This window comes from Lissotriton helveticus, chromosome 4_1, assembly GCF_964261635.1.
Source record: "Lissotriton helveticus chromosome 4_1, aLisHel1.1, whole genome shotgun sequence".
NCBI classification, from domain to species: Eukaryota; Metazoa; Chordata; class Amphibia; order Caudata; family Salamandridae; genus Lissotriton; species Lissotriton helveticus.
Genome location: NC_136063.1, coordinates 477,730,944 through 477,803,032, shown reverse-complemented (window position 1 = coordinate 477,803,032; position 72,089 = coordinate 477,730,944).

The window sequence follows — 72,089 nt, the reverse complement described above, 5'->3', positions numbered from 1 at the left end:
AGCCATACTCTCCAAAACATTGACATAGCATTAATCACAGAGACCTGGCTCAACAAGCTCTCCTCACCATGCCTAGACATACTTGTGCCCCCAGGCTTTTCCATTACTAACAAAGACAGAAAAGACCAACGAGTGAGAGGGGTAGCTAACATTCATAAATACAACATTGCCATCACAGAAATAGAATCATGCAAATACAACACTTATAGAATGCCTTACAGCCAACTTGAAGACCAGGGATAAAGGAACTTTGCTCTGCCACCTTCTTTATCATCCACCAGGCAACACCTCCGCATTTGGGGAACATTTATCTGGCCTGATTGCTCACTGTGCACTTGGAGATGCCAACAACCTAATTCTTGGCGACCTTAACCTATGATGGAATGAAACTAACAACCTGCTAATTCAAACGCCATCCAATCTCCTCTGTGACAACAATTTAACCCACCACAGCATAGAGGAGATGCACTAGAAAAGGAGCGACCCTGGATGCCATCAGACCAGGATGACTGGTCAGAACACCACATGATCCTATTTCATAACAACCAACAAACTCTATCTCAAACACCTATGCAAACCCCCCCCAAATGGGTCAGAAACCTCTACCAGGTTCCCATGAAGAAAGAATAAGCTTGCTTCTTTCCAGCTCCAACGACCACCTCCCCACAACCGAACTCACCAAGCATTAAAATGAAAAGCTAGTGGCGTTGCTTGACCAGCTAGCGCATCTAAAACTGAAAAAAAGACAAGTTATTCGGTCCTCGAACAACTCAAAACAGCTCGCAGGAAGTACAACAATCACATCAAAAACATGAAAGCCTCTTTTTTCCGCTCTGCGTTGGACAGCACAACAAATAGACCAACAGAGCTCTATAGCATCATCAGGCAACAAACCTCCAAGGCAGTGACCTCTTCTATACAGGCATCCAAAGAACTATGTGACAAATTCGCTATCTTCTTCAATGACAAGATTACGAAAATCAAACTCTCAATTGACATCATCAATTTGCGCCCCACTAAGAACATCACATCCGGGACCCTTGATATCTCTGCCTGTCCCTTTACAAACTCCTGGCTAAGCTTCCGCCCCATGCAAGAATCTGAGATAATCACGCTGATCGCCACCTCCAAACCCTCAGCTCATGTCCTAGACCCCATTCCACCCCTACTGACCAAAAAACTGAAGCACTCCCTAGCACCGCTTTGGTGCATGATCATAAATAGCTCCTTGAAAAATGGAGTCATTCCTGACTGCCTTAAAGCCGCGCCATTCGAAACGAGCACCGCCTCGGTCGTATCCTGTGTTGGTCATCGTTACCAATCACATGCCGTTTACCAGGTTATTTCTCTGGCACCTAAACAACTCCCTGGAACTTTTCCTTGTGGACTCCAGCACATTCCATTAACAGTGCACCCCGGCATGCCTCCCCCATAGGAACACCACCTTGCTGGCATCCACACCATCGTGTCTTGTAAGCCGCCACTCGCTCTCTCGGATATGATTGCACCAAATGTCATGTACTATCCCCATGCAGGCTTGTTTTATTAATTAGTCCTGATGATGATCCCATGACTCCTTGCGCTAGGGATCGAAACGTCGTCGACACCCAATGTACAATATGCATCAGAAACATTGCGGAATATGTTGTACAATGGTATTTTAATATAGGAAACATCCTTTACAACGCGGTGTTTATACCGCGGGGCCTTTACGATGCAGCCATCACAATGCAAGTCATTACTACGACTTGCGCTGGATGGCGCTCTTGCTCAAGGAATAGTTTCATTTTCTATTTCAACACCTTCCCTACTGTTACGTGGGCTGGAGTTGGAATAGAAAATTAAAATAATCCACAATCCAGCGCGCTGCAACGCAAGTCGTTGTAACAACTTGTGTTGTGATAACTGCGTTGTAATGGTAGCGCGGTGTAAACACCATGTTGTAATGACATACATCCTCTAATATGATCTGAATCTTCTTAACTGTATGATGTGCAGACATTCCCCCTCCTTCCTTGCCTACAAAACTTTCTCTAACAATTTTCTGTTGTGTGTTTGTGTATGTAAATTGGATACTGGCTGTGTCCCATTTGCAACTGTACATGATTTTACCTCAATGTCGACTGGGCAAAGAACATACAGACTATTTAGCTTATGTTCATTATTTGCTTGAACTCCGTAACTGTCTAGGGACCACTGTCTTTAGTAATAGCTAAAAGTGGGACAAGTCACACCCTTGCTGAAAAAACCCGGCCTCGACATTATGGAGATGAATAACTTCAGACATGTTTCTAACCTCCCCCTTCTGTACAAAATCCTAGAAAGATGCGTACTCCAACACCTAACCCAACACCTGGACAACATCAACCTCCTGGACTCCCATCAATCTGGCTTCAGAAAAGGCTGTAGCACAGAAACCGCGATCTTCAACATCATTGACGATATCCATAAATCACTAGACTCTGACCAATGCTGCCTCCTCATTCTCCTCGACCTTTTAGCAGCATTCGATACAGTAGATTACCATCTTCTCCTCAGGGCTTTCCAAGAAAGAGCCGGTCTTGGTGAAGTGGTCCTCCAATGGTTCTCCTCCTTCCTGCACAATCGCACTCAAAAGTCAAAAGATAAAAATCAAAAACTTTGCTTCTGACCTCCATCCAGTCAACAAGAGAGTCCCTTAAGGCTCAGTGCTATCCCCGCCACTCTTTAACATCTACATGGAACCTCTCACCAAATTACTCAAAACAGCCAACATCCGCTTCCGCCTCTATGCTGATGACACTCAGACATATCTGGAAACTACCTCCCTTCGGAGACATTCAAAGACTCAATGAAGTACTGAGAGATGTTCAACTCTGGCTGTCATGCAACCACCTTAAACTAAACCCTGACAAGACAGAGACACTCCTCATCTCGAATAAGGAAGAAAACCGCCAAATTGCCAAATGGCTAAAGGTCGTCGATGAGCTCAATGGGAATCTCACCCTTGCAGACTCTGTCAAATCATTAGGCATCACTCTAGAGCCGAAACTGAACATGACCAGACACATCAAGAATTCGGCCAAGAGTGCTTTCCTTAATCTCAAACTACTGAACAAGATAAAACCTTTCATTCTGCCCAGTGATCTCAAACAGGGACCCAAACCCTGGTACTATCAAGACTGGACTATGGGAATGCAGTCCTCTCAAGAATACCAAAATCACATCTGGCTCCCAATCAAAACAATGCTGCATGCGGCAGCCAGAATGATCACCGGCATCAATAAACTCAACCACATTTCTCCTGCACTCAGGGAACTCAAGTGGCTTCCAGTCAAAATGCGGATCAGCTTCAGAACAGCCTGGCTCACGCATAAAGCCCTACATACAGGCAAACCTGAATATCTGGCAAAAAAACTCAAAAAGCTGGTCAGACCACAAACCTCAGAAGCTCAAACTCCCTCCTACTCATCCCACCAAAAAATCGAAAACAAAAAACTGTGGATCGATCCTTCGCCGAAAGCGCGCCTAAAATCTGGAACTTTATCCCCCTGCACATCACAACCATTCCCTCCTTTGTAAAATTCAAAAGCCAGCTCGAAATCCTGTTACTCAACTGCTCCCTAGGGAATCAATAGGATCATTCAGAGTAGGGAAGCAGACAACTACACCGCTACAACTCTAAAACTATGAAGGACTCCGAAGTTAAAGACTGTCCTGCACCTTCACCGTGGCGCTCTTTTGTTTTGAGTTTTGTGAATCTCTGCATTGTATCTGCTGTAAAGCGCTCCGATACCTTAGGGTCTGGCCAGGCTATATAAAACTTTTAAAATAAATGACCAGGGCTACTCTCTCGTTTGAACTGTTTGAGCATGAACAAGAAAAAGAAAGCCTTCTTAACAAACATGCCTGGTCAAAAATACTTGGAAATGCAATATTCACAGTAAATACAAAAAAATCTGTTCTCTTAATCTTACAGTACCAAACGATATATAGGGGAGAGTGAAAGCTTACTAACAAAGCAGAAGAAAACTATCGACTAGTCTATTCAGCAACAAAAACATAACATTTTGAAAATATAGGATAATGGAGGGACAACAAGAATTTAACAAACATTCAATAGATGAGTTGAAAAATAAGGAGATAGTATAAAAAACAAGGCAAAATTAAAATTATTCTTATGTTTGGCAGAGGTAAATGTAGGCAAATAATAGTAGTATGACTTTCTGAAAACAGCAGAAACATCGGCCGCGGCACTGATGGTGGCATCCCAAGCTCCCTGATTCGCCTCAGAACTATCCCTTTTCTTGCCCTGGAGTGATGATGTAAGAAATAAAGAAGATACAAAAAATAGATTAGAGGTACAGTTGATCTCTCAAAAATATTTTGACAGGCAAACGCATTAAAACTTTACATTTCTAAATCAGATTGCCTATAATACTAATATCTTTTGAGTTCACCACCCTAGCCGTTGTAAGCTCTATTTCATATTTCCTAAAGCTAAGCTGCATTTGGGACTAATGCATTGCAACAAATTATCTCATGCTCACTTTTCAATCCCCTTGATGCGCCAGCTGAGTCTCCCATTTTTATAATGCATAGATGCATACTTCACATCACTGTGAGATTAGTTGGAACTGTAAAAGTCACATAAAGAAAGTCAGACAGAATGCTAACTCACTGATATCACTTTCCTAGTGACAGGACAGAAGAGTCTGCAAGGATTCTTAAATAATCAGCCCAGGAGAGCGACAGCGAGTATGATTATGTAGTATTGAGGACCTGTCTAGAAACTGGATCACATAATATTCATAACTGGATCACATAGTATTAGCACTGTAGACCACAAACCCAAAAATTAGTTACTCATAGAGCCTCTCAATCTCAATGCCCAGCAAGTCCAGCAGGTCCTGCTCACGGTTTATACTGTTGGCCTAGTGGTGTGTCAACTACTCTTGGGTGCAAAGGACTCGAGTGTTGTGGCACCCACACTAGCACAGCCTCCTCAATGCAACTGAAACTCCCACAGGGTGCACCCGATTTGAAGCCTACCGCATGCTGCCAGTATGGAGGTGATATGGGGCTGCACATAAAAAACAAGTGCTGGCACCTCTGCCTCTGAAAAAATGGTGCACGCTGCACTCCTTACTGGCACCAACGACTGCAAGGGTGTGCGGCAGAAGCTGCATCGGGGCTGCAGCTCCCTCTCTTGCCCCTCTCGCCTTGCTCTGCCTTAGCGCTGGGTGGTAAAAGAAAAAAGGAGATGAAATGAAAAAAGGAAGGATGAAAGGAAAATTAAAGCAGTAAAGGGAAAACCATAAAAAGTACAAAAAAGTCACAAAATCAAATGACAAAATCGTAAAATATGCACAGACACATGCATGCTGTTACACTAAAGGACAGTGAGAGGTGGATGATTCAGATAGATGGAGGATTGAAAAGATTTAGGTGCTTATTTATGAGCCCTTGCAACACTTTTGCGCCACCGGTGCACCGGCAGTGTAAAAAATGCATCACATAGCGCCCTATTTACAAAGTGACCCATCTAGGCAGATGCGTCACTTTCTAAACCCCTGCGCCACATTACACCTGCATCAGTTATAATATATGCAGGGTGGACGTTACCCCCAAAAAACCCTTCAAGGACGCTACTGCATCAATATCTTATGCCTGGCTCATGGCAGGCGTAAGACTGAAGCAGGCCCTTTCACATGGGGCTGGAACATTTCTGGAGTTGCATCACATTTCCAACACAACTCCAGCAATGCGCCAGTTTTGTGCTGACAGATATGTCAGTAATACTGACATTTCTGTCATTTCTTGAGAGACAATGCGTCATACAGTAAATATGACGCATCGATGGTGTCACAAGGAGGGTGTCCTGTACCGAAGGACCATAATACGGCCAACATGATGAAAGACCTAAAAACCTTCGAGAGAAGATGCAGACTCGCAGAATACTTTTACAATAATTCTAATGTTGGTCAGCCAAGCTACCTTCCAGATCCATTTAAGAAGTTCCGTCATCCCAAATCATGGACTCCTCAATGTGGTAGATATCCTGTTCTTGATACATACATTTTATCCATCAACAAACACATCAAGGAATCAACACCTAAAAGGATTTTTGATAACATTAACAAAGAAGAAAGAAAAGCTCTCCACATCCTTCAACAGAGAATGGATGTCATTATAAAACCGGCAGACAAAGGTGGTGCAGTGGTTGCCATGAAAGTAAGTGATTATATTGAGGAATGAATGAGACAACTAGTGGATACCTACACTTACAAACCTTTAGAAACTGATCCCACTGAAGATTTGAACAAAGAATTTAAAAACATGGTTGTAAGGTACAGGTGCTTAAACCTCATTGATGAAACAACAGTAGATATACTTGTTCATCCCCAACCAAGACCTGGGAGATTTTATATGCTTCCCAAAATTCACAAAATGAACAATCCTGGCCGTCCCATCATCTCTGGCAATGACACCACCACTGAGAGACTATCTTTATTTGTTGACCTGCACCTCCAGCCCATTGTACAGGAACTTCCATCATTTGTTAAAAATACCAGTCACTTCCTTCAGAATATTGAAAAATTAAACCAGACCTACACATTTTATGATGATACTCTTCTGGCTACATTTGATGTTACATCATTATACACCAATATACCACATGAGGATGGGCTTATGGCGTTATCTGAAGCTCTTAGTAAAAGAACTGTGAAAAAACCATCAACAAATGTGCTTACCAACTTTGCTAGAGTCATCCTTAAATCCAACAATTTTACATTCAATGAAAAACACTATTTGCAGATACAAGGTACTTCCATGGGTACTCGGATGGCTCCATCCTATGCAAATATCTTCATGGACAAACTAGAGAACAGTATACTTGCTACTTCTAGCATCAAACCACTGGTAGGGCTAAGATACATTGATGACATATGTATAATATGGAATGCAGGAAGTAGAACATTGGAACAATTTACAGCTAATATCAACAATATCCATCCTACTATCAAATTTACCAGCAGCAATACCAAACAGAAGCATCATCTCCCTTTTCTGGATGTGCTAGTCACCATTCATGAGCACAAAATTACAACTGATCTGTACCACAAGCCTACAGATGCTCATTTGTATCTAAACTGGACTTCATGTCACCCTCATCACACTAAACTGAGCATCATCTACAGCCAAGCACTCAGAATAAGACAAATCTGCAGCAATGAGGAAACCTGTAAAGACCATCTACAGGAGCTTGCTACATTATTTAGAAGGCGAGGCTATCCTCTGCATATCATACAGCAACAAATTGACAAGTCTTTGCAGTTACCCAGAGAAGCACTTATTTGGAATACCAACGCCAGAAACAAAAGTGACAGAACTCCATTTGTAGTTGACTATCATCCATCAGCTCCCAACTACAGAAATATAATGCAAAAAACATTTCCCTTACTGTCCACTTGTGAAAAATTGCAAAAGGTTTTTCCAAAACCGCCAGTCATTGCTTACCGCAGAGCTCCAAATTTATGATCTCTTATTGTGAGAGCTGAAATCAAGCAAGCTGTAACAAATTCAGGGGTTCATTGCTGTGACTCTAAAAGGTGCATCACGTGTGAATACCTTTTACAAACATCATCAGTTACTAGTTATGTTACCAGAAGAACCTATGCAATAAGGCAGCATCTAACATGTCGCTCAACATGCATTATTTATGTGATTCAGTGCCAACGGCAAAGCTGTAAAAAACAATATGTAGGCCAAACAGTGAATGACCTCCGCACACGATTCAGGAACCACAAATCAGCAATAATTAATAAGAAAATTGACCAGCCCTTAGCCAATCATTTTAACCTTGTGGATCATTCACTATCAGATTTGAAGATTTTCCCCGTAGAACATGTCTCAAAGGAAGAACTACTGGACTCCAGGGAAAACCGTTTAAAATCATTGCATTCAGATGGACTGAACATTACTGACAATACAACCTGATTACTGCATATCTCAAGAACTCTCAGGGCTGCATTGATTCCACATTCCAAATGGAATCTTCACTCATGATGCTTTTTGAAAATTCAGCTATGTCATCTGTGCAGCCACTGAGCTTACCATTTTGAAACTACCAGAGGAAGGCGGAAGCTGAAACGTTGTTGTGGAAATATATTTTTGTTGTTTGGTGAATCTATCTGTTTGAGTCACTTCTTTCTTATATATTTTATTTCTTTGTGACTCATTGTATCCTTTGGGATCCAGATTTTTGCCCTGGCTGGCTGTTGTTTTCTTGTGATCCTCCATCTTCAAATATATATATATATATATATATATATATATATATATATATATATATATATATATATATATATATATATATATATATATATATATAGACAGATCTCCTGAAGAACGCCTTGCTTCTGACAAACACAATACTTCAAGGCAAAACAGACGGACGGCACACAGGAATCCTTAGAGAAGCAGTTTATTTTCGTACTTAAACTGCTTCCATTTTTTTTTCTTCAGTCAAACGCAAAGTGCAAGGTGCATGTAAACCCCAAAGCAGAGCTACACATTTTAGCCACAGCCTTCTACTGGTTCATATATATATATCTTTTTTTTAATACCAAATAAATTGATATTTGTTATTTGTATTATCCCACAAATCAATCAGCCTAGATCAGGTGTCTCCAACCGGTCCATTGTGAGCTACCAGTTGCTCCCAGACACCTTCAGAGTAGCTCATCGCCTTCAGTTAATTTTTAAAATAGCACAAGCTCATATTTACCTTTAAAAATTAAGTGAAGGCTGTGTTCATTTAATATTATTGTCATCAGACTGCAAATCTCAGGGTGTGATAATGAACTATTCACAGTCAGAGTCATTTTCCAGCCTTGGGCTTGGTCACAGAGGTGAGCATCTGAAGCACTGAGATATGTGACTCGAACAAAAATGTCCTAGTCAACTCAATGTTGAGAAATTGAAGATGGAACGTTTTCTGATTGAATAAGTTATCTTTTCATTTTAATCTTATCCTGATTCCAAGTGTAGAATTTACAAACAGCAGGCCCTTACTCGCATTGGCCAGTAGGCACTGTGCCAGAAATGTGACTTGAAAAATGCAGCCATTCCATAAAAAAAGAAAAAATTAAAGTGGAGAAAAATGCTTCATGTCATGAAGTTTTTGGCAGAATATTTGTATGCAATTTAAATTTCTCCCATTCAACACAATAAAATTGTATGTTTGTGTTATTTATCTAACAGTTCCATAAATGGCAAAAGGTTTGTCCTATGCTGCGAGTACATACAACACAGGGCCTCAGTCACCCATACAAATATTACCCATTCACATGCATACATGTTCACACATCCTACCAAGACCTCACTCTCACTAACATGTACGGCAGCCCTTTCATAGTGTCCTTAGTCATAGTATGTTTTTCAAAACATTGTATCTGGCTCTCAGGACATTAGCCTTAAAGTAAATGAGGCTGGGCAGAGAGTGTCTGGTAACAATGTGCAAGTTATTCAGCCTTCAGTAGTCCTCAATGATTTGCACTGATTAGAAGTAGGTCTTACTATAGAAAATGTTGTAGACCCCTGGCCTAGATGATGTTGGAGGCCTGGATTAGTGAGATGAGGTCAAGACAAGGAATAAGGTTACTCAACAGATTACCACAGTATTGCTTCATTGTATGAATTGTTTTTTCATAAAAATGCAATTGGAACTTTATGCTAATACTTGTGAGTGATATCTTGATATTGTGTTAAATCAATTGAAACGGCACTAAACAATATTTTTTCTTTCTTCTTCTGTTTCCATATAGGTCAAATCCCATTGGAAGAAAGCATTGTGGGAGGCTATCAGCTAGAAGGTGTGGACTCTGGGGGTCTACAAGTAGCACAGCACCCATTGCCGGAAGAGGTGGGATTACCCACGACGCTGGACCAAAAAGTTATCTGAAGTCTAGCTCGGGCAGTTCACCCAAAAAAGGAAAGCGTGTGTGCTGCACCCTCACCCCACTAATGGCCTGCATACTTATGGTGGCCTATCCCCAGCTTGATGGGCAGTTGAGAGCCCAACAGCAGCATCAAGGGGCTAAGTTCTTTTTGGAGTTTGTCAAGTTACATAACTTTTTTTGTTACAGAAAAAGAGTTCTGGCATAAACATGGGCCCAAAACAATGTTTCCCTCATACTCCTAACCCTTCTTTTTTGGACAAAGGCTGAGGCAGAGGACAAGGTCGTAGGTGAGGAAATCAAAAATGGGTACAGTGAAAAAAGCCATTGCAACAAACAATGCAGACCCGAAGTCAATCGGGGAAGAACAATTGATAGTTAATCTACCTACCAGGGCTCTTACCGAGATTGAAACCAAAGTCCTAAAGAAGGGCTTAGGGTTTGTACCTACACTCATAATAGAAAAATTCCAGGATAACTGTGAACTACAAAACCTCTTCCGAAAGATGCTCCTGTAGACGTTCTTTCAGGACAAACCAATTCAAGAATAGTTGGACACAGGGCTACTTAATCCGTCAAATTTTACCCCCAATGCTAGTATGATACCTAATGAAATTCTAACCTTCCAAAAAGCAGTTTTGAAAGAAGTTACAAGAAGTGATTTTCACAATCTCTCTGCTTTAGAACTTGCGGTTGTGAATTCTTTGGCTAATGATAATAAGATCACTATCAAACAAGCTGCAATGGGAGGGGCCACTGTAATTATGTCCACTGCGGACTACGATGACTAATGTAACCGCCAGTGGCTAACCGACAATACTACACCCATATTCCTAATGACCCCAAGTGACACCTCATGACACTGATTACTGCCATGGTTTCTATGGCAGAATCCCAGTGTTGGATTAATAAAATTGAAGCTGACTTCCTTATCAACAAAGAACCAAGGATTACTTATTTCTATATTCTAACAAAATTTCATAAAAGACTTCTACCACCACCAGGACGACCCATTGTGTCAGGTATTAACTCCCTGCTAGAGCCCCTGTCCCGCTTCTGCAACCACTACCTATAACCAGTGGTTGAAGGAAGTGGTTGCAAACCCCCCTCATTCTTACAGGACACTAGGGTTGTCCTATGGATAATTGAGAACACCCATACTACCAATGATATTGACCAGTTCACCTTGGACTAGAGGTGCTTTACATTAGAATTCCCCAGACAGCCACATTAGAAGTGGTAGAGAGTACCCTACGGGCCGAGAACTGGAGTAAATTCACACCAGTCAGCCTCATCATGGAGTGTGCCATGTTAGCCCTCACAGAAAACTTATTTCAATTCAATAAACAACTATATCACCAGACCCAGGGGATGTCTATGGGGAGTACATGTGCCCCGTGCCTAGCCAATCTGTATAAGGCACCTTTTGAAAGAGGAATGATCTTCCATGAATCTAATCCCTACAACACCAACATATAATTATGGGGTGGATACATTGATGACATTCAGTTTTTTGGGAAGAGCAAAAGGGTGACATGTGAAAGCTTTCGCAAGTGGATCACAACCCTCAATCCCTACCACCTCTTCTCCAACACCATATCAAATGACCTATTTTTAGACCTCATGATTAGACTAACACTTGGTCATCTTACCACTACGGACTACAATAGTCTTCTCTTATACAGCAGCCATCACCCAAAAGCCCTCAGAGACAACCTACCATTTGGACAATTTCTACAGGTGTGCCGCAACTACAGTACCCTGCAGGACTACAACACTGAAGCAGACCAACTAACACATAATCGCAGTACATCCGAATATCCCACACTTAGTGTCAAGTTAGCCAAGAAATTGGCAGAAAATAATAACAGGGAGGCACTGTTAGAATACAACCAGAGACAAGAGACAGACCCATTGACATGCGTAACCACTTACACACCGGACTCTAACAGAATTTGCAAGATCATCAAGAAACATTGGGGCATTTTACAAACTGGCGTACTGACATTACTCCCAACCAGGTTCACCTTTAATCACAGGAGGAACATGAAAGACTTGTGATGTAATCGATGTTATTAAGTCAATGAAGCTACTGAAGTAGTTTAGGTACTTTAATAGAAGTACAGAGAAAAGCTGGTGTTCCCATTAACCCCTTCCATGCTAATGACAAGGTCAGCTCGTCATGCAGTGCACTGGAGCTGTGCTTATGACTTGCTGACCTTGTCATGAACAATGGGATTTTCAATCAATCAGCACCCAGCGGTAATTGCCTTAGCACCAATGTGGTTAAAAAGGCTCAGGAGCAACTGACAATAAGAGAATACCAGAGCACAAAGTTGCAAGGTGACATCAGCAGATATTGAATGTTCTATTTAAAGGGAAGATGTAAAATAAGAGAATACAACATATCCTCCATCCTTCCAAACAAAAGTAAAAGAAACAAACCAAAGAACGGAAGAAAAAAAAAACCACAGGACGTATGCCCACACCCTCCGTTTTTGCACTTAATGACAGACAAAATCCTGAAGATAACTGGGTTGCCTCCTGATTCTTTGAGGCAATATGCAAGCGTCACCAACAGAGGTGTCTCCATCTTCTTCCGCTCGTCCAGGAGCTGGGTGAGACTGTAGACCATCAGAATTGAATAAACAAAAAAAGAGAGGTTACTTGTGTCTCGACAGCCACATATAGGGAGCAGTGTCAAAGAAGATTTTCAGCACCCAATTTGGGTGGGTATCAGAATTGACAGTGTTTGCCTTCTTGTAGAGAGCAACCCTCCTCAAATTCCAGTGTTCACCATTGTAAAGTGTCACAAACTTGTCATGGACTGACTTAATTTTGAAAGGACCTCTGAACTTGGTAAGACCCAGACCTACACGACCAGGTTTAACTTTTACCCAATCATTTGCTGCTAGTTTTTTCTCATTCAACCCATCACAAACCTTAGATGAACCACCACCCAAATCCGCCAACCCAATGCACTCTTTCAACCAAGCTGGAACAAGTTTGGTACCAGCCAGCCGTCCCCACATCATGTCAAACGGAACTCTACTGGTAATACCGTTCTCCGTTGTCCTATGCGCCCAAACTAAGTCATTAACCATGTCTCTCACACACCCACCCGAACTCACGGCCATCTGGATAGCGCCTTTCACCATTCTGTTAGCCCTCTCAACTATGCCATTCCCTTGTGGATTGTACAGAGAGGTCCTGGTGTGAACAATACCACAAGCATCCAGAAATTTAAACATATCCTCAGAAACCAATTGGGTTCCATTGTCAGTAATGAGTCTAACAGGGTAACCCTCCTCCCTGAAGACCTCAGACAACAAGTAGATTGTAGATTTTGTCGTTATCTCTTTAGTGAATTTCACCACCAACCACTTGGAAGTGACATCTATCATGACAAACCCAAATTTCATGTCTTGACTCAAAGAATGAAATGGACCAATAAAGTCAAGGCAAACAGTATGCCAGGGCAAATTCGGATTATCAATTTTCCCAACATCACCCTGACATCCCACTCTCAATCTTTTCTCACTCTCGAGACACTCCACGCGCCTCTCAACCCACTCAGAGATCTGCCGGTCCATTCCCGGCCACCAGAAGAACTCTCTTATTCTCCTCTTCATAAGTGATTGTCCAAGGTGTCCCTCATGTGCCAACTTAAACAAGATGAACCTTAATTCATGAGGAGGAATGAACTTATCATCCTTCATGATGACATTTCCCTCGATATTTAAAATGGATAGATCCTCTAAAATTTTCAGATAGGGACGAACACCCAAAGGTAGGGTGCTCTCTCTCCTAGAACCTTTCACAATTAAATCTTTCACACACCTCAACACCTCATCATTGGCCATACAAGCATTCCATTTACTCTTGTTAATCGCGTCAGTACAAATATCTACCAGTTCATCAATGGCTGCTACAGATCCTTCTGATTGCATAGCTTCAACACCCAACTTGTCTACAACCTCCCAAGGTAAGGGAAGCCTAGATAAGCCGTCAGCCTGAGAATTCTTCAACCCAGGAATATATTCCACCCTATACAAGAATTCTTGAAGCCTAGCAGCTAATCGAGCCAACCTCGCTGACCCTTTTCCTGCACCACCCGGGGCAAGCAATTTGAGTAACGGTTTATGGTCTGTCAACAACCTAAACTCAAATCCCCACAAGTACATCCTGAAGTACTCACAACCCCATGCAGCTGCCAACGCCTCACGTTCAATAATAGAATAATTCCTTTCTGAACTGGTAAGTGTCCTTGACGCAAAAGCTACCGTCTTCAAACCTGAGTTATGTTCCTGCGCTAACACTGCACCAATACCAACGGCACTGGCATCAACAGTCAACACCGACTTTAACTTAGTATCGAATGGAGTTAGGATTTTTGCGTCACATATCGCTTTCTTGATATTAACGAAACACTCATCCTGCTCATCAGCCCACACAAACTTACACCCCTTCCTTAGCAACAACTTGATCTTCTCCGTCCTCGCTGCAAAATTCTCTACAAACTTGGCATAGTATTCAATAAGACCAAGAAATGATCTTAATTGATCCTTGTCACATGGTGTAGGTGCCTTTCTTATTGACTCTAAAAGATCCCTCTTAGGCCGCACACCAGATGCAGAGAGGGTGTAGCCCAAATACTCCACTTCTTCTACGGGCGAATTTGCACTTTTCTTTCCTTAAGGTTAAACCTGACTGCTCCATTCTGATCAGAACCTCTTTCAAAATCTGATTGTGCTGCTCCATCGTCTCTCCGAACAAAAGAACATCATCCTGGAAACTACACAACGTTACTTATCCCCTTCAAAACTGATCCCATCATCTTCTGAACAACCCCTGCAGCAGATGCGAGACCAAAGGGCATACGGGTAAACTGGTAAACCCCTTCAGTAGTGATAAATGCAATCAACGCTTTGAATCCTTGTGCAACCTTATCTGATGGTACGCTCTCCGTAGATCCAATTTGGAGAAAAACCTACCACCCTTTAATGACAAGATTAATTCGTTGATATTTGGAAGTGGAAAATTGTCCACAACAATATTCTGGTTAAGTGTGCGAAGGTCCACACAGAACCTAAATTTGCCATCCGATTTGGTCGTGATCACAACTGGCGAAACCCAAGGTGAAATCTCTATCTGTTCAATCACACCGTGTTCAAGCATATCATCTAGCATTCTCCTAACCTCTTGTCTAGCTATAAAAGGCACTTTCCTCACTTTGTGTTACATCGGAACTGCATTCTCCCTGAGTACAATTTTATGTACGTAGCCTTTCAATTCACCTATACGTTCAGCAAACAAGTCTGCCATGCCTTCAACTATCATTTCAGCAGTCATCTCAGTCACAACCATCACCTGCTGTGTTGCTCTAGGATCAATGACAATGTGAAGGTCATACCGATGGCCCCAACCCAAAATTGCTGGTCCAGAACGAGCAACGTACTCTTTCCCTTTAATGGATTGTCCCTGAAACTTAATCTCAGCTTCCATGCACCCTAACAAATCAATATATTCTCCTTGGTATCCACAAGGATTGATGTTCTTAGGTAACAAAACAGTTCCCACCCAATTCTCCTTGAACAAGGATTCTGGTACTATTGTCCAAAACGAACCTGGGTCAACCATGAGTTCAACCTCTTTTCCGTTGATGTTGAAGCTAGCTTTAGGCCTATTCTTTCTACCGGGTTCCATTCGTAGAGCATTTGTCTCATCTAAACACAATATTTTGTCCGCACCTTCCACGTTGTCTTGCACATTCATCTCATGCCTTACTTCAACAATCGCTACTTTGTCACTATTTGACGTTTTGCACATCCTAGAAAAGTGACCCTTCTTTCCACACTTCCTGCATTCTTTATCAATGGCAAAGCAACGCTTATAATCTGCACCATGATAGGTGCTACCACACCTGCTACACATCCTCCCTTGATATCTCCCTTTCTCCCCACTGTTGTATCCTCCAGAACCTCTTTTTTCAATTTTCTCATTAGCTTCAAACCCCTTTCTGTTCAATGCAGCAAGTTCGGTTTGTGCGACAGACGAGACTGACCCATTCCCACTCTCCCTGAAAGTCTCTTTCTTCTCCATCTCTTTCATACACGCAATAGATTCCTCAACGACCTTTGCAATGTCTATTGCTGCTTGTAGAGTGGGATTTTTTGCCGCCCAAAGTTTTTCCTGCATTTTCTTGTTTTTACATTGAACGATCATTTGATCTCTTATCATTTCGTCTCTCATCTCCCCAAAATTACATTTCAAAGACAGTTCTCGTAATCTAGTAACAAATTGGTCAACAGATTCTTCAGCTCGCTGCGGTTGAGTATAGAACTTGTGTCTTGCCATAACAATATTCACTTCTTTAGAATATTGTTTCTTCATTCTCGCCTTAGCCTCAGTATAAACAGTGTTAATAGCTCTACCATCTTGACTCAAACCAAGCGGTAAATATTTGAAAGCATGCTGACCTTCTTTTCCAAGTACACTTAAAAGTAATGCTTTCTTTCTTGTAGCACTAAAGTCTTTACCATCAAGAGCTTCTATGTAGTTTTCAAAAATGTCAATCCATTCATCCCACTCTATGGGCGGTTCTCCACTTTGTTGAAGAAACATAGGCGGTGCAATTACACTTGGATTCTCCATAGTATTCTCTAATTAATGTTTCAGAATGCTACAAACAATGTTTCAGTACTTTTTGAATATTTAACAAAATTCACAAACTTCCAACAAAAGTGTATTCCACAGTGAGCTTCCTGGTTGTGGTATTCCCAAAAATAAGGTATGAATAAAACAAAATTGTACCAGTGGTTTATTAAGAGAACACGGCACACAAGAGCACTTCCAATTACTTCAAATAAAGTTCAGAAACTATCACATTCAAGAATCCCAATGTACTCCATTCACTTGAAAGTAGTGGAAAGCGAAAAGCGCGATGTATTGTTTTCACAAAAATGAATTTTCTACCTCACGCTAGCTCGCCCGACTCGTCCAGTTGCTAAGTAACAAAAAATTGCATCCAAAATGGCCACACATATGTTTTTACGTAGGCAACACGTCTCCGACGTTGTACACGTTTAATTTTTTTTGTGCGCATGCGTGTTGGAACGAGAAGGAAGAAACAATGGACGCACGCTACAAGTCGCTGAGACAGCCGGAGCTCGTGAGTAGGTTTACTTTTAAAAATACACGTTGACTCTCGTCGAGTTGGTGAATGGAGATCAAGTATTCGTTTTTCAAACACAAATCTCACGGTGACTTCGTACTGATGTTGGTTGCAATAATAAATTTAAAAAAAATTGTGACAGTCACGATATAAGTCAATTAAAATGCTCACCGCAAGATAATTGTTGGAAGGCTCTTGTCCTTTTTAAGGATTCAACTTCTTTTGAAGGTCTTGTTACGAGATGAAGGTCATTTTTCCATTTTCTTGAATAACAGCTACCAAATCCCTTTCTTTGTTGAAAGGATACTTCTTTCTTCACGCGTTTTTTTCGGTTCTTTTCTCACCAGTCGAGTTTTCTGTATATTACTATGTTGCATTCTCTTATTTTACATCTTCCCTTTAAATAGAACATTCTATATGTGCTGATGTCACCTTGAAACTTTGTGCTCTGGTATTCTCTTATTTTCAGTTGCTCCTGAGCCTTTAATGGGAACACCAGCTTTTCTCTGTACTTCTGTTAAAGTACCTAAACTACTTCAGTAGCTTCATTGACTTAATAAATCTGATGTAATCGATGTTATTAAGTCAATGAAGCTACTGAAGTAGTTTAGGTACTTTAATAGAAGTACAGAGAAAAGCTGGTGTTGTTATTAAAGGCTCAGGAGCAATTGACAATAAGAGAATACCAGAGCACAAAGTTGCAAGGTGACATCAGCAGATATAGAATGTTCTATTTAAAGGGAAGATGTAAAATAAGAGATTACAACAACTTGCTCATACATACTAGACCATCACCTTCAACTAAGCATGACCAGAATTCCTTTGGGACCTACTCCCAGTGACAGGCACTATCCATGTGGGGCATGCACCATATGTGCTTTTACTGAGATGTCAAAGAAAATTAAATTGACCAATACGTTCAATTGGATTCAGAAAAAACACACCAACTGCAATACAAGCAATTGTATAAATACACTAACCTGCTCTTGCAATTTAAGGTACATTGGTATGACTACAAGTGTGGTCAAAACATGCATTATGGAACACCACAGTTACATACGGTGCCACAGACTTAAAACCAAGATGTGCACTCACTTCGAACAAAAGGGACACACACCTGACAATTTACGGTAGATGATTATTGAGGCACATCCACTTATGAGCAAAAATGCCCTCTTCAGGAGAAAGCTAAATTGGACCTTCTGTCTGTCCGCTGACAAATAAGAATCGAATGAGATCAGTCCTTGGAGTGAATTGAATAAGTGGAGCCCCCATATAGCACCTTTATTGGAGGCTTCCACTCCCACCCTTAACGCTATTTGGAATACTTTGCACACTCCTCCCTGCCATACTCTCCCACTTTAGCCTTCACATGTCTATGTACATTGACACATATCCTGCATATTCTTCAACAGATGGCCTCTAAATGCCCTGGCCTTTCCACCACCCACAGGCCAGCACCCCGGCATTCTTGACACTAGCAATGTGTTAGCATTCCTAGTCATCATCTTCCAATACTAAACCATCTGACTACTGTTGCCATGAACATCAGGGAATGCTGTAGTCCATTATGGACCTGCCCACACCCTTATGTGCCCTCAGTGGGGCTACGAAAGCCTGGCCCAGCCCCCCCTTTTTCTGAAGTGATGGTCTTTTATCCTGGTTCCTCTACTTCAATGACACCAATGATATTGTAACAGTTTACCTTGGGGAGCACTTGTATCTCATTGTTGGAAGTGCCCCCGATTAAGCCTCAGTGTATGTTCCAACATGGCGCACACATTTTGCCGGTTTGGTCGCTATCCTCGGCACCTTGACTACAGACACTTGTATGTTTCCTCTCACCTTCTCTAACTTGTTTCCCTTACTCGACTCCATGCCCTTCTCCACATTGTTATGCAACTAGTAATATTTTCAACCCCCTGAAGTACATTGATTACCTTTTACAAAACCTTCCCTGGCACTTCCAAAATGGTGCTGCTGATGTGCCCACTTTCATTGCTTTGCATTTCTCCAATGCCAACACACCTGCTACAAATGCGAGCATTTAACCTTGCGTTTCTCAAGCCCTCTCACTCTTCTGAGTTGGTAGAGCGAGGGTAGGCTGCCCGGCTAACCAGCAGCAACCTAACCATGAGTAATTGCCACCTCTGTCATGTTGTGTGCTTTACATTGGCATGCTGCTGCTGTTATGCATACTTTGTATATTCTTTCTCCCTATTCGAGGACACTACCATTTAGCTATACAATTATACGTGTGCTATACATTGACATGCCACTGCAGCTGTACATATTTGATTACTCTTTCTCCCCACTCCAGGATGCTACTATTTAGTGTGCCCTCTACCAACACTAGATGTAATTGGTTACCCACCCCAGATGGGTGAGTTTGGAAACTTATTTTAAGTCATGGTGTTTCATAGCCTCCCTGCCTGCTTTAGCATCTAGATGTGCCACCTGCCTGCCACTCTCTTCTGCCTTTCCACTGCGCCTTATATGCACTTTTCAACTAACAGCATGGTAAGAACTCTACCGCATGCTGTATTGTATTGAGCATTTTATTGTTGTATGTGATTACTTTTTCAGGTCGGTATCTCCAGAAGGTACTCGACATTTAGGTGTTTTAGTGCTTGGTCTACCCCTTACACTAACTAGGACTCAAACCTCTGTGTAGATAAACATTTTATTTTTGGTCCTGGTGAATTGCTAACTGATTGCTTATGTTAAATACAAAGCAAGAAACATATTGACCTCTCTGTACTAGTAACCACTGAAATATTATGTCAGTGATTTGCTAACTCTGGTTTTAACTAGACAAGTAGACCCACCAATTAAAACGTCTTTGGAGTACTACTTAGTCTTCTTTTGATTTTCTTTCTACACTTAAAACCCACTATTCACCAATCTACACCCCACGGCCCTACACTTGCACTTCACATTAAGGCTTTGGAACAAAAGATCTCTGATAAAGAGCCCCTTAAATGGTGCCCATTGGGCATTGCAGCACTGGCCCGACACGGAGCAAGCTCTATGATGAATCATTATTCTCCTGTGTGAGAGCCCTAGTTCTAAAAGAGGGAGACTCCGGCTCCACCCTTTGGATAAATATACCGACTGAGCTATATAATTTTCTCTCTCTCTGTCTCCTTAGCAACTGCATACCTTATTGATATAATTGATATGTTCTAGGGGCTCTAATGCTGGACCTATAAGCTCCTCCATTACCCCCTCCCTTTGTTGATATATCAACTTAAAGGTTGACACATGTTCAATGCACAAGAAGCGTTCTTGGAGGAGTACGTTTTGCCCAAGGTGTACAATGATGTGTTTTGTATATGAATTTGTGGACAATGACTCCACTACATTTCTGGTCAATACCAAAGGACTGTTTTGAGCAGACACATTCCTGCCTAACCAACACATATACCTGAGATTGTTATGTATTATAAAGTACAGTTGTACCAAACAGGCCACAAGTTATCATTGTGTTAGGTGTGATGCTCCGCCACAATTGCAAAGGATGTTGCAGTAGCCCTATTATTGCATAAAATCCACTTATGATACAGTTAAAGTTCCAAACGTCACATTGGTGAGTTGGTATTGTAAACAAGCAATAGTGAACATGTGAGCCAAAATGACTAGAAATATTAGATTAAATGCCTACATTTTTTTATTAAAACATCTCACAATTATGTTTAAATCAATAAAACGATTCAATTTGCAGGAAAATTGACAGATTTGCATGATGTCTTAATCGTTCACAAATGTGCACGTAGAACAAAATCGTTGGCATACATTTTTGACAAAACACATGTGAATGTATACACATTGGTGCCAGAATAACACATATCCGAAAATGTTTTTTAAATGTCATTTTTTATGTCCAGATGATAAATCTATGATGAACAAAAATAAGTGTCCTGAAGGGACTGTTGCAGATGGAATATTATGTCACATATATGTTGGGGTATCCCATCTTGAAAACTCAAAATCAGGCACAACTCATACCTCATTGTAAAATTGTAGGACTGCCTCATGGTTTGATCAGTCGCATATTATGGTTTGCTATATAATATTTGAATCAGAAATTGTATGTGAATCAGTGTATTAAATATTTACTCTGATGTACCAATATTTGCTGAAAGCAAAAGCCAGAATATTTTTTAATGTTTTCACAATGGGGAAACAAACTGGGAATAACAAAAAATATTTTGAAGTCAAATGTTAAAATAATTTTGCATTGTAATAAAGTGGATTAGAAATTTATCAAGCCTGACACATTTACTTATGCTGTAGAAGTCCCCCAAAAAGTATTTCAAAATGTCTTCTATAGCATAAGTGAATACATAGGGTGTGATACATTTATAAGCAACTTCAGTATCAAATCCATTCAATATTTTAAACATTTGTAAAATACTTAAGTTACTTGAAGTAAGTGTTATCGTTGTGAAATGGTCAAACAAAGGGAGCATACTTTCAGATTCCATAAATATTGGTACACATTTTAAGTTATTCTTAACACACATTGAAGCATATGTTTCCATTTTCTGCCATGTGCACACACTATGCAAAGGTCTTTCCCCTTTATATAATTTTTTTTATGACATACGTTCACTATTCAAAACTACAAACTAAACACAGTCAGAGGTGTTAAACAGTTCCTGGAGTGAATTTACAATGGTTAAGAGACAAGATCATAAATGGTATACGAGCAACAATGGGAATTTCCAAAAACAGTGACCAAATGGTTTCTGAAGTTGTTCCCTACATGCATGAGATTATGATAAACTTGATCAGTTATTTTTACCCAGATATAATAAAACTATTGTACATGTCTTTTCAGAATCTTCAGGAGCAGGCGAAGGGGACACTGGCCACCAAGGTGAGAAACAAGTCAGTCACTGTCTTGTGGGTGCTCAGACCACCAACACCAATCAACACAGTGGCACAGATGGATAGGCGACTGGAACAGAGGACACCTGCTTTTCAACATCTCGGGAGGCCTCCCTAAGCGGCCAGTCCCCAGCGATGGAGACCCTTTAGGAACAGTAACACCTGCATTATTGTCTGACACCCGCAGATACATTTCCACTCTCCCTCTTGCTCCCCCCAGTTGGCCAAACCCACACCCCTAAAAGGGCAGGGATCTCTTTCACCACAGGAAACTCACCCCTGCCCCTTATATCCTGGTTGTGATGAGTGAGGAGGCTTTTGACCTCCTATGCAGCATCTCTGTAGGGCAGACTGCACTGCTGAATGGCACCCAGGGTCTTAGTTGCCAAATGCAACACATTGTAGTAGCATACCTGGAAGCCATTCACAATTTTATGTCTGGCCTGCAGAGAACATTTGCAGCACTAGCCTCATCACTGACTGAGGTCTCCCAACCAGCCCAACCTTCTGCCCCAATTTAGGTCCCTTCCTCATCCCAATTCCAATGACCCACCCCTATTCCAAGCACACTAACTTCTTTACATGCACCCATATACACAGACACAAGCAGCACACTCACACACACATAAACACAAACACACAAAGAAACTCAAGCAAGCAACATACAGACATGATTGACACTACACCCACAGGTGCCACAACCTCCACCACATTCACATGCATCACAACCAATACTACACCCACAACCACCACCATAACCATATGCACCACGACCACAACCAAACACACAAGCACCACAACCACCAGAACACCCAAATCACCACCACACCCACAACCACCAGCACCACCACCACACCTCCAACCACCAGCATACTCACAGGCACCACAACCACACGACCCACCTCAACAGCTGACTCATCCGAACACACACCTGCACAGAAACCAACACCCACCAAACACAAATGCACACCTTCACCTAAATATAAAACATCTGATAAACCACAGACATCCAAACATACACCAGGCCTATATGCAACATGGAAAACATATACCCACAGGCACCACAACCACACCAATTACCTCAACAGCAGAATCACCCAAACACACACCTACATGAAACCAACATCCACCAAACACAATTGAGCACACTGACCCAAACAACATACACCTGCTAGGAACACACAAACATACACAACATACATCAGACCCAGATGCAACTGCAACTGCAAAACCAACAGACACACATACATCACACACTGCAGCTCCCGCTACCTCCCAAACCCAATCCTCTCCCACCTCTCCTACCTGTTCTTCTCCTCCTGAATTCATGTCCTACCTGGCCATTACCCCTGTCAAACTCAAACCCACTCCCCCCCAGATAGATCCTTGAGGTGCCTGCTCTCTCCCCACTAGATGCCACTTCCTGAAGAAGAGCCCCTTTGTCAGTCTGGTTAGGAGGCTAGATTGGTACAACAGTCCTTTGTGACAGTGAAACATTTTTGAATTTTTTAATGTTTGATAATAAATTAATCATGATTTGAGAGATGTATCTCATTTCTAAATAAAAAATATTTCTTTTTACTGTGTTTGTCCAGAGATTTCTTTTCTTTTACTATCCTTTGATTCCTAGAACTGGTAATGATTAAAATATTATTTACGTATTTTAACTTACATTTAGTACAGAGTATGCAACAGTTTTTTTAAATTTTCTGATTTGTAAAGTCCATACACTAGTGATATATTTTTCAACTAGCAGCAGCAAGTACGACTTTAAGGAACAGCTCCATGATGGTAAAGAAAGTTTGAAACAGAAAGGAGGTAGGTTTTGGCCTTATAGCGGTTTAAAACCACCAACTCAGGTGTGGGGGTTTTCCCGCCACAGTCACATCATTGGGAAGACACATTGTGATTGTCCTGGTGGACAAACAGGCTGTTCTCCCTGCGACAATCGCTTTTGCCTATGGCGCTGTTGATCTGGGTGAACGAATATGGCAGAGTCGGCGGCACTTCAAATGTCTTTCGTCCATCGACCCACCAGGTTCAAAATAGAGTGGGCAGACTGCCTAATTGGTGGGCTTGGAATCTGTTGGAAAACGATGACGGGACCCATTCTGCCAAGATCTAAATCAGACCCTAAGTCAGAAGGTAAAATATTTGACTTGGCCAATCCGCTTGGGGTATCCGACTTCTGCTCCACTCCATTTAACCTGAAATTGCACCGAGGACTTGGTCACCTACAAACAATGATTTCTGATTGGCACTTTACTTTTATTTTGCACATTTTGCCGGAAAACGTCAAAACTTGATTTTGGTATAGTTTGTGGTAATAATTTTTTTTTTATTTCCATTTTTAGAAGTTGCTATAGGGGTGTTATTGTGTTGTGTTTTGACTTTTTTATTATTTACCAGGGTTTAAGCGCAGATGTATTTATTAAAATTGTGTGTTGGATCTGACAGGATTTTAGACGTATTAAATGCAAAGGGCTCACACCCTCTCCTACTAATAACACATGTTTTTACAAATGTATGTTCTGTAAATTCCTCATATGTTTTTCCAATGCATGTCACTATCAACCCCACCACTTCTTCAATACATGAAACTACATTTATTCATGCTTCTTTTTACTAGGTATTTCGTTACCTATTCTCTCATCACTTCTTTGGGCCCATGTGCATATTTCACAATTGTCAATGCATTTCACAGTTCACTCTTCTTCAGGGAAATAAATGTACAACATATCTCAGTACCTGTTAATGCAAGAAAATACTGTACCAAATCTTCATGAATCTCCAAACAATTCCTCAAAACGATTGATAACATTCATATCATTATGGTTCCATTATCACTTCCTCCTTCATTGTTTTATAAAACACTCTTTATACATTCACTTTGTTCAATAATTTTCAAATCTCTCTCAATATACAGTCGGTCAATAGCTACCACTTTCTAAATGAGGTTTATTTCTTCATATATTTACCTATGTGTGCCCTTTGTTCTAACCCTTAATAGGAAATTGACTACAAATTCATCATGTCTTTCATATTCTTGATTCTTCCCCACTTTGGGTAAACCACTTTCACTTGCTTCAATACTGCAATTCAAGCCCTCATACTCCTGCACTTGGATAGTTGCTGAGCCCTGGTGGGTGGTCTCCACTACTCTAGAATGACCACCCTTATGCCTGTAAAAATATGACCACATCATTGACAACATTACCGAACTCCATAGACTCTTCTTCCTAGTCTGAACCTTTTTCAAAACCATATGCACTATCTACACAGGGATCACGGCCAGTAGTTCCACCTATCCACCTGTCAAGTTCACCATAGGTGGTGGCCATCAGACTGGAGAAAAATAAGAGCAAACAGTTTTTTTAACAAAAGGAGAAAATAGGCCATCTATTGGCTCGAGATGAAATAACATTCCCCTATGTATCAGAAACACACCAGCCCTATTCATATTTAGGAAAGGGCTAAATACAGATCTAATTAAAGAACACTATCACTGTCAATTGTATCATGCATAGTTAATTGAAACCATTACATGTAAGTTCAAAACACATTAAAAACAAAGCCATTGAACATACAATCAAGTTGAACTGAGTCTGATTAACAGTTAAAAAAAATTCGTATAGAGGTCGGTTGCAATAAGCAGAAACCGAAAATGAAAACAGTTGGGGCAGATGTTCAAAATCCACCGGAACCAGTCTCAATGAAATCCCCTTGTATATTGCTTACTGAACAAATTAAATCTTTATATCCGTTCGAGCAGTAAAGTGCTCATCAAACTGTACAAACATCATGGGTTAAAGTGCGAGCAGGGCTGGTGTTGCCTATGAAATACAGCATACGGTCTATTATACCTACACTCACGCTATAGTTGAATTATTGCATGCCACACCCTTTACATTTGTAATTTCCTGATAAACTCTCCCATCCGGCTATAAAGTGCTTAACATAATACTCCCGCCAAGAAGCATCATTATCGCTCAAACTATAGACGATGGAATTCCTGAGAGGAGTACCATCTTAGCCAAAGCTCATAACTTGGCACTGTGCCCGATGCTTGTGTCTGAATATGGTATGCATGACTGTTAAAGGGCTTAGCAATATTAGATAGAAACATTGATGCATAAATTCAGTAAAAGCAAAGAGATAAAAGTAGGACCAATCTCAGTGAGTTGAATATTAAGGCGCAGAGCTCAAATCTGAGCTATGTTAGGGGAGTCTAAGTTTTAGCAGCAGTAAGTAAATGCAAACAGTGTCAGAGAGAATAGAAGAAGCCTCACTGCATCTTTGGTTTGCGGGGTTAAGCCACTTTGAAACAGTTATTGTGAGCTGAAGTACTGGCTCGATAATGGCAATCAAACTCGATCTTTAGGCGATTGCGTCTTTTAGTCTCTGTTTCATAATATTAATGGTGAGGTGGGTGATAAAGACCAGTTTTAACAGTCTGTGGCTAGATGTAAGAAGTACGGGACAACAACAAAGCAGGTGGTTAAAAGATTCATATTTGTAATTGCAGAGACAGCAGTTTTCGATTTCCCTGAGTGATTGCCATTTGGGGTTTAATTCCTTTATTTGTAGGCCCATTAACGTGGCAAAGTGGATGTGTTTTAGGCAGCCTTTATGAAGTACACTTGACAAGAAGGGTTGTGGTCTAAGGCAATCCAATTGAGCATTGATTGATCTCCTCCCCACAGCTTGCTGCTTTCTCGCATATTTTCTATCTCATTCATGTTGCTTTCCTTGGATAGTCCTTTGGATTGTTTTTTTCAAGGGGTGTTTGACCATGTCATATGAGAGCTGTGACCCGACTAACACCTCTTGATTCAGTTGAAGGGTGTTAATTAAAAGTTGCAGGTATTGTGACCATGGAGTCCCACTTTGGCTGAAAATAGTCTGGAGGGTACACTTAAATTGTATTAGTCACTGTCTTAATTATTCTGTGATAGTAGTTTCTTGACATGTTCTTCCTTTGAAGCTGATGCTTTATGGCCCCACCCCCTGCTCTGGCATTCCTGTGCCCCATAGAGATCTCTCCATCAGATAGCCTCTGTCCGGCCAGGCCACATATTATCTAATCAAGGCAGCCCGGCTAATCCCCTCAGGGCTGACCAGTCAGGGAAAAGTGCTAGAGGCTGGATTTTATTTTATTTTACAGAATAAAATATGTTATAACTTATTTTCTTGCAAGATATGATACATTCAACAATGCCAAGTAGCTGGATGTATTAATACTATTCAGTTTAGTCTTCAAATGATATCTTGTACACTCTCCTTGCAATAGTTATTCGTCCATAACATATTGCCATGTTAACCTGTGAGGGAAACTTTCTTTAAGCGGAAAAAAATGAAATATGCAATTTCTTCCTCATCAGGGTTTATAAAACCTCTTTTATAAAGCCCCTTCTCATAATTACAGGACACCCACCCCTACAACACCTTAGGAAATCCTGATTTGGGTTATTATTTCACAGTGCACACAGCACCAAAGTCGAATTTGTAGTGAATTTCCAACACTGGGGATTAATAAAACAGGCAGCTTTCACTCACCAGGGTTTATAAAATCTATTTTGTAGGGACTATGCTTATAGTTAAATGATCCCCCACCCTTGGAACATCTAGGGGAGATCTTGAGGGTACCTACAATGTAAAAATAAGGTAGATTATTGCTTTTAAAGTACCCATACCACCAAAGTCGTGTTTGCAGTGAATTTTACTTTTAAAAGCAGTACTGCAACACAGGTCTGCTTTTACAATGACCTCAGGGTCTCAGCAGTGCACACATGCAAGTGCAACCAAGGCTGCCAGCCTCTAAACTACCAATCCCTATTATATACATAAGGATTATAGGTAGTTTTTATCCCCTGGCCCTATTATCTACTAGGGATTTATAGGGTAGGTCATGCCAATTATGTGCCTCAATGTATTAGTGGGCATGCATCGTGCGATTCGCCACAGTGAGATATCCCTTGTCCCCCCCCATCATCCAGTACCACAGAGAGACATTAGGCCGATAGTTGGTCTTCACGGCGTAGTCTTTATTACACCTTAAAGCACTATTTATTGCTGCTTCGGGAGTTGCTGGAAGGGACAAAGAGGGTTCCCTGACCTCTCCCGCAGCTTTTATTGATGCCTGACGTCAGCAGGACCCAGGCCTCACTTCCGTCCACCTACAGAAAATAGAAAGCAGACTGGCTCTCGCCCGAGATGCCACTAAGGGCGCCACGCCCCAAGGTGCGGGTGGCGCCAGGCATAGTGGGCATGCATCGTGCGATTCGCCACAGTGAGATATCCCTTGACCCCCCCCATCATCCAGTACCACAGAGAGACATTAGGCCGATAGTTGGTCTTCACGGCGTAGTCTTTATTACACCTTAAAGCATTATTTATTCTTTAATTTTTCATTGTCAATACCTTAGACATTTTATTCAAGCATAGGTAAACAACCACAGGTAATGTAGCCCCGAAGAGGTAGGCTCCGTCCAGCAGCGGATTGTCTTTTCATTCCAGAATCAAATCCTCTGTGCTTGCTGTGCCAGCAGGCCCCAACTTGCACTGTTTATCAGCAGTAAAGCAGTAACTCTGTAACTTTCCAGTCCTCCATCCCAGAGGCACTTACCACCAGGGCAACGCTTAACGTCTTGCCCCCACCAGGGTTCCGGACCACCGGATACCCCCGAAGGTCTTTTAATACACACCCGGCATCTCAGGTAGGGCAGGAGAGCCAGGACCACCAGCAGGTCAGTCCCCCCTCCCGCTAGCCTGGAGCCCACATTGAAAACTCGCCCTGTTCCAGGGTCAAACAGTCCATGCAAAAACAGGAGTCCACTCCATTTCTTGCCCGGGACACCGCCCGTCCTTTTCCTTAACCTTAGGGATGGGTGGGTGGGAAAAATCGCCGCTGGTCTGCTGCTTCAGGAGTTGCTGGAAGGGACAAAGAGGGTTTCCTGACCTCTCCCGCAGCTTTTATTGATGCCTGACGTCAGCAGGACCCAGGCCTCACTTCCGTCCACCTACAGAAAATAGAAAGCAGACTGGCTCTCGCCCGAGATGCCACTAAGGGCGCCACGCCCCAAGGTGCGGGTGGCGCCAGGCATAGTGGGCATGCATCGTGCGATTCGCCACAGTGAGATATCCCTTGACCCCCCCATCATCCAGTACCACAGAGAGACATTAGGCCGATAGTTGGTCTTCACGGCGTAGTCTTTATTACACCGTAAAGCATTATTTATTCTTTAATTTTTCATTGTCAATACCTTAGACATTTTATTCAAGCATAGGTAAACAACCACAGGTAATGTAGCCCCGAAGAGGTAGGCTCCTTCCAGCAGCGGATTGTCTTTTCATTCCAGAATCAAATCCTCTGTGCTTGCTGTGCCAGCAGGCCCCAACTTGCACTGTTTATCAGCAGTAAAGCAGTAACTCTGTAACTTTCCAGTCCTCCATCCCGGAGGCACTTACCACCAGGGCAACGCTTAACGTCTTGCCCCCACCAGGGTTTCAGACCACCGGATACCCCCGAAGGTCTTTTAATACACACCCGGCATCTCAGGTAGGGCAGGAGAGCCAGGACCACCAGCAGGTCAGTCCCCCCTCCCGCCAGCCTGGAGCCCACATTGAAAACTCGCCCTGTTCCAGGGTCAAACAGTCCATGCAAAAACAGGAGTCCACTCCATTTCTTGCCCGGGACACCGCCACAGGGCGAGGAGCTCACTGGCGCACTCGCCCTCCCCCTCCTACCGCTAGACCACCGACCCTAACTGCGATGGGCACTGAACTGATTTTGACCAATAACTCATGCCTTACATTGGACCGAACCATTATGGCTCCATTAGTTATCAGGGTCAACTTATTTATGACTGCCCGTATGAATGCGGGTCCAATCCCTGTGATCCTGCCCCCCTCTGGGAAGCACCTGAGTATGGTGGCATACACCTCACTCTATATGATATCCAGCATCTTTTGAATATGGCCCTGCCCAACTATATAGGGCCACCTTACAAGAAGTGACAGACACCCGGAATGGGTGCCATGCTATGCAGGTAAGTCCTCTACCTGCAAACCATGTCCTGCCTCCGCCCTTTGCGGGTGGAGCCTGTTGGTGTCAGGAGAACAAGCTAACGCCACAGGCAACACCTCTGTGATGTTAAAACCCTGGTCAGTGACCAATCTCTACCTCACCTCCGGGTCTCTGGTACCCCATTCATCCCTTACCCATAACATGGCCCCCGTGCCTGGAGGCTTGATAATTCTCTTCCTGCTAACGGAAACCTGGGTGCGTCCTACCTATCTCATCCTGCACAAGGAAGACAGATGTACTAAGCCTGTCCTGATTGCCGAGCAGATCCTTGTGTTAATCCATGTACTTGCTGCTGTCGCGACCATTCACCTCTCTATAGCCTGTTGTACCCTGACCAGGACCCTATCTTTTAAGAGGGGGCAAACCACCACCATGTTATGATGATTTTAATTTTGAAGTGCCACACCCAGTGGTGTCTTGCATATCTCTTGCTCTATATGCCTTCCAAAAGCACCCGCTAGTTACAGCGGAGCACCGTATTGTGTTTTACCCTGCTTGCCCATTTAGAGACCTAATGGATGAGTGGCAAGGCCAGGTTACTTGGAATACCACCGAAAACCCCTGCTAGCTCCATGAAATTACTGCCTATGCGCTACCATTTTTTGGATGCCTTATCTTCTATAGTAACGGAAAACCCCCTTTGCTGTGTTGGATCCCATGCCATCATGGCCTAACTGAAAATAGCATTTAAAATACCCCCTTCCCTTTAGGAAAATGTGTTGGTCCCCCCAGGGCCCAAGCTGAACCTTTTCTGCTATCCTGATTAAATTAAGACGCGCTACCATTTATTGGATGCCTTATCTTCTATTGTAACGGAAAAACCCACTTGCTGTGTTGGATCCCCTGCCATCCGGGCCTAAGTAATAGTAGCGTTTGAAATACACCTTTCCTTTAGGAAACACATATCTAATATTGCAGCAAAAAGATTCGCAGCCGAGATTGCTGCTCCTGCTATCCTTCTCAGTCAGAGATCCACGGAGACCAGCTGCGTTAGTAGCTTCCCCCGGACGCCACACTAGCTCATGGCATTATCCAGCATGAGGCAGCCCCCCATGTTTCCGTTGCCTTATTGATACCCCCTGCTGTTCCTTATTGTCCCAACGTACGTAACAAATGACCCAAACGTCTGAGTTATTATCATTCCTTAGCCTTTTGAACTTACACCATTGCTACCATAACCTACGCATGTGGGAGGGCGTTACATACCCTCCACAGAGATCCTCCTCCCTGATTATGAAATGTAACTCAGCATGACTTTTTGTTCACATGCACGGAAGAAACCAAGACTTGCCAGGGGCAACTTGCAGGATGTAATGCAACTGGTCTACCTGAATCACTTCCTCTGGTGACGCCGCCATCCCGTAAATCGAGTAGACCCCTATAAAGACTTATGTTCATGATGGCGTACATGCAGACTCTCTAGGAACGACATGCTGGGACCCGACCACCCCCCAACCCATTCAGCTTGCCTTGTTACCTCACACAGAACCCATGGATGGGGTGAGCTAATGTGCAAGCAAGTAACACCCATGGACCACACCATAACGTGTGAGTACTGTAATGCGTGACTTTGGCCAGACCAAGCTCAGCCTACCCGTGTGAGTACTGTAATGTGTGACTTTGGCCAAACCAGGCTCAGCCTACCAGTGTAATTTGTGATGCTTGCACTTGTGTGATCTGCAGGATAGGTACAAAATGTGTAGCCCGCCCCTTACGGGCATGGGCCTAAATATTTATCAGCTGGTAGAACTCCTACACGTGCCATAAATGTAGGTGTTTGTGTAACCAAGAGTAACTCTGCGAACTAGTGTCTCTTCTCTTCACTGACAAAGCCAAGCATAATTTTGAATTTCAAGCTGGCCATATGTGACGTGATGCAACAGTACACTGTTGTTTACTATCATGTCATACATTGCTGAAATCTTATAAATCGCCCTGACATCATATTGACGTTTGCAATTGAGACATCACGACATTTCCATTTATATCAGTTGTGTCACAGGTTCCGGTATCAAAACTACAGTTCCTTAAAGTCAGGCTGACCAAATGGTGGTCCAACCCAAATACTACAATCGAACCGAAAGAAGCTTCCTACTTGCACTTTTAACAGAATAGGCTAATTGTTCTTTTGATACGATTCCTAGTTTGTCTCCTCCGAGTCATTAATGCTACTTTTACCGCTGGTAGGTCCTAGTTGTTACAGTCTTATCATGATAGGCATTTCCTTATTTCGTACATTATAGACCGCATTCACAGAAGCTTTTTGTGTAATTAAATTCAATGTTTTGCCATACAGTTAATTTGCGGTGGCAATATCCATTTCATGATTCACAGAATCGGGAATAGTGAGGTTTTATCCTTGCAAATAGGATGTGCTCAAACAGACATTCCTCCAGTCAGAGACTGTATGTCACCAGCAAAGGTAAGGTATTGTGTTTATTCACCAAATATTTTCAAGTAGGTTCCTGTGCTGAAATGTGTGCAAAAGTAAATTCCTGAGTGGCTAAAGATATCAGTATTTCGAGCTGGGAATGTATTTTTACTTGAAAAGGATGTCTTCCTGATTGGCAAAATGATTTTTCTTTGTGCCTTCACCCTCTGAATTGCGCATGTGTTTTCCATGAAAGATCTCTCCATAAAATTAAAGCAATTAAAGCCGAGTGTTGCCATAAGTTACCTTTCACTTAAACCGGAGTGGTAAGTGTAGCGAATAGTTACGGCTTCAACAGGATTGTACCCGAGACACATTACATAATCCCCCCTTTGTTTGGATTGTTAATTCAATACCATATCTCCTCTGCCTACGTAGTACTCCGGATCTCACCGCCGCTGTCGCTCCTTCCAAATGTTAAACTTGTTACCGTAGCCATAAGCGCAAACAATTGTGCTCGAACTAACTATGTTTTATGGCTCCGGTCGGAGGTTGAAAGACCTTACGTACCCGATGTAATGTATCATCTGGGACTAACGCTGCAATAAAAACGTAACCAGGAACAAACTGCCACCCCTTGGTGAATTGCAGTGTGTACCATATGGCAACACAGATACAACGCTTTGATCCTCTAATTAGCACTGTGTCCCTTACTGCCACTAGTGGAACCCCCGCATCTCCACCTCCCTAAAGCGAAGACAGGAAACCCCGCCTACCGTTCTCGGTCTGGTGAAGAGCGAAGGGCCGACCCCCAAGCATGATTGCGTGCTATCGGACCTCATTCACTTCTGTTTTTGAAAACTGCATTACATCTGGAAACATTACCGACATCCATTCCCGCTTATACATTATGCAATAATTGTTTTCCACCTAAGCTCGAAACCGTGTCTCACCAGCCGAAGGTGAGGACTCTGATAATTGAGCCACCCTCGCACGCGAGTTATTAGACCCCGTTCCCACTCCAGCCACATGGCCAAACCAGGCTAAAGTGGATGTAGAACCGCTAACCCTGTTAACTTTTAACAAAATATCATGCTACAACTATGCAAAGTATTACCATTTCGTCCGTGTGATTTCACCCAACCTCCGTAAGACAATTAATTGTTCCGGCTCACCAGTACTCCCCCGTTGGTGCCGCCAGCGTAAGCATCCATACTGCCATCATTCAGCTGCTTGCGGGAGGTCCGGATTTTGCTCAGTGACCCATCTCCCTTTACGAGCCTCCCTCAAACACGGACCGGAGGAGAGGAAAAAACGGCATTAAACAGATTGCTGATACCGGGTGGCAAATGCACATACTTAATACTCGACGATAATGTTGCCCCATACCAGCCAGTCAAATCTAATTTCTCAACTGTAGATCATGGAATGACACAGATTCTCACGACAAAATAAAATAGCTCGTCCCTGACGGATAGAGGAGTGACGAGTGCATCCCGTGCTTATTGCTTTGTGCTCCGACAATAACCTAAGCATAAAACATGTGCTCTTTATCACTGTGGTGTTAAAACAGTTCACCCTACCTATGGAGCTACTGCCATCTAATATTCCTATATATCCGATTCCGACATATTTATTGAATTATGGCACAGTACCAGTACTCTCTCCGGCTAAATGTGTCATTTTTTGCCAAGGCATTTCTTACGGTAGGGCATGCAAATGTGTACCAGTTTTGCATAATAATGGGACGAACATGAAGCTGCCGAAATATATATGAATTACGGGCGTCTACTCAAACTGCGATGATATGGCGAGCCCCAACAGAGCCACGGAGAGCGTGGGCTGATTCGTGAATCAATAAGGTATTTTAACAAATCAGTGTAGGTTTTGGTAAGCAAATAACAAATCTACTGACCAGTACGGGATCGAACACACAACCTTGGCGTTATTAGCACTAAGCTCTAACCCGCTGAGCTAACTGGCCTTGCTCCACATGAATCGCGATTTACCCAACAACATTTCGCGCCAAGGGCTATTTCCTCACCCAGAGCCAAGATTTACCTTGTCTCCTAACTTGTGCAACCCCACGCGCCAAAACTCCCCCAGGCATCCGGTACACAAAATCATGCATTAACTTAGTTACCACCCCCGTGCACGCAAGGCACTCAAACCGGGGCATCTGGTTACTTGGTTTAAAAACCTTGATGCAAAGAAATCACTGACCCAACCCCCGACCATCCGAACCATTATTCTCCGAAACCCTTTAAACTCCGGACTTCCTTTCGTGACCTTAAGTGCTAAAGTCTGGCGTTCCGATCACGTGTACTCCATACCCGGTTGGCTAAGCCATCAAGCCACAGTAAACACTCTGCGATGACTATCCTGCCAACCTCGTTATTTCCTATCCTAGCCACGGTTTATCTCATACCGCCAATTATTTACTTAATGCCGGCCACGCGACACACCTCCCCCCGTTGTGTCTGGAATTAAAACTTCCACAGGGACTCTTTAACTTAAATGCGACTACGCTATGAGGCCCCTCCCTGACCCCCGAAGCCGCCTACTAACCAGCTTTCATAGAAATCGGAAACCCGAAAAAATCGCCGCTGGTCTGCTGCTTCGGGAGTTGCTGGAAGGGACAAAGAGGGTTTCCTGACCTCTCCCGCAGCTTTTATTGATGCCTGACGTCAGCAGGACCCAGGCCTCACTTCCGTCCCCCTACAGATTATAGAAAGCAGGCTGGCTCTCGCCCGAGATGCCACTAAGGGCGCCACGCCCCAAGGTGCGGGTGGCGCCAGGCAGTGTTTGTGTTTAACATTGCACTGGCCCTGGGCCTGATTAACAGAGCCCAGGACACAGTCAGAGTCAGCTACCACCAATTCCATTCAGCACCAAAAAATGAGGGTGAACAGTCCAAAAAGGGCGACTTTCTAACAAGCTGGTCCCATCTACCCGATCAATGGCTGCAGAGTAATCCACAAAACAGGAGAAAAGTAGAAGTTGCTTCTTACTTTTTGCCATGTGCAAGCGTGAGGTATGTAAGAGGTGTAGGGAAGAAAGGGACACAATGTTTTCCAGTGTAGAAGAGCTTGCCCTAAAACCTGATTGCGTGAATAGGATCATATCATTAGCTTGTGCCTAGTCTCCAAGTTCTTTGAGTAGAATTGAAGCATGTGGCTTAGCTTGGATATCCAGAAGGGTGATGAGGCGGTAATTGGACGGATCCTCCCTGTCACCCATCTTGTGGATGGGATTCAAGATGGATCACCTTCAGTTCTCTGGAAACTGCACAGTCAATTGGCAAGTAAAGGACACCACAGCAGGACGCAGTAATAGGCTACTTCTTCCATCAGAACTCAGCTACTCTTCCATTCATTTGTTTGCTGAATATTTATCTTTGCCCGTGTACATTGCTCGGCTTGCTTTTGGAACGGTTCACACTTTAAAAATGCCACGTACGTGCATGTAAAGACTGTATCAGCTTTGATACTTTCATGAGGCACCGTGCCTTGGAAAGAAATAATTATTAAGGATGTGTGCTGTTCACTTTGTATTAATCACTCCCATTTCTTCCACAAGGGTGACTAAAAATATAGAAGCAATGACTTCTGGGCACTATTGAAAAATCTGTATGCTTGTGTTTCATACAGCTAGCAGACAATTTACAATCCTCTAATTATTACAATAAGGAACTTTATGTTAGTTTATCTTTCTCACTATGCTGTTTGAACCATTTCAACTTAATTAGAAGTTTATTTCTTTAATAATGTTATTCTGGTTTTGTTTACAGTGTTATGACACAAGTATCGTAATTTCAAGTGAAAGGAATGGTAAATGCTAATTCCTGGAAAATGTTTCGTCGCTAAATCTGACAGTCGTTGCTTTTGTGGTAAGTGCGGTCGGTGCCAAGAACACCCCGGCAGCTACACTTTAATTATTTTAATTGGGTTTAACCTATAATCAATATTTTGTGCTGTGGTTTGGACTGTACTGCAAGGCTTTGCAAAACGAAGCTTGAAGGTCTTTGTTCCATACACGTATTCGACAACTGGCTCACAAAAGTCCACCAGCTTTCCATGTCAAGCACGCACCTAACAGAAGATTTTAGGTACAAAAAAAGCCCGCAAAAACTGTAGGACCTTCATTCGGAGTAGCCTGTTAATGGCGCCTGTATTTCCGGCCCGTGCCTTCCCCTTGCCTGCTGGTAGGGCAACTCAGGAACAGAATACGAGTTAGCTCCTCGGGGTCCCTTTAGAAAGAAGCTATAACCTGAAATATTTGATTCACTACATCTGATGTATTATGCTGGCTTGCAAACAGTGTCGCTCCCTTGACGATCCATCCTGCTTTAAATTCAAAACTCGCTGTCTGTCACCCCACACTAGGCGTGCCACCACAAAGGTCGGCCACTCACTTCTACAGATGCTTCTTTGTCAGGAACTTTAGATCAGTCAGATGCAGGTTTCAATGCCCCTCATAATAAAATCTCACCCCAAAGGGTGCGTAGTCTGTCTTTGCTGGTTAAACTAGCACGCCCAGTAGGCACATTATTTGTTGCAGTGGGCAGCTTACACCTGCCTTTCACTGGGACTATTTTCCCAAATGTGTGCAGCAGTTTTTCTTTGAAAAGACTATTTTTCCACAATAAACACATTTTGAGAAAGTGTCCCGGGTTACTCACCTCTGGCAGAAAAACATGTTGGTGTGTAAATCAATGTAAAGATGGAATTCAAATAAAGGGGTTATTGATTATATGAAACAAAGGGCTATTCTTTCTTTCTTTGCAAATACTGTTGCACAAACTTGTCCACGTGAAATACAATCCCCACCTGCCTGCTACCCTACCGAAACCAATGATCCTCAAACTACGTGCTGCTGTTTGTCTCAAAAGTCTAAAAATAAAAACATCTTTGGAGTTAAGTATTACAACAAGTCTTTGTCCTTTGAGAATCTTCTACATCATGGCAGAGTGAAGAAAAGTATGTCTACTTACGTCACAATTTAGGAACTCACCTGCTCTGCCTTCTCTGACCTCATGTCCCTCATATTGCTGCATACAATGCTTCTCCCAAGCTCTCCTCCTCCATCCACTTCCTGTGTCTTTAATCCAGTGTGTGACATGTGTTTGGTAAATACTACAGAATATTCCAAATACCCAAAATACCCAAAAATAAATACCTAATTATAATAATAAAATACAATTAGACTAGATTGCAAACTTTGTAAAAGGCAATTCATAGACTCAGAAAGGGGGGCCGTCTTAGTGATCTAGAACACTATGGGAGACATATTCTTGTTATGGTGTTGTGCTTATATTATAATATCAGTGTTTAGACACCATATCAAATCAAGACTGCTAAGTCTATATAATGTATTTCACTCATTGTATTTATATTCATATGATGTGTTCATAATTCTTCATGCTTGTAATGCTTACTTCTTATGAACTTATTATTGTAACTCTTCTTCCCCTCCCCTCCACCCTTTTTTCTATTCCTCAATAAATCAAACTTAAAAAAAAGACTGCTAAGTCTATGCACATTGACACCTATAAGACAACTTCTTCTTTTAGCTTATGTTTACGAACTACATTTGGAAAAGAAATGCCAGAGATAACTGTAAGCCAGCATAGTCAGGACAGTCAAAAAGGAAGATGCAGTCAGAGTCTATCAATTACGTATTTTGATTGTGTCCAATGAGTCTGATTTTATTATATATAATAATATAGTGTTTGACTCGGCCGTCTCGTTCCCCCCAAACTTTCTTCCTTCACCCCTCTGTCGTATCGTCCCGCCTGACCCTGTCCGAGACAGGACAGGCGAGCAGGAAGAGGAAGGGACGTCACAGGAAGGGGGTAGTCTGTAAGCCAGTGTGAGGCTGGCAGGGAATAAGGCAAGAAGCAAAGAGCTTACCTCCGTGTCGGTGTGTTATTGCCATGAGCGCTGCGACAATGGCGACGAGGGTGGGATATCTGTGAAGCCCACAAGCAGCACATCGCTCAGCCACCCAACGTGGCCGACCACCGAACCCTGCAGCGGAAATCGAAACCGCCAAAGCCACGAAGCGCCAAACTGCTGCCAGAGTGCGTGTGCCAGAACGGCACCCCAAGCGCCCACAGCCGCTGCCCCAGGAGAGAGAGGCGCGAAGAAGCCAGAGTGCGTGTGCCAGAACGGCACCCCAAGCGCCCCAACCGCTGCCCAAGGAGAGAGAAGCGCGTGTGCCAGAGCGCAGTCACCACGTGCTCCCAGAGGCGAGCAGTCGGGCTCGCGCAGCACCGGAGAGCAGTGCCCGGTCCCAGGCGCGAGGTGAGGAGCGAGGAGCCAGAGCCGGGTGCAGAGTGTGGAGCGAGGGTGAGTTCAAACCCCGCCGTTTCCCTCACGCGCACCGTCTACCAGGCGCCAGAGACAAAGACACGAGGCACACTGTCCCGCGCGGCGGCCATTTTGGGGTCAGGCGCCCGCATGTAAACAAACCCACGCACCCTCCATGGCGGCCATCTTAAAGTCAGGCGCCACTCGTTTTCAAGGACCTTGCTAAAATAAAAAGGCAGCCAAGACACATAAAGCTAAAGGAGCCAAATAACATAAATAAGGAACTGTTGTGAAGCCAGCAATACACCAATAAAGCCTGGACAACGCTTCATCTAGCCATTCAGAGTTAATCAGTTGCAGATGTCCGATCCGGACCCTGATAGCTCCTCAGGCACTGCAAACACAGCTCCAAGTACATCAAGCACAACAAGTCCAAGAAGCCAAGCTCCAAGTACAGGAGGCCCAGCTTCCCCAACCAACGTGCCCACAATGGCAAATAACCCCATCGGCGCCTCATTCATGCGCCAACCACAGCCACTACCACTGACGCCGGGCAACAGTATGGGTCCATCGTGGAAAACCTGGAGTGAAGATTTCGAAGACTATATGGTAGGATCCCTAGTGCAAGACAATAAGCAAAAACTTGTGGCTCTGAGAAACCTGATTGGCCCATACATTGCGCAAATCATCAAAGAACTGCCCAACGCAGCAACGGCTACCTATGAAGAAACTAAAGCTGCCCTTGACAGACGTTTTCTCCACAAACGCAACATAGATTATGAGCGTCATACGTTCAACCTAGCCACGCAGGAGAAAGATGAATGCATGAGCGACTTCATCATGCGCATAAGAAGACTAGCACGATATTGCGATTTCGACAACTTCAAAACGGAAGATGCTCTGCGACTCCGCATCATTGATGGATGCCAATCTGAAACCTTACGCCGGAGACTCCTAAAAAAGCCGTATACACTGGAAGAAATTGAAGAACTAACAAGAATCAATGATCAAGCAGAGGACTACGCGAAGCGGATGGGGACACAGAAATCATCTGATCACAAGGACCACGCTCTGCGAATTCAGGCACACAGGTCCTCTAAGACTACCAAGTCCACACCCAAATCTCACAGGTCCCACACCACTCGGAAGACGTCTCCAAGACCGAGCTCGCGACACACGAGGTCCGCGAAGTCTACACCCACCTGCTACAGGTGTGGACAGGACTACCCGCACTCAGGACAATGCCCAGCAATCGGGCAACGATGTCACCGTTGTGGGAGAGACAACCATTTTGAGATTGCATGTCAAGCTAAACAACCAAGTCACAGATCGTCGGCCAAAGGACATGAGGCACGTCATCACGCCGAGCCATAAAAGAGAGGGGAAGATGTTCATCTAGCTCATCAAACTCCAGCACCCAGTCAGCCTACTCATACCAATCAAGAGGTCGCTCCGGAAGTGGTCACCGCACCAGGCGTCAAGCGACAGAATCCTATCGGTCACGCGGAGACACCTCCAGTGAATCACCATCACGCACCCCCACATCACAAGACAGTGATGAGTACATATGTATGGTAGCAGACTCGGACCGTGACGAGTACATATGTATGGTAGCAGACCCGGACCGACTGAAGCGATATCCAAAGCTCGACATCCTGATAGGAGACCATCCAGCCAAATTTGTCCTGGACTCTGGAGCCTCTCTAAACTACATCTGTGCCCTAGAACATCAAACTATGAAGCACAAACCCAAATTGGAACCTGCAGCTGTCCGCATATTCACGTGGATGTCACGCAAGCCATTACCCTGCCTAGGCCGTTTCCGCACCACTCTCACGTTCAAGAACCGGACAATCGATGCCTACATCCATGTAGTAGAAGGACCAGATCTGGCAGACTGTTTACTCAGTCTACCCACAGCGGAAAGACTCAAACTCGTAGAACTCCTCTACATGACGGAGGATGCTCCCGACATTGTTGCGAAATTCCCCAACCTATTCAAAGGACTCGGGAAGCTTAGTCACTTCAAGGTAAAACTCCACATCAACGAAAACGTGACACCCATTGCTCAACACCATAGGAAGGTGCCGTTCCACCTGCAACAAGCCGTCGACGACGAGCTCCAAGATCTCCTCCGAACAGACATCATAGAGCGCACGACAGGACCCACCCCATGGGTATCGCCAGTCGTGGTGGTCCCCAAAAAGGGGCAAGACAACAAAGTCAGGCTGTGTGTCGACATGCGCGCACCCAACACCGCCATCGAGCGGGAACGCCATCCTGGGCCGCACATCAGCGACATGATTACCAAACTCAACGGCGCCACAGTATTCTCCAAACTCGACCTAAATAAGGGTTACCACCAGCTGGAGCTCCACGACAGGTCGAGATACATCACGACTTTCACCACGCATCAAGGCCTGTTCCGCTACAAACGCCTGAACTTTGGCATTTCCTCGGCGGCCGAGATCTTCCAGGAAGCCATCAGGCAAGTCATACAAGGCATCCCAAATGCCTTCAACTACAGTGATGACCTGCTGGTATTTGGGGAAGACCAAACAGAACACGACACTGCCCTTGACAGAGTCTGCCATGCATTAATGACCGCAAACCTAACACTTAATGCCAGCAAGTGTGAATTCCACAAAGACACTCTAAAGTTTTATGGACACATATTCTCAAAGGAGGGCATGAGACCAGACCCGGAAAAAGTAGCGGCCCTGGCTGACACTCCGAAGCCCCGAGACGTGACTGACCTACGCTCCTTCCTTGGCATGGCAAGCTATTGCGCACGCTACATCCGCGACTACGCCACGATTAGCTACCCGTTGCGGGAACTCACTCGCCAAGGTCAGCCATTCGAATGGACGGACGCATGCCAGCAAGCACTCTCCGTGATCAAACAAGCTGTGGGGTCAGCCATCAACTTGGCGTACTTTGACACGAAAAAGAAGACTGAAATCACGGTAGACGCCAGTCCGGTGGGCCTGGGTGCCATTCTAGCCCAATACCGCGAAGACTCAGACCAGCGACACATCATCGCCTACGCAAGCCGCAGTCTCACGGATACCGAAAAAGCATACTCCCAGCCGGAGAAGGAAAGCCTAGCTGTGGTGTGGGCGTGCGAACACTTCCACCTTTTTGTCTATGGCAAACATTTTACGATCATCACGGACCATCAGGCACTTATTACAATATTTGGAAACCCCAATGCAAAGATGCCACCACGCATTGAACGGTGGGGCCTGCGCCTACAAGACTACGTCTTCTCCATCGTCCACAAACCTGGAAAAGCTGATAACCCAGCTGACTTCATGTCAAGACATCCACTGGCTGGTGCCCGCACTGCACTCTCTGTGGCTGACGAATATCTCCACTTTGTCGTTGACGCAGCATGTCCTCCCACCATTCCTGTTGAAGCCATTCAGGAGGCATCTGCACTTGACCCCCTCGTACAGGTCGTGATGACCCGCATCCGCACAAACTCATGGAGGGACACGAAACAGTCATCCCAAGACTCAGCTCAACTTCGACAAGATCTGGCCGCATTTCAACGCGTACGTGAGGAACTCTCCATCAGTGACAATGGTCTCCTCTTAAGAGGGGGGAGAATCGTGATTCCACTTAAATTACGCCAAGGAGTCATCAACCTGGCACATGAAGGCCACAGAGGCATCAATGCAACCAAGAAAGCTCTGAGAGAACGAGTCTGGTTCCCCACCCTTGATCACATGGTAGAGACAACTCTGAAAGACTGCATCACATGCCAAGTGGTCAGCCGGGAAGAACCGCCGGCACCGTTACAAATGTCAGAGCTGCCGGAAGGAGTATGGCAACAAATTGCGGTCGACTTCTTTGGACCACTACAATCAGGACAGTACATCATTGTTGCCATGGATGAATACTCCCGATTCCCATTCGCACAACTAATATCATCTACCCAAGCAACGACAGTGATTCCAGTGCTCGATGAGATATTTGCAGCCTGGGGCATCCCACTGCGAGTAAAGACAGACAACGGACCTCCCTTCAACGGCCACGAATTTACAAACTTTGCAACCCATCTTAATTTCAAACACCAGAAAATCACTCCACTGTGGCCACAGGCAAATGGCATGGTGGAGCGATTCATGGGGACACTAAAGAGGGCAATCCAGCAAGCAGAATCAACTCACCGAGACATCCAACAGACATTGAACGAAGTACTAAGAGCGTATCGAAACACGCCGCACAACACCACCGACCAGTGCCCAGCCACTGTGATGCTAGGAAGGACGCCTCGAACAAGACTACCCATGCTGAATGCGACTCCTCAACAACGAAACGTCACGGTTGATCATAACACCCTCGTGGAAATAGATCACAACAAAAAGCACAGAATGAAGACATATGCCGACCAACGCAGACACGCCAAGGACTCTGACGTACAAGAAGGAGACTGGGTGATAGTGCGAGGTGATCGACGAACCAAGGCAGACAGTCGATATCTCGACACTCCCATGCAAGTCATTAAGAGGAAAGGAACCATGGTCACAGCCAAAGCTGACCACAAGCAAATAACGAGAAACATCTCACACTTCAAGAAATGTAACCGGCGCAGCCGACACAAGACCATGTTGAATCAACCCTCAGGTGACTCCTCCAACCAGAGTGACAGCAGTGACCAGAGCCACCACAGTCCCATGCGAATGGTGGAAATCACAAATCACCACAGTCCAGCACCAAGACACAGAGAACGTCCGCAACGTCTAATAAGAAAACCTCGACGTCTGGTCGAAGAGATATAGAGGAAGTGAGACTTTGCAAAACAGGGGAGATGTCGTATCGTCCCGCCTGACCCTGTCCGAGACAGGACAGGCGAGCAGGAAGAGGAAGGGACGTCACAGGAAGGGGGTAGTCTGTAAGCCAGTGTGAGGCTGGCAGGGAATAAAGCAAGAAGCAAAGAGCTTACCTCCGTGTCGGTGTGTTATTGCCATGAGCGCTGCGACACCCTCCTGTTTTCTGAACCCGTAATTCCGTTATTGTTGGTTTCAGAACTCTTTCCACTGCTAACTGATTCTTAAGTGCTTGTGCTCTCTCCTTTAAACATGGTAAAAGTGGCTTATACCCAATTGCCATATTTAATATGCTTATAAGCCCCTAGTAAAGTGGTACTAATTGTACCCAGGTCTGTCGCTGCAGACTGTGTTCAGTTTTAAACTGCCACTTGACTACACAAAATAAACCTTTTGCCAGGCCTTAACCTTCCTTTTTCATACATATAAGTCACCCCTTTGGTAGGCCCTACACAGCCCATAGGGCAGGGTGCATTGTTTTTAAAAAGTTGGACATGTACCGAACAAAATTATGACCTGCTCAAATTACAAATCAGAGCTTCTATCTACATTATTTCTAGAAAAACCAGGGAAATACATTATAATAATGATACAGCAATGTAGAGCATATGGTTCAAAATTAAATACCGAAATAACAAACTTTGAAGCAGGACAAATATCAATTTCAGGAAGAACTTTTACTACTTTAAAAACCATCTTTCATGAACAAGTACATACAATCTCTGGACACTATATTGTACATTAAAGATGCCAATCTGGATGGACAAAATGCAATTGCACTAATCTAAGATTACAACCAAGACTACCTCAGAAATTACCAAACTCCTATCTGTTATTTCTTCAACCAAAGTTCTGAGGAGTATTTGCACATAAAGACAGGTGTAGAGTATTTTTGGTTACATCATTTATGGTTTATCAGACATTAGCCTATTGGGTGTGATGTCTTCAAACTATTAGAAATGCAACAGTACTTTTACATTCTACAAAAGAGTTCACATTGCATCTAATCACTATATTCTCCTATTATAGTTAAATACTGAGAAGAAATACTGTAATAACAGCAGTCTTAACTTACCACCTACAGCTATCTTGAAAATTAAAATAACAATTTTATTTCTTCAACAAGAACTTCTACAAAATACTGTATGATATTTTATGTATATCGATCATCACAATTTTTCATATTATTTGCCAATGGGAAACGGCGTTTTCAACAGAGTTTGCGTCACAATAATATGTTATATTGTATTGTATACGATATAACAATATAAGAAACATAAATGCAAAGTTTCTTGAGGTTTTTGCAGTAACCTTTGAAAAGGGCAATAATTAGTGAGTTGTAGTGAGTGTTATGAATAGTAGTATTTATTTTAAAAAATGTACAATGCAATTTTTTTTTAGAATCCATTAATTGTTTTTTCCCCATTGTTTGTTGATGATGCTTCAGACCAGTGTTTAAAGTGAACAAGTATGAAAGCTGAGAACCGTCAAAAAGAGAAACAATGTTTAAGTTATATGGTATTGAAAGGATTTATGATTAGAATTGTATGTTCATATAAAATTGTAATTTTCAAGATCAAATAGTAACATATTTTTCCATTGATTTCTTTTTACAGAGTGGATGGGTTTCAGCGAGATTACAATGACTCAAATCACTTTTCTAGCATAGATAGATTCATTAGTCATAAGTAAAGTAATACAGCCATTCACTCACACATATAAGCCCTCATACGGATCCTATTGAAACATCAATGCACCACAATTGTACTCATATAATTATCCATACTCCAATCATGCAGTTATTCAATTATCCATCCACGTGTCATGTACTTTTTCTCACATATGTACATCACTGAAGCATAAAAACAATTTTCCATTCACCACTCATGCACTAATTCAATCATGCATACACCACTCATGCACTTATGCAATCATCCAGGCACCACTCATGCACTTATTCAGTTATCTTTGCACTACACATGCACTACATCAATCATTTCAAGCACCTATGATGCACTTATTCTAACATCCATTTACAATGTATGCAACCATTCTAACATCCATTTACAACTTGTGCAATCATTCTAACATCCACTTAACACTCATGCACTCATTCAATTGTCCATGCACCACTTATGCACACATTCAATTATCCATGCACCTTTCATACACTCATGCTAGCAGCAATGTGCTACTCATGCATGCATTCAATCATGCATGTACCACTCATACACTCAGTTAATAGTCCATGCACCACTCATGCACTCATTCAATCATTCATGGGCCTCTTGCTAATATCCATACAATACTCACACACTCATTCAATCATCCATGCATAACTCATGCACTCATTGAATCATCCTTGCACCGCTCATGCTCGTATTCAATCAGCCATGCACCACTCATGCTCTCATTCTATCATCCATGCACCTCTCATGCAGTCATTCTAACATCCATTCACCTCTCATGCACTCATTCTAACATCCATGCACAACTCATGCACTCATTCAAATATTTATGCACCTCTCAGGCAGTCATTCTAACATTCATGTAGCTCTAATACACTCACTCTAACACCCATGCTCAACTAAGGTACACATTCAAACATTCTTGCAGTTTTTATGTACTCATTCTAATATCCAATCACCACTCATGCACTCATACTAACATCCATGTACCACTCAGGCACTAATTCAATCATCCATGCACCACTCATGTACTTATTCAGTCATCCATGCTGAAGAAATGGTAATCTTCATTCTCAGGGAATACCTACTAATAAAAAAGAACTTGGCACAGAAGCTGAAAATATGAAAAGACATCTTTATTAAATTTAATAAGTGAGGCCACGTCACACAGAAGCCATAGCAACTGAATGAGGTAGTCTGAGGAATACAGAGGACAGAGGCCTTTTATATGTTTTAGGGTTACATGACTCAGCACAAAAGTAAGGGGCAGTCCTAGCTTTTGCAAGCATGCAAAAATCCAACATTCCTTCTTACACAAGCTGAACAAACCCATAATAAAAAAACACAACCCATATCGTAAACAGGTCATAAAGAGAAGGAACAGAAACAGATGAGAAGCAAGATAGAAGGGTGTGTGCATGTACCATAAACTCAGCAATGTCCTGCTCTTTGATCTCTATCTTGATCAGCTAAAGGGCAAAAACACGTTTGGCAAGGTCAGCTTCAGGCAACAGGATCAGTTCACTCAGGTCATCTAAGAGTCAGGTAAAGTCATCGGCCTATGTGAGGGCAACCACAAAATGGCTGCCATGCACAAAATGGAACCCAAAGGTTCAGAACGAAATCTTCGAATACACAGTGAATCCATCGGTGTAACATGACGAAAACACTCATGCTTGCTGAGCTCACTGTTTACGGTTCGCTGTTACCAAAATTGTAACAGAACCACGACCTTTATATTCCAGGTTCAGAATTCACGGAACCTCAATGCACTACACCTGCACTCAACCAAGCATGCATGCACCTCTGATGCACTCATTCTAACTTCCATTCACCACTTATGCAATCATTCTAACATCTATTCACTACTCATGCACTCATTTTAACACCCATGCACCACTCATGTACACATTCAATCATCCACACACCTTTCATACACTCATTCTAGCCTCCATGTGCTACTGATGCACTCATCCAATCATGCATGGACCACTCAGGCACTCATTCAATAATCCATGCAAGACTCATGCACTCATTCAATCATTCATGGACCACTATGCTAATATCCACGCACCACTCATGCATGCATTCAATCATCCATGCATAACTCATGCACACATTGAATCATCTATACGCCACTCATACACTCTTTCAATCATCCATGCACCACTCATGCACTTATTCAGTCATCCACATTCCACTCATGAATCTATTCAATCATCCATGAACCACTCAAGTAGTCATCCATGCACCACTCATGCACTTATTCAATCATCCATAAGCCACTCTTGAACTCATTCAATCATCCATGCCCTACTCATGAACTCATTCAATCATTTATGCAGCACACATGCACTCATTCAATCACTAATGTACTAAACATGCACTCATTAAGCCATCCATGCAACTCTCATGCAATCATTCTAACATCCATGCACCTCTCGTGAACTCATTCTAATATCCGTGCACCACACATGCAATCATTCAAAAATGTATGTCCCACTCATGCAATCATCCATGCTACACCAATGCATGCATTCAATCATCCATGCACCATTCAGGCAGTCATTCAAGCAATCATGTACCACTCATGTAAAAACGTAATCATCCATGCACCTTTCATACACTCATTCTAGCATGTATGCACACCTCGTGCACTCATTTAACCATTCATGTATCATTCATGCAGTCATGCGATCACCCATGCACCACTCATGCACTCATTCAATCATGTATGCACCAATCCTGCATTCATTAAATAATCCATGCACTTAGTCAATCATGCATGCAACACGCATGCACTCATTCAATCATACATGCACCACTCATGCACTAATTCAATCATTCATGCAGCACACAGGCAGTCATTCAATTATTCATGTACCACTCATGCACTCATTCAATCATCCATGTACCACTCATGTACTTATTCAATCATCCATCCACTATTCAAGGAATGTATTTAAGCATCAATGTACCACTCATGTACCTATTCAATCAACCATGCACCACTCATGCACTCATGTAATCATCCATGCAAAACTCGTGTACCTATTCAATCATCCATACACCACTCTTGTACTCATTAAATCATCCATGCACCTCTCATGCACTCATTCATTCATTCATTCATGTATCTCTCTTGCACTCATTCTAAGATCTGTGCACCACACATGCACTCATTCAAACATTCATGCCCCTCTCATGCACTCATTCCAACACCTATGCCCCACTCATTAATTCATACTAACAGCCATGTACCACTCGTGCACTCATTCAATCATCTATTCTACACTTATGTACTCATTCAATCATCCATACACCATTCATGCAGTCACTCATTGCAAAAAATGTAATCATCCATGCACATTTCAAACACTCATTCTAGCATCCATGCGTGGCTCGTGTACTCATTCTATCATTCATGTCTAACTCATGCACATATTGAGTCATCCATGCACCACTCATGCACTCTTGTAATTATCCATGTACTTATTGAATCATCCATGTACCACTCATGCACACATTCAATCATTAATGCAGCACACATGCACTCATTCAATCACTAATGCAGTAACATGCACTCATTCAATCATCCATGCACCTCTCATGATTTCATTCTAATATCCATGTACCTTTCATGCATGTATTCTAATAGCTGTGCACCACACATGCATTCATTCAATCATTCATGTACCTCTCATGCACTCATTCCAACATCCATGCACCTTTCATACAGTCAGTCTAGAATCCGTGCACAAATCATGCACTTATCCAATCATTCATGTATCACTCATGTAGTCAAATGATTGTCCATGTACCACTCATGCACCACTCACACGCCCATTCAATCATCCATGCACCACTCATGCACCTATTAAGTCATCCATGCATTACTCATGCACTCATTTAATCACCCATGCAATACTCATGCCACATTGAAACATTCGTGAACCACACAAGTACCCATTCAGTCATTTAGGCACTCATTCAATCATCCATGCACCATCCATATACTCATTCTAGTATACATGCACCACTCATGCACTAATTCAATTGTTCATGTACCACTCATGCACTCATTTGATTGTCAATGCACCACTTATGCACTCATGTAATTATCTAAGCACCACTCATGCACTCATTCAATCATCCATGCACCACTCATGCACTCATGTAATCACCCATACCCCACCTGTGCACTTATTCAATCATCCATACACCACTCTTGTACTCATTCAATCATCCATGTACCACTCATTCATGCACTCGTTTAATCATCTAGGCACCACTCATGAAACTTATTCAATCATCCATACACAACTCATGCACTCATGTAATCATCCATGTACCACTTGTGTACTTATTCAATCATCCATATACTACTCTTGCACTCATTCAAGCATTCATGCACTACACTGGCGCTCATTCAATCACTAATGCATTAAACATGTACTCATTCAATGATCCATGTACCTCAAATGCAGTAATTCTAACATCCATGCACTTCTCTTGCACTCATTCTAACATCTGTGCACCACACATGCACTCATTCAATCATTCAGGCACCTCAAATGCACTCATTCCAACATCCATTCCCCACTCATGAATTCATACTAAAGTCCATGTACCACTCATGCACTCCTTCAATCATTTATGCTGCACTCATGCTGTCATTCAATCATACTTGTACCATTCATGCAGCCATTCAATCATCCATGCACCACTTATGCACAAATGTAATCATGCATGCACCTTTCATACACTCATTCTTGCATCCACACATGACTCATGCACTCATTTGATCATTTATATATGACTCATGCAGTCATTCGATCATCCTTGCACAACTCATACACTCAATCTTTCATGCACCACTTATGAATTTATTCAATCATCCATGCACCACTCATGCACACATTCAATCATCCATGCAACACTCATGCACTTATTCAATCATCCACGAATCACTCATGCATTCAATCAGTCATTCATGAACCACACATGTGCTCATTAAATCATTAATGCACTATACATGCACTCATTCAGTCATCCTTGGACCCCTCATGCACTCATTCCAAGATCTATGCATCACTCATGCACTCATTCAAATATTCATCTACCTCTCATGTACTCATTCTAACATCCATGCACCACTCATGCGCTCATTCAATCATACCTGCACCACACATGTACTTATTCAATCACCCATGTACCACACACATACTCATTCAATCATACATGTACCATTCATGTACTTATTTAATCATCCAAGCAACACTCCTGCACTCATAAATCACCCAGGCATCGTTCATGCACCTATTCAATCATCCATGCACCACTCATGCACTTAATCAATCATCCATGTCCCACTCATGCACTCATTCAATCATCCATGTACCATTCATGCACTCATTCAGTCTTTCATGAACCCCACATGCACTCATTCAATCATTCATGCACTACACATCTAATCATTCAGTTATTCATGCACCCCTCATGCAGTCATTCTAACATCCATGCACCACTCATGCACTCCTTCCAACATCCATGCAACAATCATTAAATCATCTCTGCAACTCTAATGCACTCGTTCAATATTCCATGCTCCACTCATGCTCTCATTCAATCATTGATGCACTACTGAAGCACTCATTCAATCATCCATGGAGCACTCATGAACTATTCAATCATCCATGTACCTTTCATACACTCATTATATCATATATGTACCAATCATGAACTTGTTCAGTCAATCATGTATTACTCATGCAGGTATTTGATCATCCATGCACCACTCATGCACTCATTCAGTCATTCATGCATCACTCATACACTCATTGAATCATCCATGCAGCACTCATGCACTTATTCAATCATCCATGTGGCACTCATGCACTCATTCAATCATCCATGCACCACTCATGCACCTATTCAATCATCCAGGCACCACTTGTTAACTCATTCAATCATCCATTTACCACTCATGCAATCATTCAAACACTAATGCACCACACATGCTCTCATTCAATCATTTATGTATTAAACAGCATTCATGCACCTCTCATGCAGTCATTCTAACATCCATGCTCCATATATGCATTTATTTTATGTCCATTGACCACTCAATCAGTCATTCTATCATTCATACACCTCTGATGTACTGATTAATTCATACGTGCACCTCTGATGCACTCATTCTAACAACCATTTATCATTTATGCACTCCTTCTAACATTCATTCACCACTCATGTACTTATTCAATCATCTATGTACCAGTTATGCACACATTCCAACATACATGCTTACTTGTGATTTTTCACAGCATTGCGAATAGCTGTAACACACTGCTCACCAGCAGTAAAAACAACCCCACAGTCCATACAGTATGTGGCCATTCTAGAAAACTCCAGAGCCACTGCTGTAGCGGTAATCTGGACATCTGAAGAGAGTTTTTGGGCAGGAATTGTTGCTGTTGCAACTGACATAGATTGTCCTCCAGCTTCTTTCTGCAGGATTGCCAGTTGTAGACGTGTATCACGGTTGATCCTGAGGTGGTATAGCAAGGACATCGTCTCACATGAATACTTTTTGTTTGGTACAAATGGTGCATTGCACTATTTTATCAACTGTTATTGATTCCCAACTGGGATTTTTTTTTAAATCCCATGCCACACTGACTCTCTTTTGTGAAGGCCCCTCATCTTCGAAGTCTTCAGTAGTAACCTCCTCCACATCCTGCTCTTGTTGCTGTTATTACTCACCCTCATCTCTGTGTTGTGTTGCCATTTTTGCAAGCAGAAAAAAGCCAAAAAAATCTCTCCACGAAGACTGAACCACCTGCACAGATTAAAGTTCTATGAGAGAATATTCAAGAAGGAGGATTGTGTGTGTACTTCCCCTTCATTTTAATGAAAAGTATATTATCCAATGAAATTATTTGCTTTTGCTGTCATGTGACATTTGCAGTGACTAGTATATTCATGATTTCAGTGCGGTAGCAGATATTCAAAACAGCACCTTAAACACTTGCCTGCGTCAGACGCCATGGTGGGTGTGTGCGCCGGTCGGCCAGGAGCTGTCCGATCTGCGCACGCGTGGAACTTTCCTGCACCGCGGGGAAATTCTGGCCACAGTCAAGGGGTTAAAGAGGATTTCTTTTAAAATATGAACAGAAGCACAACTTACATTAGTATGATACGAAACAGCTACAGTGAAACTTGTTCACAATATCTTTTTTTATTTTTTATGATCATTATTGCATAGTAATAACAAACATAAATAATCAATGTATCCAAATAGTAATATCATTGATATACATGCTAGTTACTAAATAGCCATCTAATTTACATGAGTAAAAGCATATACAGACAGTCTTTCTAGCAGGTAATTATACAATGCTTCTTTTCAAAAATATTACTAAGCATAAATCTACATCTGACCACAGAAATTAATATAAAAAGACAACTTTAAAGAAGACATCACTAAACAACTAGTGTCAAACACCAATTCAAATATGTATACAGATATGTGTTTAAAAGTTTCTCTAAAACACAAGGTACCTGCGATTAGTGATGTCTCTGAATCGCCACGAAAAGCGGAAATGTTAAAAAAAGATTATAAACAGATAACTTTGAAGAGAAGCTCAGTAAACAACTAGTGTCAAACATCAATTAAACCATGACTTTTTGAGTTTCTATAAACCACACAGTGTCCGTGAATAGCTACGACTCTGTGATCACTGGTGTCGCTGCGAAAACAGAAAACACTAAGTAAAGTAGTTTTGTTAAAAAAATATTATAGACAGACAACTTTAAACAGGAGATCACTAAACAATTACTCTTAACATTAAACATAGGTGGAATTTTCTCAAAAAAGTAACAATTAAACAGATGTTATAGTGAAGAAAGTTATTTTAAAAACCTTAGAAATTCCCTTAAAAAATGAAAGGTTATAGGGACGTTATAGTTAGGATATATAATTATTTTTAAAAACTTGGAAATTCATTGAAAAAAAACAAAGGTTATAGGGACATTATAGTTAGAAAATAGCATTTAAAAAACCTTAGAAATTCACTGAAAAAAACAAAGGGTACAGGGACATTATCGTTATGCTCAGGATTTACTCATTCAAAACTAGAGAATTTCAGCCATTATTGTTAGTGAGCTAACTATAACTTGCACCCCCACAATGCACTGCTTAGGACCTAACATATTACATCACTCATGATATGGCCAATGACATCACTGATGATATTTCAAATGACATCCCTGATGAAATCACTGATTATATCATCCAATGACTGAGTTTTTTAAAAAGGTTTATGAGTGTTAAATATATATACGCAGGTGTATTGGTGAATAATTTGGTGTATGAGAGCCTGTATGGATGATTCAGTCGGTGTGTGACTGACTTTATATGCAAGTGATTAGGTGCCTCGGTGAATGTAAGGATGAGTGACCGGTTGGGTGAATGTCTGTATCAATCTGTTAGTTGGTTGAAACACACAAAACCATGGGGTTTGGGGCCAAGCAAAATCGCACCTATCCACAGTGATTCTTATATCTCAAAATGTGGTGCAGCGGACCAGAGATTCAAAACCCCTAAATCTCCTAAGACAACCGTGTCTTATTTTAGCAACAATAAACATTGGTCCAGCATATAATTGAAACTCATATAACAAAAGTCTTTTCATATATTGACATGTGTTCCATTCAGATGATGAGTATTTAGTGGAATTGTTTGTAGTATATTCTTTATTTATTCCATGAATCTTTTCTTTCATTTAAAAAACAGACCAAAGCCAACGCGTTTCGTCTCTGCAGGCACGAGTACAGGTCAACGGTCAACTCACAAATCCCATATCCATTCACATAGGCATGTGGCAGGGATGTCCCCTCTCCCCCCTGTTGTTTGCCCTCGAGGCACAACCTCTGGCCATGATGAACTGGCAGGCTCCCAATGTACATGACATCCATCTTGGGGGACAACAACAAAAAGTGGCACTCTATACTGACGATTTGATTCTTACGCTGTCCCGCCCACACACATCTCTCCCGGCCTTAGTCCCTCTGTTGAGATCCTTCAAACTGGCAACAGGCCTTAAAATTAACCATGTGAAATCTGGGGCCTTGAGCCTTTCGATTACAAGAGAGGAAATCCCCACAGTCCAATCCCTCGTTCCTTACAAGTGGCTTACTAGCTCCATTCGCTACTTGGGACTCCAACTGACCCCTTCACTTGCCACGTGGTCCCAAGTCAACTGGCGTGAATGCAAGTGGGTGGTTTTAGAAGACGTACATGCTTGGAAACCCCTCACACTCTCTTGGCTGGGCCACCTGCATACCGTCAAAATGTCAGTACTCCCGAAACATTTATAGATTTTTTAATGCCTCCCCATCCTGCAACCTCAGATTCAAACCCTTCAGCGAGAAATCATAATCTTTATGTGGGGTGTACGTAGACTGCGTTTCTCCAACAAAATCTTCATGCTCCCAAGGGATGGGGTGGGCTTGCGTGCCCCAACCTACTAGAATACTATTGGGCCTCCTATCTTCGCTTCATCTCTGAATGGACGGCGAGGGAGAGCGAAAAGGTATGGTTCCATGTGGACAGGGCGGTAACCGGTTGAACCATTTGGGAACTCTGCTGGCTCCCTAGGGCCTCCCGCTCCCCCAGTGCCTATATTGCCCTCCCCACTAGGACGGTTTGGACATATCAATCAATCAATCAATCAATGACACTTATAGAGCGCGCTACATACCCGTAGGGTCTCAAGGCGCTTGGGGGAGGGGGGGTGCCGCTACTGCTCGAACAGCCAGGTCTTCAGCTTCTTCCTGAAGGAGAGGTGGTCTTGGGTCAGGCGCAGGTCGGTCCGGAGGGAGTTCCAGGTCTTGGCGGCCAGGTAGGAGAAGGACCTTCCTCCTGTAGTTGCTCTTCGGATGCGGGGGACGGCGGCGAGGGCGTGGTTGGCTGACCGGAGGTGGCGTTTGGGAGCGTAGAAGTTGATCCGGCTGTTGAGGTAGCTCGGGCCTTGGTCGTGTAGGGCTTTGTGTGCGTGGGTGAGGAGGCGGAAGGTGATTCTTTTGTTGACGGGGAGCCAGTGGAGGTCTCTCAGATGTCCGGAGATGTGGCTGTGTCGTGGGATGTCGAGGACGAGTCTGGCTGAGGCGTTCTGGATCCGCTGGAGTCTCTTCTGGAGCTTGGCGGTGGTACCGGCGTAGAGGGCGTTGCCGTAGTCCAGTCGGCTAGTGACGAGGGCCTGGGTGACGGTCTTCCTGGTCTCAGTGGGGATCCACCAGAAGATCTTCCGTAGCATGCGTAGGATGTTGAAGCACGCCGAGGAGACGTTGTTGACTTGCCTGGTCATGGAGAGGGAGGAGTCCAGGATGAAGCCCAGGTTGCGTGCATGGTCTGTCGGTTTGGGTGCGGTGCCCAGGGCGGGAGGCCACCAGGAGTCGTCCCAGGCGGAGGGTGAGGAGCCCAGGATGAGGACCTCCGTCTTGTCCGAGTTCAGTTTCAGGCGGCTGGTCGTCATCCACTCGGCTACCTCTCTCATCCCTTCGTGTAGGCTGGCTCTGGCGGTGGCGGGGTCGTTGGTCAGGGAGAGGATCAGCTGGGTGTCGTCGGCGTAGGAGATTATGCTGAGGTTGTGTTGGCGCGATGGCCGCGAGGGGGCTCATGTAGACGTTGAAGAGGGTGGGGCTCAGAGAGGATCCTTGAGGGACGCCGCAGATGACTTCGGAGGCCTCTGACTTGTACGGTGGTAGGCGGACTCTCTGTGTTCTTCCGTCGAGGAAGGAGATGATCCATTCCAGCGCCTTGTCCCAGATTCCGACGTTGCTGAGGCGCTGTACTAGGGTGCGGTGGCAGACAGTGTCGAATGCCGCGGAGAGGTCTAGGAGGATGAGGGCCGCTGTTTCTCCGTTGTCCATCAGGGCTCGGATGTCATCGGTGGCGGCGATGAGGGCGGTCTCTGTGCTGTGATTGGCTCGGAAGCTGGACTGTGAGGGGTCGAGGGATCCATTCGTCTCGAGGAAGGCGGCCATCTGCTTGTTGACGGTCTTCTCGATGACTTTGGCTGGAAACGGGAGGAGCGAGATGGGGCGGTAGTTCTTGAGTTCGGTGGGGTCCGCTGTTGGTTTCTTGAGTAGAGCGCTGAGTTCGGCGTGCTTCCAGCTCTCAGGGAAGGTGGCGGTGTCGAAGGATGTGTTGATGATGTCTCGCAGGTGGGGTGCGATGACAGCGTCGGCCTTGTTGAAGACGTGGTGAGGGCAGGGGTCGGTCGGTGATCCGGAGTGGATGGAGTTCATCGTGCGGATGGTGTCTTCGGTGCTGATCGGGGTCCAGGCGTGGAGGGTGGTGGTGGGGGGTGGTTGTTCGGTCCTGGTGTGCGTTGGTTGTTTGTTGAAGCTGTTATGTATGTCCGCGATCTTGTTGTGGAAGTAAGAAGCGAGGGAGTCGCAGAGGTCTTGCGATGGGGTGATGTCGTTGTTTCCTGCGCTGGGGTTGGAAAGCTCTTTCACGATGTTGAAGAGTTCCTTGCTGTTGTGTGCGTTGTTGTCCAGCCGGTCCTTGAAAGCAGTTTTCTTGGCGGCGCGGATCAGCTGGTGGTGCTTCCGAGTGGCCAGTTTGAGGGTGGTCCTGTTGTCCGGTGTAGGTTCCCTTCTCCAGACTTTCTCGAGGGCTCGGCAGTTCTTCTTGGAGCTCTTGAGTTCGTCGGTGAACCATGGGGCTTTCTTGCTGCCGGGTCTGCTGGGCGGGGTCCTCAGCGGGGCGAGCTCGTCCGCGCAGATGCTGATCCACTTCGTGAGGTTCTCGGCGGCCTGGCTGGGGTTCGCTGAGCTGGCAGGAGGGTGCTGGCTCAGGGAGGTGTCGAGCTGGTCTGCTGTGATCTTGTTCCAGCTTCTGCGGGCGGCCTGTTGCTGGTGGTGGTGGGTCGTCGTTCTCTTGAAGGCGAAGTGGACGCAGCTGTGGTCCGTCCAGTGGAGTTCTGTGGCGTGGCTGAAGGCGACGTCTGTGCTGGAGGAGAAGACGGCGTCGAGTGTGTGTCCGGCGAGGTGGGTGCGGGTGGACACCAGCTGCTTGAGTCCAAGATTGGCGAGGTTGTCGAGCAGGGTGCTGGTGTTGCGGTCGTTGTTGTTCTCCAGATGGAAGTTGAGGTCCCCCAGGAGGATGTAGTCAGCGGAGGGGAGGGCATGCGGGCTGACGAAGTCGGCAATGTCCTCGCTGAATTCTGTGCGTGGTCCCGGAGGTCGGTAGATCAGGGTGCCTCTAAGGGTGGTGTTTGGGTTGGTGTGGATCTGGAAATGCAGGTGTTCGGCGCTGGTCAGGGTGTTGTCGGTGCTGGTCGTGAGACGGATGGTGTTCCTGTGGATGATGGCGATGCCTCCTCCCATCTGGTTGGCGTTGCGGTCCCTCCGGACGATCTTGTAGCCCTCTGGGATGGCGATGGCGATGTCGGGGGCTGAAGAGGCGTTCATCCAGGTCTCCGTGAGGAAGGCAACGTCAGGGGCTGTGGCGTCTAGGAGGTTCCAGAGTTTGATGGCGTGTCTGTGGACGGAGCGGGTGTTGAACAGGATGCACTTGAGGTGGGTGCTGCTGGTGTTCGACTTGGCGGGAGCTGGTGTGAGGCAGGTCCGGATGCAGGTGAACTTGCAGGCGTGGCAGCTGAAGGGTCCGTGGGTGCGTCGTGGGGTGGCTTGGTTGCAATCTGGCAGTCGGCCGGTGTTGAGTGCGATGAGGGTGGCGGCGGAGTACGTCAGGCGGGTCGGTCGGGGTCTTCGTGGGCCAGGGGTCCTGGCGCTGGGCGCGGTCCGGTCGCGCGCAGACGGGCTTACCTTTGGCGCGCCTTCGGCGCACAATCGGCGCGCCCGCTGCGCGTCAACGCTACGCGTTCGCACGGTCGCCATATAAGGCCAAGTGCGCGGGTGGGCGGAGCAGCTGGGAGGCGGGAGCGGGGAGGGAACAGAATGAAAAAGGGGCGGGGTCAGCGGTGGTGGCGGGAGCGGGGAGGGAAGACGGAGGGCGGCGATATGGGCGGGAAACCAGGAAGGAGAGCGCTGGCACGGGCAACAAGTATCTAAACAATACAGGCACACGCTAACACGGGCACACAAGTAGGGAAACAAATACAGGCACAAATGAAGGTCCAAACAAAGAAGGCAAACAGCAGCGGAGGAAAAAGTAAATACAGGCACAAATGTAGGTCAAAACAAAGAAAAACAACAGCAGCGGAGGAAAAATAAATACAGGCACAAATGCAGGTCAAAACAAAGAAAAACAACAGCAGCGGAGTCAGCCGGCAGCCGGCAGCGAGGCAGCGAGGCAGAGGGCAAGGCAATGGGGCACACACGCAGCAGCTGGTGGCCGTGCGGCGCGGGGGTGTCCCACAAGTGGGACAAAGTGACTCTCTCAAAAGGACTCACTACCTTTCCATCCCCCCAAACCTCCCTCGTAGGAAACTTGTCTTCCCCGCCAGCTGTTAATCCCCAGGTGTTTGCAGCCTGGTTGGAGGGTGGGTGCAGAACGATTCAGGATCAGTTTTTAGGCGACATCTTCAAAACTTTTGTGCAATGTAAGGACGAGTTCAGACTCTTGGACGGAGCAAGACTCCAATACGCGCAATTTCACCACTGGATATTCGTGTCCTCTCTAACTCAAGATGCCACCCGTGCATTCACTCCTATTGAATGCTTAGTGCGCACCTTTGATGAACCTAAGGGACTCATATCTCGGACCTACCAGATCTTACAGCATCCCCCACTCGTGCATCCTCATCCATATCAACGCCGCTGGCAATCAACAGCTCCCTCTGACATCACCCCAGCCCAATGAAGTCGTCTGTGGCAAGACATTCCGAAGGTGTACCGCAGCGCCTCTCAAAGGAAAATGGGTTCACACGTCTGTTTTCAAAATTGAGTTTGGGTCTTCTTGTCCTTTCTGCCTCGCGGTTCCCTTACAGTTTTATCATCATGAAGTGTCTATTGCCAAACGCGGCCAGACCTTCAAGGTCAGCTCAGTAAACAACTAGTGTCAAACATCAATTAAACCATGACTTTTTGAGTTTCTATAAACCACACGGTGTCCGCGAATAGCTATGTCTCTGTGATCACTGGTGTCGCTGCGAAAACAGAAAACACTAAGTAAAGTAGTTTTGTTAAAAAAATATTATAGACAGACAACTTTAAACAGGAGATAACTAAACAATTACTCTTAAACATTAAACATAGGTGGAATTTGCTCAAAATAAGTAACAATTAAACAGATGTATCATTATGAAGTGTCTATTGCCAAACTCGGCCAGACCTTCAAGGGTTGTAGGTGACTTGCTGTGCACTATCTGCTTTGGCACTTAACATCTTCACTTTATATGCCTTCCCTAAATTACGCGGCCGGCCCTGTAAGGGGTTGTAGGCGAAGAGCTGTGTACATGCAGACCTGCCCACTGTGTTTTTTCTATAAAAGAAAACAGATTTTTTGAAAATGAAGTACACAAATACCATAATTAATTACTAATTAATTATTTTGTAATTAAATAACTATTTACTAAAAAATTACTTTCCACCCTTCCCACCATTTTCACCTATGAACACCACAACACACCTAGAATTTTTACACAATTAACATAATTAATTGCCAATTAATTAATTAAAATGAATTAACAACGTATTCATAAATCATCAATTAAAAACTAAATTACTTCCCACCAACCCCACCATTTTCACCTATAAACAGCACCACACACATAAAAATAATTGCACATTTAATATAATCAATTGCCAATTAATTCATTTAAATTAATTAACAACTAATTATTACATAATTGATAAAAAAATGTTTACACATTTAACACTATAACATCTCAATTCAAAATTATTATTAATAAATGAAAATTATTCTATACATTTTATACCCACAACCCACTAAGGTACAAAAATACAAAGTTCCAATTAAAAGAAATTAATAACTACTAACCCTGGGCGTAGTGGGCGTAGTGGGGCTCCGTGGAGCTACGCGGATTGGGCGAGAAGCTACGCCCACTCCCGCACTCCGCGTAGCCCCACTACGCACTTCCCTCCCGCTCTCCCCTACATACATTATTTAAGCAACTACCCTGAATAAAACAATTTTAAAGCACTTACCTTGTCCGGGGCTCGTCCGGGGCTCCCTCTTTGAATAGCGTCCTTTCCTGGATACCAATGCGCATGCGCGGGCGGCCGCGCATGCGCATTTCTCCCGAGAAATGCGCATGCGCGGGCGACCGCGCATGCGCATTTGTTTCCAGGAAAGGACGCTATTCAAAGAGGGAGCCCCGGACGAGCCCCGGACAAGGTAAGTGCTTTAAAATTGTTTTATTCAGGGTAGTTGCTTAAATAATGTATCTAGGGGAGGGCGGGAGGGAGGCGGGTGGCGGCCGACTCGGCTACGCACACGGAGTGGGCGTAGTGTTGCCGGCTACGCTGTCTACGCAAAATGCGTAGAAGGCAACACTACGCCTACTCCGTGGGCGTAGCGGAATCGGACGCCCAGGGTTAATAACTACTCAAAAAGTTCAATACATTTTATATAATTAAATTACTTCCCACCCTTTTCCCTTATAAACCCATAACCCGCTATGGATATTCAGGTAAGTCGATATTTGTGATTCGATAAATAGTCTCTGCACTGATATACATGCCTATACAAAAAATATTTGTGCCAGTTTGAAAATGTTGGAATTAGTTTAATTATTCTCAGAATGGTTGTTCGTTCGTTCCAAAACTTTATTCGATTAAAAAATAAAGCTAAAAGCACATAAAGAAGATTTTTAACATTTCCAATCCATAAAATTATGTTCTGGTACAGTTATCAAGGGGAAGGAAAGACAGGTTTAAAAGCAGGCGTTGAAGGAAATCAGTGCATATCCATGTAACAGTAAACAACCAATGTATATTAAAAAACCATGCTTTTCCTTGTGGCCATTGATTTCAGAATATAAGTGGCCGTAAAAAACCATATATCTGACTCTTCTAAAGAGAACAACAGACTCATAGCAGATTTTATAGTTATTACTGCATTTTTTTTAAACAGTGGTTTAAGATAAGTAATGCGGTAATGCAGGTATAAATCACAAATAAATAAAAAGTGCGTAGTGCTCTGTTTCGTGATCCCATCACAGGGGCATGGGGCAGAAGGATATTTTTTTATACAGGGGAACGCCACCAAATGGTGTACGATTCCTAGTCTTAACCTAGTGAGAACGAACCGATGGGATGGTCTAGTGACTACCGTTAGATATTTTTGATATCCAGTAGTGACCACATTAGAGTAATAATACTGGGGTATTCTTAACTGAATGTTAGCATCTTTACGTGCTTGGGCTTTCTTCCCCAGATAAATATACTTGATCTCATTCTTGGGAATATTGATTACGCTTTCTGGGTTAGCCATAATATTCACGTTAAACATATCCCTAAAGGTTGTTAACACATAGTTAATCCATGGGAATCAATGAGCTTTTATCCAGGCGAAGGCAGTCATTGATGATACTTCTAGTAAAACCAGTTTCCTCCTTCAACCATATCGCTCTGCATACCATCAGGGGTCTTAGCCTGATTAAATCTGTCAGATAATCCAACCCCACTTTGTCGTGTACTATCTCAGTAGAGGCTGACATAGGTAAGCAAAGAAGTTTTTTTAAAAAACAGTTTTCCTCGACTTGCAAATCCCCATGGCGGCAATACCCCCAGACACCAGATCCATAAAGTGCAATTGAGACACATCTTTGACGATATATAGACATCATGTCATGGATGTGGCGGTCCCCCAACTTGATAGCAAATTTAAAAACTCCAAAGGCACTTTTGGCCATCTTGGCTCTAACATTAGTTATCTCCTGCGACCACATACCACTACTGCTACTTGTATTTTTTGGTCCTCAATATAGAAGGGTCTCAACTTCCTCATTTTTTGGCCACATGACATGATACATTTTTTATTATTGTTAATCTTCAGATTCCTTCCCCTAATAAAACCTGAAAACCTATCCATTAATCTCTGCAAGCCAAGGGGAGTTCTTGATAAAAGCACTGCATCATCTGCGTAAAGCAGCACAGGGATAGCTTGACCCTCGGCTTGCGGGGCATCAGAATTAACCAGTTTGAGCACTGCATCAATGGCATTAATAAAAAGGGAGAAAAGGAGGGGCGCAAGGACACAGCCTTGCCTTATACATAGGTTGACCTTGATTTTGTCAGTACGTTCCCCTGCTTGACCCTACCGTATACAGGAAGATAATTTAGTATAAAGTCTGGCCAAGAAATAAATAATCGCCGCAGGGCACCTAGTTATAATAACGTTGTCCATAATAGGGAATGATTGACTAAATCAAACGCGCTACTTACATCTGCGAAGCAGAGGAAAAGCGAACCCTGCTTAGCGCGCGTGTATTTCCCTATTATGAGGTCCAAGTTAATGCACTGTTCGATGGTCCCAAGTCCCTTCCGGAACCCAAATTGTGACTGCGCGAGGATTCCATTGTCCCCGGCCCACTCTTCTAGCCTAAGCAGCAGCACCCTACTCATGGTTTTCAGGGATGAGTCTAAAAGGGAAATAGGTCGATAATTTTTTGCATCGGACCTATTTCTCTTTTTAAATATAGGGATGATTACAGACTCCCCCCAGGTAGGTGGTGCACCTTCCATTACTGCCGCGTTAAAAACTTTGGTCAGGAGAGGGCCCCAGAGTAACCTATCGGCCTTATATAGGTCAATTGGCACCCCGTCTGGACCCGGGGCTTTCCCTCCCTTACTACACCTAATAGAGTGCTCTACCTCTAGGACTGTAATGTGGAGGGGAACAATTGGCCAATGAGTGTTGTCCCGAGTGGACGAGGTAACCACACCCACCGGGTCAAAAATACTAGAGAAGTGAGAGACCCAACTTTCCTCACTAACTTGGGCAGTTAAAACTGGGGCATCATCAATCCTAAGAAAGGGACTATTAACTGTATCCCAAAAGAGCTTACTATTTGATAGTTCTACGGCCATTGTCAATTTGCCCCAGGCTTCCTCCTGAAGCTCACGCTTCCAACGCTTCAGCTACTCTTTATATGCACCTCTGAGAGTTATAATAGTTGGTTTATCCCGGGGGCTACTTGATAGAGCCTTCTTTAACTTCAGTAAGGACTCTGTACAAGCATTATCAAACCACCCTATCTTTTCCTTCTTTCTACTATCCTTTGTCTTAGTCAGGATGTTATTAATTAAATCATTAATCTTATTAAAACTCGTTAAAATACGCAATGAGTCTGTATTCCCTTCCAAGCAATTATGCAGCTCCGGCAAACAGGCCACCACAATTTTAATCATGAGCTTTTCCGAATTGTCTCCTGTCCATTTGATCCTATGGCAGTGTGGCCTACAGGTGACCATATCATTAACAACAGTTTGGACGGCCTGATCCTTAGAACCCCAGACAAATAATGCTAGCATAATACAGTTGTGATTGCTAACAGATAAATCCAGTACTACCGGGGTATCGCAATAGACACTAATATCCTCTGAGGTCAACAAATGGTCAATAACGGTAGCGGCATTTCTACCAGTAAAAGTTGGAACAAAATTACCCTCCTTATCTTTGTCAGGCTGCAGTGCAAGCAGGTCAAATTTAACCCTTAAAGAGTTCAGCAAATCTCCATAGGTGCTGTGAAGAAAGTGAGTACTATCCTCCCCTCTGTCATCATTAAACCCACAGGCCTTGGTTAGCGATTAGGGGCTTATTGGAATATTAAAATCACGCCTTTTTGTATTTTTAGCATTTTGCCTACTGTTTGGGACTGACTACTCTGCAGCCTACCAGCCTTCCAAGCCTTTCTGCCTACCTCTCGCGGAACCCGCTCCGCGGGTCCCGCATCGTTGGAGTCTTCGTGTTGCCGCCTGGAGTTTAAAAGGGACAGCTGAGGGAAGTTTGTAACGGGGCTGCGAGCGAGCGCGCCTGCTCCCTGAGGGACTTCATCTCCCAGGAGTGAGCGCCAGCCCGGAGCAGCATCACCTGGGCCGCTCTCCCCGACCCCTCCCACCCTTCCACCGAGCACTCTTAAACAGCATTCGCTGGGACTGAGAGCGGGACGCCTTTTTGTATTTTTAGCATTTTGCCTACTGTTTGGGACTGACTACTCTGCAGCCTACCAGCCTTCCAAGCCTTTCTGCCTACCTCTCGCGGAACCCGCTCCGCGGGTCCCGCATCGTTGGAGTCTTCGTGTTGCCGCCTGGAGTTTAAAAGGGACAGCTGAGGGAAGTTTGTAACGGGGCTGCGAGCGAGCGCGCCTGCTCCCTGAGGGACTTCATCTCCCAGGAGTGAGCGCCAGCCCGGAGCAGCATCACCTGGGCCGCTCTCCCCGACCCCTCCCACCCTTCCACCGAGCACTCTTAAACAGCCTTCGCTGGGACTGAGAGCGGGACGCCTTTTTGTATTTTTAGCATTTTGCCTACTGTTTGGGACTGACTACTCTGCAGCCTACCAGCCTTCCAAGCCTTTCTGCCTACCTCTCGCGGAACCCGCTCCGCGGGTCCCGCATCGTTGGAGTCTTCGTGTTGCCGCCTGGAGTTTAAAAGGGACAGCTGAGGGAAGTTTGTAACGGGGCTGCGAGCGAGCGCGCCTGCTCCCTGAGGGACTTCATCTCCCAGGAGTGAGCGCCAGCCCGGAGCAGCATCACCTGGGCCGCTCTCCCCGACCCCTCCCACCCTTCCACCGAGCACTCTTAAACAGCATTCGCTGGGACTGAGAGCGGGACGCCTTTTTGTATTTTTAGCATTTTGCCTACTGTTTGGGACTGACTACTCTGCAGCCTACCAGCCTTCCAAGCCTTTCTGCCTACCTCTCGCGGAACCCGCTCCGCGGGTCCCGCATCGTTGGAGTCTTCGTGTTGCCGCCTGGAGTTTAAAAGGGACAGCTGAGGGAAGTTTGTAACGGGGCTGCGAGCGAGCGCGCCTGCTCCCTGAGGGACTTCATCTCCCAGGAGTGAGCGCCAGCCCGGAGCAGCATCACCTGGGCCGCTCTCCCCGACCCCTCCCACCCTTCCACCGAGCACTCTTAAACAGCATTCGCTGGGACTGAGAGCGGGACGCCTTTTTGTATTTTTAGCATTTTGCCTACTGTTTGGGACTGACTACTCTGCAGCCTACCAGCCTTCCAAGCCTTTCTGCCTACCTCTCGCGGAACCCGCTCCGCGGGTCCCGCATCGTTGGAGTCTTCGTGTTGCCGCCTGGAGTTTAAAAGGGACAGCTGAGGGAAGTTTGTAACGGGGCTGCGAGCGAGCGCACCTGCTCCCTGAGGGACTTCATCTCCCAGGAGTGAGCGCCAGCCCGGAGCAGCATCACCTGGGCCGCTCTCCCCGACCCCTCCCACCCCTTCCACCTTTTGTGTGCAAATCCTATATTAACCAACCACACTCCCGCAGCGCGGGAGAGCGCGCGGGAGAAGCCCGGGACAAGGGCGGGACCGTCTGTGGCCGTCCGGGGCCGCTGGAGGCCGGGCAGGGCCACCCCCTTAACACCTATAGACTCGTGTTTGGGTATAATTAATTTGTCCAGTGTTCACTAGGATTATTTAATCACTTGAGGATAGCTGGGGGGTGTGCACTATGGCGAATACCTTAAATACTTCGGCCTTACAGACCTCCATGGGTGAGGCTGATACGGCGGTCATGGGGCCCCTCGATTCGTATTTCAAACGTCTGCCCCAAGATATCGATAGGGAGATTGCCCTGGCGGAAAGAGGCGCCGGGCGAAGGCTATCGATTGAGTTGATGAAAAATCCCCTCGAAAAACACATAGGTCAAAGTTTCCCTGCATTGGTCACACCGTTATCTTCTACAGTACTGCCACTCTCACAAGATACACTGTATGATACATCTGTATCTAATGAGCCACTGGGTTCCTCTCCTGTAGACAATGTGGTTACCACCTTATCATCAGAGCATTTAAATGGTGCTAATATAGCACGAAGAGGGCAAAACGCCATACCAAAGGCAGGTGTTCAAGCAGAGGCTATTAAACCCAAAATATGCGCAAAGAGGAAGAGGGCCACAACCATAAAAAAATCCTTAGTCCCCAATCCAGCAAGGAAGGTCAGGAAGCTGGCCACTAAAACACCTATAACTAATGTCCCACCCGAAAATCTTAGTGGGGTAACAATGGGGGAGGAATTGGTTGTTCTAATAGACGCAGAAAACCCAATGATTCCGGCATCATCAGTAATAGAAATAAACCCCATTACCATAGCAGCCCCTGGGCAAATGAGGCTCCATCCGGAACATCTATTGGATCTGGAAAAACTAATACGCTCCCTCTTAAATCCCCTCGAGACTAGACTTGAGAAGTTAGCAAAACAATTAGATCATCTCGAGCAGGCTAGTTTAGATAATTGTTTTTCAGTAAAATCACTAATTAAGTCCCATAATAAATTGGGAGAGAATGGGTTAAAAAATAAGCTAGCCGATCAGGATTTAGGTGTCACGGTGGCCGATTTGATTCCCCCAATTGTGAGTGGGGCACCTATTCAGCAGAAACAGGGACAGAACAAAAAAAATATAGCAGTACCCCTACCTCCTGTACACAATAGTTGCTCTGGGCGAACTAACACCAGCTGTATTAGCGCAACGGCCAATAGTACTAAGGATGCCCCCGTGGCTAACAAAAAGAGTTCACTTTTACCACCTACTATGGACCGTGACCAGAGTACACTGATAGATACAGATAAAAATCTAGGTAAGAATCTTGATGGATTAAATGGGCCGCCTGTCTCTCAGACAGCAAACAGGGGCGGTTATGTAAGGAATGGTAACCCCGCAGCCGGTGGAAATAATGCTAGTATGGTTGTGGGAAATAGTGCTCCCTTGAGTCTTGTTGCCCCAGAACGCTGCCCACCAAAACCACATGTTAATAAACCTTTAATTCGGATTCCCCCGGTTCAACTTACCCCTGATTCTTATCCATATGTGGCCATTCTCACTAACGTCCCACCCCTACCGGATGGCCAAAGGGAAACATATGACATGTTAAAAAATAAAGCCATGCATTGGCTGCGGGTCAATAGACCCCTGCCAGGAGACGTGGACGGCCTGATCATTGGGGTTAGAAGGGTCAATTGGATTGGGAACACTCTGAAAAAGCAGGGGGGTGAGTGTATCATAATTAACTTTCAAGACCCAAGGGTAGTAGGGTTAATTACGAAACCTGGATGGAATATTAGCATTGGTGGGATTGGCGTTGTGGATTTGACCTTTTTCTACCCTAGATCTTTGTCATCTTATCCGGGGGGGAATGAGTCACTGAGAACTAGTCTGCCTCCTTGGGGAGAGGCCAGCTCTTTCCCTGCTCCCTTCTTGCGTCCACATGATGGTTATAACCAGGTTTATAACTTTGAGGGTGGTGCAGGGTACATGAGATGGGGATGCTGACAGAATTCAGTTGAACTCTTTGACTCAGTTGTCCAAATGGACAGGGAAATTGTTGTGGAGTCAATTTTGTTATCCAAGGGGGATGCAATGTATAATTTAGTAGAAGAGGTCCCAGATAAGGATTGTGGAAGTATGAGGGGGGGCAATAGGGACTGTCAGGGCGGTTGGGGAGGTGATTCTGGTTCGTATTTTTGTTTAGGTACAAATGACGTCAATGTGGCCAACTGTGTAAATATTGCTATGGGAGAGGGCGGTGACTGTGAGTGCTTGACTAATTCTCCGGTTATGGTAGTTACCGAAAGGGGGACAGGCAAAGACGATACTGCGGGGAGGTTCTTTTCATGGAACATAGCAGGTTTGGCCTCCAGATTGTTGTCTCAAGATTGGTTAGATTTTGTTAATGGGTTTGAAATGTGCCTATTTCAGGAAACATGGGCTTGTGATCCAATTTACCTGCCAGGTTATTTAAATTTCTGTATACCAGCAACTCGGGGTCCTAGGGGAAGGCCTTCGGGAGGCTTAACAGCCTGGGTCAAGCAGAATTCCCAAGTTAAAATAAAAGTTATTGATCTAGGCTGCAAGGATATACAATTACTGAGGTTTACATTAGGACAGGGTGGTGTAATAGATATTTATAACATTTACGCTAGGGGGATAAGTGCTGGGAATTTCCCCACCCTTGATGTTCTATTAACCTCCCTTGAATCCAACTCTCTTGGTAATAGAGTGGTTGTGGCAGGCGACCTGAATAGGACTTTCGAGCCTTTGGAAAACACTGAACATCCTATAGGTCAAGAGGAGGATGCCTTATGGGGGGTACCAACCTTAAATCTACTACCAGTGAAGCGCTGGACCAAGGATGTACTACTGTTGAATTCGTTATGTCTGGAATATGGCTTGAGGGCCCTTAATGGCAGGACAAAAAGTGACCTAGGAGGAAATTGCTCTTTCGACAATGGGCATAGTAAGAGTAGGATCGACTATGTCATTTGTAGTCTTGAGCTATGGTGTGGCCTGGGTGATATGGAGATAGTGGCGAGAATAGAAAGTGACCACAACCCACTCAGTGTTACCCACTCATGGTGGAGGGCTGCACCTGTTGACCTAGTGTCAGGTAGCGAAATTGTACCTGTTATAGCAAACGATTCAAGAAGGGTGAAATGGCCAAATGTGTTGGCCAATGTAGCCACTATAGAGCACATTAAGCTGGAGGTGGATAATGCTATTACAGCCATGGAATCAGTATACCCTGTAATACCGGGTTCCTCCTTAATAGCAGACATCCACGACGCATTCTTTCTTTTGATAAAACCGTATTTTATCAAATCTGTTAAGGCAAATAGAAATCCACCTATCAAATTGGCAAGGTGGTTTAATAAGCAGTGCAGGGCAACTAGATTGGAGTTGGGCAGGGCAATCAAAAGCAGGGACAAGGCTTTGATTAGTACTGCTAGGAAACAATATAAGGAGAATATTCGTAAGGCTAAGAAGCTGTGGGACGAGGAATATTGGGAGGAGTTACTTGAGGCCTCTGGGCAAAAGGACTCAAGACTCTTTTGGAAAATTATGAAATGGGGCAGAGGTGGTACGCCAAACAACCCCGATAATAATGTTAACGAAGCCTCATGGGTTAAGTATTTCCAACCCCAGTATGCGGAGAATAGGGATATAATGGACATTGAACCAATCCCTGTGGTATTTTCCAAGGGAGACCTATTCTCATCTAAAGATGCAGAACTCGTAATTTCATTACTGCGGGGGGGGAAAGCTCCAGGGCTGGATGGAATTCCCTCAGACATTTTTAAGCACGATAAGGTTCGGTGGGCAAAATATGCGACTGTGCTCGGAAATGCCCTTGCAAAAGGGGCAAAAATCCCGGATGTCTGGAAGGGGGCAATTATAATTCCGATCTTTAAGAAAGGCGATCGGTCGCTACCGGCAAATTATAGACCCATAAGTCTGCTGGCCACTATCCAGAAAGTGGTGGGCAAGATGGTGGTCGACAAACTTATGTCCTGGGTAGATGAAAACAATGCCTTATCCCCCTACCAGGCAGGATTTAGATGTGCAACCAGCACGGTCGACCAGATCTTTCGCTTCACTATGCTACGGTGGGGGACTGTACTCCTTGGTGAAGGCAGCCTTTATGTAGCATTTGTAGATCTGAGGGCTGCCTTCGATTTGGTGCCCAGGAGCAAGCTGTGGGGTGTCTTGAGTAACATAGGGGTTCCACTCGAACTACTCACATTAATAATGCGTCTCCACGAAAGTAACTTTGCTAAAGTCCAGTGGGGAAGGAACGGGGAATCTTCCATCAATTTCCCCGTCGAGCGGGGGGTACGCCAGGGTTGTGCCATGGCACCCTTGTTGTTCTCCTTGTTCATCAATGGTATTGTCGATAGGATGTTGGATGCGAGGGTAGACGCACCTTCGCTGGCGGGCATCAGGGTTCCGATCCTGATGTTCGCCGACGATACCCTGATTGTGTCCAAAACCCCGGTAGGACTCCAGCGAGCCTTAAATATATTCGAAATGTTTTGTAAAGAACGGGGTCTTGAAGTCAATGTAAACAAAACTAAGCTGATGGTCTTTGGGCAAAAGCGTCACGTCCAACCCAGAGTATCTCTGAACAGTATTAGACTAGAGGTAGTAAATGTTTTTACTTACCTAGGGGTGGAGATATCAAGTAAACTTGGGTGGACAAGACATATTGAGAAGGCAGTTTTGAAACATCAGCAGATTTTGGGAGCGCTTCGAGTGGAACAAGCAAAATCTAAAACCAGGCCGATTAAACCTGTTCTCATGGTATACGACGCCAAAGCCTTAGGCGCAGCCCTTTATGGAGCTGAAGTCTGGGGCTTTGAGAGGTTTGATACGCTCCAAAGATCGGAGAACAGGTTCTTGAGAGGGATAACTAGTCTTCCCCAAAGTACCCCGCTAATACCACTAGGCCTGGATTTAGGAATAAGATCGCTCAGTGATCGTGCCCGCTTAAGGCCTATCCTTTATTGGAGACGGTTGTGGACAACCCCAGAAATTAGACACTATGCCGAGGGGTTTTCTGCCCTAGTTAAATCAGATGTTTTCCACAAAATTACATGGCTAAAGAAGCTCAGGGACGTTCTTGCCGAGCTTGGTCTATCCCAACTGTGGGAAAATCCCTCTGGGGAAGTATTCCCTAGCAAAACAACTATAAAAGCTATATATTGGGATCACATTGACCAGAAGTTTTGGAGGAGTGCGACCCCAGAATCTATGGCGGGTAGGTTTATGGAAATTAAAACAATACCTGCACTAGAACTATATTGGGATACTTTAACTGTTCCACTAGACAGGAAATTGTTTTTCCAGCTAAGGGCAGGTTCACTCCCCCTGCGGTCATTGACGTCTAACTGGGGATCTAATAGTAGTTCGTGTTGCCCGATTTGTGGCGCCCCCAATGAAAGTATAGCACATTTTCTATTCTTGTGTGAGGCCTATCTGAAACCAAGAAAACTGTGGCTGGCACCTGTTTGCAGGAACCTTGGTGTCGTAAGTGGTGTCGAGGGGCTGAGAATTATTTGTTCCTCGACCGAATTGCCCATAGTAATAGGAACGGCAAAATACCTGGGGTGGGCCTGGTCCATAAGGCGGAGGTTCCTATCCCTATCTAGGCTTTGAATCTCGTTTTCTTGCTTATATGCTTGTATGAATTGCAATGCTAATTATTTTGAGGGAGATAATTATGAATTTTAGCTATAATATGCTGCTAAATGCACGTAATAACTTTTGATTGTCTAAACTTTGCTTATGGTCCACATTGTGGGCGATTCGGTTTTTTAACTTGCATTTAGCTCATGTACCCTATGAGAAAGCTTATATTAACTTTTGTGTGAATATTTTATGTGTTTATACTGTGTATTTTAATCTGGAAACAAGTGTTAATGTATGTTTAGAGTTTTTTAAATGTGCAATTTTATATGTGTGCTTTTATGAGTGTATAACTCGAATAAAGCTTTTTCATCATCATCAAAATCACCTCCCCAAATAATAGCAAAATTAACATAAGTATCCAAACAAATCTGATCGAGGGCGTTCTCTAATTCATTAACTACAGTAAAATGTGAGGAGTCAAACAAATTATTATAGTAGTTAATTAACAAAACGTTATGGCCATTCTTGTGTTGTCACCAAAGCACCTGGGAGTGACAACCAACCATTTCATATCTTATAACTTGTACTGGGAGTTTCACAGAAAGTAGAATGAGGAGGCCACCTTTGGCTCTGCCCATAATCGATCCCTGTGTTGGTAAATTAAAAGAGACATAACCCTCATAATTGATTTCCTCCGTACACCATGTCTCTTGTA